This window comes from Dermacentor albipictus, chromosome 5, assembly GCF_038994185.2.
Source record: "Dermacentor albipictus isolate Rhodes 1998 colony chromosome 5, USDA_Dalb.pri_finalv2, whole genome shotgun sequence".
NCBI lineage: Eukaryota > Metazoa > Arthropoda > Arachnida > Ixodida > Ixodidae > Dermacentor > Dermacentor albipictus.
Window position 1 is genome coordinate 154,696,974 of NC_091825.1, and position 72,089 is coordinate 154,769,062.

The 72,089-nt window shown below is 46.0% G+C and overlaps 2 protein-coding genes across 3 annotated transcripts in view; both read left to right on the forward strand.

The window, feature by feature from the left end:
* Nucleotides 1–2,562, forward strand: part of LOC135902380 (uncharacterized) — a 5,927-nt gene extending 3,365 nt beyond the window's left edge. The window contains exons 1-4 of one of the 2 annotated variants that reach the window (XM_065432390.2): nt 1–113; nt 229–424; nt 922–1,902; nt 2,351–2,562. The exon at nt 1–113 is cut by the window's left edge and continues 310 nt beyond it. In XM_065432390.2, the coding sequence (XP_065288462.1) occupies nt 12–113; nt 229–424; nt 922–1,892 (1,269 nt within the window). In that variant the 5' untranslated portion in view covers nt 1–11 and the 3' untranslated portion in view covers nt 1,893–1,902; nt 2,351–2,562. The remainder of the gene's footprint in view (nt 114–228; nt 425–921; nt 1,903–2,350) is intronic. The other variant, XM_070539758.1, reaches the window with a different exon arrangement.
* Nucleotides 2,563–22,065: 19,503 nt separating this feature from the next.
* Nucleotides 22,066–45,885, forward strand: LOC135902365 (glycine, alanine and asparagine-rich protein-like). The gene is made up of 9 exons (XM_070539465.1): nt 22,066–22,199; nt 28,806–29,539; nt 31,186–31,390; nt 33,600–33,829; nt 40,264–40,347; nt 40,406–40,522; nt 41,832–42,248; nt 42,878–43,162; nt 45,823–45,885. Exons 2-9 carry the CDS (start codon nt 29,525–29,527, stop codon nt 45,883–45,885), a joined length of 1,416 nt encoding a protein of 471 aa, XP_070395566.1. The 5' UTR covers nt 22,066–22,199; nt 28,806–29,524.
* The last annotated feature ends 26,204 nt before the right edge of the window (nt 45,886–72,089 follow it).

Below are 72,089 nucleotides of genomic sequence, written 5' to 3' on the forward strand. Positions count from 1 at the left end.
GGCCCGTATAAATGCCAAGTGCCCCCACTGTTGAGCACATCAGTCGGCAAGCAGCAGCGCGGCATCTGGCCCAGCACAGGGACCCGAACAACCGCGGCATGAATCCCTTTAAGGTAAACGTCGAGAGGTGACAGGATGCTTGTGGAGGCGCGCGTTGTCCCCGACGTCGCGAGTGGATTACAAGGTTGCGCAGCCCGGGAAACCAAGGAGTTCGTGTCTCGCTTGCAGGTGCTGACGGTCGCCATGTGTGCCGTCCTAGCGATGGGAGGCGACATCGGTGGAGGCGGAGGTAGTGGAGGCTACGGCGGAGGTGGTGGAGGCTACGGCGGGGGCGGCTTCGGAGGAGCCAGCTTCCTAGGTGGCTTCGGAGGTGGAGGCTTCGGTGGCGGCGGCGGCGGCGGATTCGGAGGTGGTGGATTTGGAGGTGCGACTCTCTGTCACAGGGCACGGTAACGTGCCACTATAGTACGAAGCTGCCTGAAAGAGGGCTCTGCCTAAACTTTTTAGCGAAAGCCTTTCTGGTTCAGTCAAAGCGGCATTTCAAATGTAGTGAAGGAAGCTGTGTCGTATCCCGCTTATGTTCTCAGCATCTGAGCATTATGTTTGTGAAGACTTTAGCAGGGCTGCTTCATACTGTGCACTGCTCTTGTTTACGTAATTGTTCATTATTACGAGACATTGAGTGTGCATTAACATAAGGACACAGTCATAGGCAAACTTGTATACAGTTTATCTTCGTATACAGACAGCGTGTTGTTTGTTACCTATTGCTCCCGAATGCTACCTTCACACTGGAGCTGGTCAATTATGAGACGGTCCATGGCAATGGTGTAATTCACATAAGATAAGCTTACGCATTAGGCGCATTTTCTCCATGCCTCCGGCAAACCTTGATGGGCCCATTCTTTTATCTTCCTTCAGGCGGCGGCGGCGGTGGCGGCGCCAGCAAGACCATTGTGGTCTCCGTCAGCGGCGGAGGCGGCGGCGGTGGTGCAGCTCCTGCTCCCCGGCCCGTAACCCGCTACACTGCTCACATTGACCGTACACCTTTGCCCATCAAGTACAAGCAGGGTCTCGTCGCCACTGGCAATGGCATCTCTCTTGTCGAGCCCATCATGGTCGCCACTCAAGTGCCGGGACCTAGGATCAGCTTCCCGCAGGGCATCCCCCGACCACAGCAAGCCAGTGTTCACGTCGCCGAGATCCAGAGGGTTGATGGCGGAGGCGGTGGATTCGGCGGCGGAGGCTTTGGCGGCGGTGGATTCGGCGGTGGCGGATTCGGCGGCGGCGGATTTGGCGGCGGCGGATTCGGCGGCGGCGGATTTGGCGGCGGCGGATTCGGCGGCGGCGGATTCGGCGGCGGCGGTTTCGGTGGCGGCGGATTCGGTGGAGGCAGCGGCGGTGGATACGGAGGCGGCGGATTCGGAGGAGGACTCGGTGGTGGCGGCTTCGGAGGTGGTTTTGGGGGTGGTTTTGGAGGTGGCGCCGGTGGTGGCGGTGGAAGTGTGTTCCCGCACCCCAGGGTAGAAGTAGCCGAAGCCGTGCACAAGATTCCGCTGGGCACAGCGGCCGATACGCATAAGGAAGGAGGCGGCGGAGGCCACGGAGGTGGAGGTGACACCGCTGTCTTAAGCGTCGACGTCCACCACCATGGCGGTGGTGGAGGCGGAGGCGGAGGACACGGTGGCGGATTCGGCGGTGGACATGGAGGCGGATTCGGTGACGGCGGTGGCTACGGAGGCGGTGGACACGGCGGCGGTGGCGGAGGTCACGGAGGCGCTGCGTTTGCTGCCATCCCGGTGAAGGTTGTCGAAGTCGCCGGAGCCGCCGGCGGTGCCGGCGCTGTATCGGGCGGAGGAGGAGGAGGACATCACGGAGGAGGATGGCACTAGACCTCAGGACGTCAGTACCTGAGAACTTGCCTGTGATCGGATCGTTAAAGTGATGATAGTTAATTTTGCCTTGACATTAGTCCTTAGCGGATGGTAATGTTGTCGTGAGAAAAATTAGAAAGCGCACAGTACTTATGCAGGCGTTAATGCTCACCTCTTTCTGGTCTCGCCAATAAACTCATGTGCCATCCGCATCTAAAGGTCTTTAAGTTACACGTTCAAAAGCTATCTCCTCTTTTCATACGGAACGCGCTAGCGTAACATCGCCTACATTACCTGTCCAATTGACGTTCGACCAGCTGGACACCTGAGCTTGGCGCCGGCAGCATTTTTATTAGCCGCAAAGATTGACCATTTTGTTTCTTTGCATCTTCTTTGTCAGTGGGAAGAACTTTGAGGGCTTTTTTCTCGCACGCCAAACACCCGGCTAACGCTTGCTTTGCTTATTTTTATTGCAGGAACCAAATAGTTGATACGAAGAATTGTCGCCAGCTGCGAGCATCTCGCTCAGACCTGCCAAATGCGCCGCGCACCGAGGCGCTCACCATCAGCACTGCCACGGCACCAGGGAACACCTGCCGAACACTGTCATCCTGTTTTGTAATATACTGTTGTGAGACGTTGCGTGAACTTCTCAACCCTTCTGTAAAATAAACCTTTGTAAATATGGTTAAAAGAAGGGTTTCGTTTCTTTTTCTTTTCCAGTGAAGACGATAATGGCAGTCTTAACGAACTAAGCCATAAATATCAACATTTATACCCTCGTATCAAGGGAGATGTGTTGCAATATTCCTCGGAAGGACCGTCTGTTGGGCTAGTTGGTCTAACATTGCAAATTCACAAAACGGTGCAAAAAATATACATACACCTAAAGAAGACAGTAAAGAAGCGGACAAGCGCTTTCGTTAAGTGCTTGTCTGAGTCTTTCGTGTCTTCTTTATGTGTATGTGTATGTTTCGTGCTGTTTTTTTTTTGGAATTTGCAATATTACTGCTTCAGCACAAGTTCTATCGCGGCATTCAAAGTCAACGCTGACGACAGAACGTGTGAGCAGCGAAGCTGACGGTGTCGGGTCTTCTTCAACCTCACTTCATGCTCACAGGCGCGAACTATATTATCGTTATTTATTGCACTACGCCCATTCTTACCAAGAATGCGGAAAGAAATGAATGTGCACATTCTGCACGTGTCAGTAACATCAATACCATGTTAGTTCTTTGTCTTAGGGTGAATGACTTCTGACTCGCTTCAACGCAAAACGCTTGTTACAAGAACCCATCAAAAACATCATTGATGGGCTCGGCATTGGTTTCCTGTTTTATGTTTAGTCATTGGCTTCAAGAACGGTCATCCTTGCGGTTCGGTGTTACATTCGTGAAACGTAAGGAACAATTGGTGCATCAGTATCGCTAGCAACTTCCTCCAGTGTATGCATGTTTGCAGATAACATAGAAAGGAGCTCAGGTAAGAAGTTCGTACACAACTTCCAATGTACTTCTGCCAAAATGAATTTAACAAATAGTCGAAATCACATTATAGCAATGCAGCCTCTTAACATGATTTCATGTAATAATAAGCCCAATTATGGAAGCAAGTTTATTTCATTAAGGAAGTAACATCTAGTCCGCTCATCACACATGTACAGATAAACACGCTACGTAGAACATGTGACCCCTGACAACACACACAGCCCCAGCACCACGCGCTAAAGACACCTGGCACTACACGACACATCCCCTTCATTATCCCCTTCGCGAGTTTGTATAGTCGTACTCTGTGCGTCGTGGCTCGCCCTGATTGCAGTTGCATCTTACTCAGAAACGCGAGAGCATGCCAGGTTTGTCTGCCTACACTTGCGTGACTGGTGAAGCTGCTCACCAAAGTTAATTGTGGGTGAGAAGGAGATGAACAAATTTCATTTTACTTATAGTACTGACTACACATTTCTCACTTTGTCGTATGGGGACTAATTATGCTAAACAGAAAAAAAATTATCTTTTACGATAAATTGAAAAAGTAACGTGTTAAATAAAATATTCTTTGTTCTTTTCCTTTTGAAGTAAGTTTTCTACAATAAACATTTAGTTTTCCTGTTTGTGTTTGTCTTTCAACATTCATTTTTCACAGCGTAAGCATCGCACGTCTATTAAATTTTTCTGGAACACGCAGCATGATACCGACAACATATTTTGTTCACAGTAGCGCGGCTAGTACAGTTGCACGTAGAAACACCTGCGAGAAAATACGGACCGAAGACCGTGTCTGTGTAACGTGTACAAAACGAAGACAAGCATGTGAACAAATGTGTAAATAGGTAGATAGCTTGTAGCATGGTTATGAGCTCTGTAGTTCTGCACAGAAACTTCAGTACAATTTTTACTTCAGCGGAGATGAGTGCGCTATCAAGTTTTATTACTTGAACGCCGCGTAACTAACGTTGCTTGGGACATTCCACATTACTGTTGACTACTACATACAACTGCACAGGAATCTGACGGCTGACTATCGCTGAAGGAGAGGGGGATTGTATTAAAAGAAGTTTAAGAAATAATTGGCTTATTGGCTTTAGCATAAGTAAAAAAAATTGCACCGCAGTTTAACTTCTTAATAAATGTTTAAAGAATGCGTCTCGAAATGGCGGCTATATTAAATACCTTCAAATGCATAAAACAGCCCTGCATACTTTGATATGAATGCGAAAAGCTGTTCTGACAGAACACGTGACTCTATACGTACGTAACGGCACCTCTTGCGCATTGCACCAAGTTTCGTGCACTGTCTGCTACAGACAGAGAAACGCTCGAAGAGAGAAAACAAAATAATAAACAAAAAACTTTATTTCATTCTAAAAAAAAAAAGAACTTTCGCTTATATATACACAAATAGACAAACGGATGCTCCAGAGTAATAATATGGCTATGGCAAACTAAGCTCTGAACGCTATTATTAACCTATGGGTGTGAAAGTTGGAGGACAAAAAGAAGCTCGGCAAGAAACTAAGGAGCTCACAATGAGAGATAGAATGGAAAATCAAAACTCTTAACGTCGAGAGAAAAGAAGGAAGCCGTATGCATTAGAAATAGAAATTATGTATCTACTACTGCGCTACTAAAATTAAGAATGCCTTGAGATGGGCAGGCCACGTGATGCGTATGGGAGATAACCTGTGGTCTAGCAGAATACGAAGTGGCTCGTGATGAGATTAGATTTGAAGGCAAATAGAGTCGGCTGGCACAGGGGCGTGCCAGCCGACTTCCTTGGTAAATGAAGATCGCTGCGAAAGGGATTCGTCCCGCAGTGGGCGCAGTGGACATAACAATGGACAGGCTGATAATGACTGAAAAAATAACGATAGTGACTGCCGTAAGTTTGCTCGACAGAAAAGATAACAAGGCCTTTCAATGTACTGAAATTGTGCATGATTTTGAACTTCATCACTTCTTCAACTTCGTGCTTAGGCGCAATATTACGTACTTCACTTTTTTTTCTTCTTTTATTTCATATCAATGGACAGTTTAAAAAGTAATTTTTGACTCACTATACTTTAATAATATACAAGGTATCTGGAGCAGCTGAAGGTACACGTTTCCTACCTATCCACCTGATCCCCCAGTTAAACAATCAAATAAGGTTTTAATGACTGTTCCAAGCTTATTGTGGAGAATAATAGCACCCTGGTGTGATTGCATAGACGAAGCGAATTCCACTGCTGTCAACTTCAGAACTACAGCATCGCGAGAGAACTGCAGGATGGCCTGCCTGCAGCACCTGTCACTGTGAGCCTTCTCTACAGCGATGCAGTTGCTGGAACATAAACATTAGTATGCCGTCATCACTATTAGTAACTACAGTGCCCGTCATCAAGCACATGAGCTACCATGCAATGTTAGAGCTGATTAAGGAGAGGAGAGTCTTCGGCAACGTGCACACAGTTCATTGTACTATTGCGACGCTATAGTTCACAGGCTGTCTGACAGCGCCAACAGAGAAGGTTACGTATGTTTTTATCTTTTCCTTTTTTCTCTCATCGTTTGCAACCCCTTTTCTGGTACAAGGTAGCCAACCAGAGATATCTTCTGGTGAACCTCTGTCTTTCCTTTGCCTCTCTCTCTCTCTCTCTCTCTCTCTCTCTCAGCGTCATCCACGTCTCCCTTGGCCCTTACCCCGGTGAAGAGTAGCAGGCTGGAGACATGCTGTTCCGGCCAATTTCACCTCCTCTCTCTTCACTAAAGCGTCCGCCCTCCTAATCACGCACAGCTACATGCGCAGCTTGCAGGGATTCACAGAAACACTGCCGTAAATTTAGGCTGAAAACCACCGTTCAATTTATAACTTGACTGTAGTCGAAGTCTTTGAACCTTAATCGTGATACTCTAAAAGGTGGCGCTTTACCATGTAGACAGTGGCAACAAACATCCATTTTTTAGTTAGTTTACTTCGTACTGTATCAGTTTAACGTCATTGATTCATGTTTGACATTTGCATATTTATCCCTAGTTGCACTAGCCAAGTATGTTAAAAGTGCATCAACGTTCACCTTTTAAGCGCTCATTATTTGCGGTGGCATGGACGTTTACGGCGCACTGGTACGCGCTCTCTGGCGGCAGGCTTCATCTCATGTTATGCATGCCACGTCATCTGTTTCCTCTCTATTATACTGTTACTGGGTTTCGTGCGAAGTTGAACCTTGCGAACAGCATCGGCTTATTCAGCACAAGTCACTCAGGGAAGCTATGATATTTGAGTTAACTTGCCCCTACAAACGCTTCTTCTGTAAGCGTGGTTAGAGGCGTTTGCTGTGTCCGCCCATCTATCCTTCCTTGCCGCTACGCCCTAGTCGCCAAGTAAACGAGCCTAGCGCCAGAGGAATCCAAGAACGCAGATAAAATTAAAAAAAAAAATTTTCCATTTGCTTTTTCCTCCTGATTTTTATCCTTATTCGTCACTTCACCTTCTAATTGCCTTTATTACGAATGTTGTCAAGGCAGTTCGTTTTTACGTAGCTTACGTTCTCCTGACGTCATAACGTCATACAGCACCCTTCCTGTAAACTCTCTTTCGTGTGATGTGCAAGCTGTTCATGTCAGCGTTTGTTCACTCCGCTTTGTAAACAGTGAATTGATGTTAACTCATATAAAGCTGCGACCCATATCACTGTATGACCCTGGAAGCCGTTACTTCATAGATGGCTGAATAACAACGCACAAGCGGCAAACTTGCGAAGAGAAAAGTATGCGAAAATGATCCATCGATCGAACTGCATGTTAGATGGCGCAAAATTTAAGGAATGCAGTTACGAACATCGCTGTTAGCTAAAGATGCTGCCAACAAGCGATTGAATTCCGTACAATGGCAACGTTTGTCTCATTCTTAAAGTGAAGTTGAAATAGAAAAATTTCAAGCAGTTTCTGGAGAATTGTCTCTCTATGCCGCGTCTTGCAGCCACCGAAATCGCGCGTCTTGAAGCTACGCCTAGAAAAAACGTGCGAAAGTTGCGCCAATGGAGAACGGAGAAATGTTGAGCGGGTGGGCAAGTACAGCTGCGATTCGAAAAAGAAAGAAAAGCTGGCCAGACTGGCGAGCAGGCTTTCACAATCCCAAAAACTTGAGCAGGTGCAACCAGTGTTCAAGGGTCTGTGCTGGTCAGGCCCATTAGTTTCCTGTAGTGTATTGAGCCGGCGTGGCGGCGGCGCAACTATAGCAGCTATAAAAGGAAGGAAGAAGCGCCCAGACGGGCGGGGGGAGCGCGCTCTCGCTCTGTGAAGCGCGCGCGTCTGTGGGCTTGACCGACGCAGGAAATGTCCCACCGTTGAGCGCACCACCGACAAGGAACGCTTAGTCTGACGAGCTGTCAACCATCGCTGGCGGCCTGTCGGCCTGCTATTTCGAGAGATTTGACCCTCCACATCCCCCCTTCGCGTATACGCAGTCATTGGATTTCTGCGATGTGGCCAACTATGGTGGCGAGAACCTTTCACGCCCACCCGCTTTCCTCGCCCCGGGACTTTTTATCCTCCGCGTGAGCGAAACCAGCGAGACAACAATTCCGACCTGGCGCGTTCCTCGTTGTGTCTTCGCGCACGCACTTGCCCCGCTGCCTTCCCTCCTGCGAGCACCTCCTCGAGCGCCCTTTCTTTCGCATCCCGCCGCTGCGCTTGACATGTTGCTGCTTCCTCGGCGCGCGAGAGGCGAGGAAGGGAGCGACTCGCCCGGCCATGGAGACTCTGCCTCGAGGCTCCGCTCAGAAGCGCTCACACGCCGCGCCGGCAGAGCGTTCGTTAGGCAGCTAATTTTTTTTCACTTTAGCTCAATCAATGCCACCCTCCTTCAGCCCTCTTCCTCCTTCTTGAGCTGCTCCGAACGGAGGCGCCCCAGGCGAACGTTCCTGATCGCAGCGGCAACGAAACTGGACACATCGCGCTGGCGGCTGACTTCGAGAAGGATTGAAAGCGTGTGTAAACTTGTTCTGCGAAGGTGAGAAACGCAGAATAAATGCAATTCTAAATGCATATTATTTAGGAGGCTTCCTGGCGACAACCGCTTAATTTCCTAATGTAACGGAATTTCTTGATAAAATTCGCAAGGGCGCTTTAGCATGCAATATCTGCTTCAATGAAATAACAGAATGTCTCTAATGCGAGTGAGATTTTGTGCCGTGCTTGACGCTTTCCAGAGAGATAATGGTTGGAGTACTTCTAGAAGGTTAAAGCCAGTGCGTTCGGATTCGAAACATTTTTGCTGGTGTACAGAGAGAAGAATGTGTAATTATAGAGCAGTATTGAAAAGAAAAGGTGAAATGAAATACACGCACTGTACGATAGAGCACGCAAATGCTATGGGAGCCTTGGGGCTTCGGCATGCGACCAATCTCAACGTTCGCAAATAACGCGCAATCTCAAAAGGTACACAGATCTAGCCTCGACGCTGAACATTTTTCTATAGTGAAGCGATTCGGGCACACACTTTGCCTATTTATGGCGTTTCTTTTTTTTTTCGCAGCCAACAAGCATGAGCAACTGCTCGCGCAAGTCTGATGAAAGAGAAATTTCAGAAGGCTGGCATGCACGTTATGAGAAAAGTTTGCAGCACTACATGCCTGAGAGCGTCTTCGCTCCTCTTCCCACACGAAGGTTTCGAGTTGCTTGAGACTCATGACCCTTTGTGAGCTGATTTTCTTTGTTATTGTTGTTTTGCACTTCTACCACGCTATTTCTAACCTATGGACACCTTTATAAATAAACTAATATTCTTGTGTTGAGTCTCTTCTCTGGTTTCATTGCACAGTATTTAACTCAATTCAGCAGTACTGGGCGATTACATATAGACGCGATGCATCTCCCTCAATTGCGCGTTATCCATTCTCTTATCTCTATCAGTTATTTCACAATGTCTTTTTCATATCTTGCTTACTCCGTAAAAGATGGCGAACAGGGGGTTAACAGATTAATCGTATTGTATTTCCTCCTTTCTATCATTGTTCCTTGGTACAGTGGCAAGTTGGGCTATTTGGTGGAAGTTCTTGTAATACGGGGGTTATTGCGCTATAAACACACGGACAACAGAAGTAGAAGCGGACAGGAGGCGCGCGTTCCTTGGTGTACGAAAGGGGCGGACATTGTTCCTTGCAAACATTCTTTGCCGATCATTAACGATCTTAGTCCGCAGTAGCAATTGCCGCGCGCCGATAATGGAAAGCTCCGTCGCTGCATTCAAGTGTGGCTGCTCGCCGCGCACACCTGGACAACTTGGCCAGCGCGATAATAACAGGTCGTCTCCACTTCCCGGACGCTCCGAGGGGCTGGGATGGCTGCCGCGTGTTGCACTTCCTCGTGTGCTAGCGCGTGTTTGTCAGACAAGGGTGATCCGGCCAGAGGACGATGCGTCGTGAATTGTCGCGGACTGCAGCAGAAGCACGTGTCGTAACCCAGATTTTGGCGCGGACAGTCTGCGATAGCAGGCTAGGCGCTTACATTATGGCTCGTGACTTTCACGATCGGAGTGCGCCGGTCCAGCTAGCATGGCCGTGATGTCTTAACCTGAAGTAGAGCGCGTCTCTCTTTGGCATGTTTGCTTTAGGCGAAAGACACTTTTACCGAGCTATCGTGTCTCCCTCCTCCTCTCTCCCCAGCTGAAGTAATCATACATCCGTGTTCTCAAGGCTTTAGAAAAGCGTACAATGTCGAAGCAAGCGATCTGATGTTCCCTATAAAAGCAACAAAAAGAAACGACACACTAAGAGATATTTTCGCTCTATAAATTGATCTCACCTTAAGTAACAGAGCGCGCACATATAATAATGCAGGTAAGGGGGCTTAGGAAAGCGTAGGGGTAGTTACCTGTGGTTGGAATTGAAGAATAGAAAATAATGAAAGGCAAAAAAAAAATTAACGACGTCGAAAATATAACTTTTCACGGCTGGGGACCGAACTCACAACCTTCCCATTATGCGTGCGATGCACTACCAATTGTGCTATAGCGACGGCCAGCAGTCCGCCCATTAGATTAGGTATTTGTGTTCTAGATCTAGCCGTGGCAGTGTTCTAAAGCGCCACTCAAAGCCGTGACTGACGGATGTGGAACACCATTTTTTGCCCGATGACGTCACGTGACATGCGAACTTAGGAGAGCAGGCACGTCGTTAATAAATTCTCATATGCTACCTTATGGCATCAAGGCTGCCAGATTTGGGATTCTCGCTATGAATGAACGAGGAGAATGAAAACAAAGGGCCTGCTTTTTTATACACATCCACATAAAGCCAGCATGCAATGGGGCGTATAGGAAAGCATACGGGTAATTATCTGTGGTTTAAACTGAAATATATAAAATAATGATGGGAAAAAGTGAAATTAAAGTTGACGAAAATATAACTTGTCACTGGTGGGGACTAAACCCCCAACCTTCGCATTGCACGGCGACAGGCTTTTTCGCCAACATTATTTTCTCTTCTCTTCATTATTTTCTACATTTCAGTTTTAATCACAGCTAATTGCCACTATACTTTCCTTCGCTTCACTGGCTGCTGGCTTTATATGGTCATGATTAACAAACATCGAGCCTCTCTGTTTTCTTTCGCGTTCATTAACAGTGTACACAGAAGCGCAGACCAGAATGAAAGAAGTAACGGTACAGGCGCTGGTTCCGTTCATTTTAATACACCTCTTTGTTTCCGCTGTGCTACTTTGACGAAGCTACACCAACTCTCCCGTATGCAAATTCTGGTATATTTATTCAATCAATTACCTCAATCAAAGTGCTTCTCCGTTTTTTCAGTGCTGTGAATATGTCAAAATACGAAAACCAGCTCACAATTTTGGCTTATCACCGGCAGAATGTGTTTGAAGAAATTATTATCCGAAGGATCGGAAGGACGAAAGCTGGAAAAATTCTTTACAAAGATGAATTTGGCCCCTCAGTAGAAAGTCTAAAGTTTATACGGACAATTACCACTGACTGAGAACAAAATATAGATTGTCTTTGGACAATAGATGTGCCCACGACGTGCATACGTTCGTAAACCTACGTATTGTTCATAGGCTTATGACTTTGGGACAGTTAATCAGATATATTGTAACAATAATTCATAAAATGTTTGTGGGCGGCAATATCATGTAATCATTTTTAAAAATCGCCCGTGACATATAGCATAATTCCTCTCCTTGAGCTGTATTGTTCGAAAAGGCGTACATTATTAGCACGAAAAAATTTAAATACATATTCAGCAAATTAATACGCATTAACTAATTAATTTACTAATTACTTTGTTTACTGCATATATTGCAATGTACGAATTGTAGCCGGTGACTTTGCAAGGCGTGTCCATTTGAAATGAATCTTCAGGATTACACCAGTTCCAGAATTACACCAACGCTGAAAACGTTTTAGGAAGGGAATAGCAGCGTCGCGTCCGCTAATATTTAGCGGCTTTGTCGGCTGTGGCTTAACCACAGAGAGCACGGAAGTTAAGAAAGTCCGGCGCTTTTTGTTCATAACGATGAATAGCTATTCTTAAGAGACATCAGCCCAATGAAGCAACAGCCCTCCCCTGCTAACGAGGATGCTCTCTGTCCGAAACATGCCTCTGTCATGCAGAAGTGACGTATTGAAGAATCCGCAGAATTAAGGCTCCCGCAACGTTCCTCCTCACCATCACTATCAGCAGCAGTAGCCTACCTCTAGGTCCACTGCAGGACGAAGGCCTCTCCCAGCGATTTCCAATCACCTCTGTCTAGCGTTAGCTGATTCGAGCTTGCATCTGCAAATTTTCTAATTTCATCGCCCCACCTAATTTTCTTTCGTCCCCGACTGTGCTTCGCACCCTTTGTGTAACTATAGCAATCCACCGGTTATCTACCCTGCGCGTTAAATGGCCTGCCCAGCTCCACTTCTTTCTCTTAAGAGGAAGCTTTAGCTCGGGGGCTACTACCTATACATGGGAAAGACTAAATAGTTTTTCTCGCCAACCACTGTACCAAATTTGATGAAGTTTATTGCATCTGAATGAAAATGTTAAAATCTAGTGACTGTTTGCGGCAAATTCTTGATTACGCAATCCATTTTAATAGTATTTGTTGAAAATCATGAGTTTTCAGAAAACGAAACTATCAAGATAACAACTCTGTCACTCAGCAATAAAAATGGTATCACAATTCTCCAAATTGCACAGTGCCTCTAAAGCCGATAGAATTTATACATTACACATGACTTTCAAACAGGCCACTGGTATGCGAGTAAGACTTTTGAAAAACCATTGTTACCAATTTAACAAATTCAGCTAAGATATAAATTTATATAACAAATTTGTTTGCTTTGAATGCTCTAACAAATGCTGTTTACATAATTGTGATGTCTCTTCTTGCTTAACGGCTACAAATTTCTGAACCTTGTGCTTCTGTTTTTTTTTTTCAAGCTGACCAATTCCTGAAAATTTCTTTTAAAAATTTCAGGCCATAAATGAATATTCCGCTTCCTATAGCCAATACGCTTTAATTCTTTCTCTCAAATTCAACAAATTTGATTAAATTTGGCCCAATGGCTATCTCAGAAAAATGTTTCTGCATTTTACATGTATTTGAATAGGTGGCGTTGGAGTTGGGGCCGAACTTAAGCTGCCACTTAATGTCAACTGGAATATCGGCTATACCAGCTTGCTCCCTGATCCACACCGCTCTCTTCCTGTCTCTTATTGTTACGTCTAACATTTTTCGCTCCATCGCTCTTTGCATGGTCGTTAACTTGTTCTCGAGCTTCTTTGTTCGTACGTGCAATCACACACACACGCACACACACAGGCACACACACACGCACACACGCACACAAAAGTAAAAAAAGGAAAGAAAGAAAGAAAACAAGGAAAGAAGGAAGGAAGAAAAGGTGGCAGGCTTAATACCAATTTCTTCGGGAACCACAAAACAATGTCACGTGCGAGGAGTGCGAGGTAACAACGAGCAAATATTATTTTTTATGCTCGGAACATGTCAGCAGTTCGCACGTACAGGCACAAAAAAAAAACAATCCTGCGATTCAAAATCTCTTTCTTAGTAAGGAAGCACGGCGTTCTTCAAAATTTGGTGAGCGCACGAAAATAAGGAGGAAGGAATGGGCTTCTCGCGAAGCTAGGTCCTCGCACATCTAGTTTAAGGAACTACGCACAAAAAGATTTTCCCATCAACTTTTGTTATGTCAGATGCCCGCGTGCCATGCACTGACGGATTACGACGCATTAAGGAAGCGGGAAAAACAAACAAAGGAAAAGCGCTGAGCGATGCCCGCAGCACAGAGATTGCGAAGCTGCGTAAGATGAGGTGGTTTAGAGAATCGCGGGCCGCTATGCACATACCACTCGAGAGTGGCCTATTTCCGTCAGACCAGACCCATCTTTACACCGGCCGAGCTCCTTCGAACGACTTGCTATATTTAAGGGGGCTCGACCGTGCGCCGCAACGGCGGAACTTGTTACGCGTGCGGTAATGGTGAAGAGAAGCTGTTCTTTAGCGACGGCCGTGTCCCATTCTGCGTTATTCAGCGCCGAGCGACGAAAGCGGCCCCGAATGGCTGGAGGAAGTTTCGACGGGGCACAGATAGCGTGCGCATACGAGCGGCTTCATTCACGCCCGCCACATGCACTGCGCCGTACGATCAAGCGTGAACAAGAGGAAAACGCGAGCGAAGCACTTGCAACGAGCGGGAGTGTGGGGGCTCAGCATTGTTGTCGCCTTGTTGCGACGGGGCCCAGCGAGGAACCGTCATGTTGCTTGGATCTGCTGACGCCTTTCTTTGTATTGCCAGTGCGTGTCTTGCGAGCAGCGTTGTTCCTTCGGATGTCGTCACGTGACGGATAGTTGCAACTTAAGAAATCTTCCCTGGTAAGCAGGCTGGTAATGCAGTGGACTGGAAAAGTTAGTTACACTAACCACAGTTTGCGATACGTTTTACATTGAAAAAAAGGGAAGAAAAAACAAGCAGAAAACGCAAATGCAGATGTTGGAATCTATGTGAAGCGGAGCTTTAGTAATGTGTTTAATCCTTGGTTATACAGCAAATGAGACACCTACAGTGTGTTTATTTTCATCCTATGCACTACACCGTTCGCAAGCTATGGTGAAATGCAAACACAAAATCAGACAGGTACACACTGTGAAACGTCATTGGGATGCAGACGATGCATGCTGCTTGTCAAGGGAAAAAAATGCGGATGAAACGGTGTGTGCAAAGAGTGCCACACACATGTCACAAATGTATTTCAGTATTCTATACTCATTGTCTCCCACTGGCAGCTAAGCCATCCTGGGCGAGTGACCAAGAATGGGAATAAACACAGCAGCACATACCCGGGTGCCATGGCCAAAAATAGGGTAGGCTAAATATAAGAAATGAAGGAAATTCAAGAAAGCCAGTGAAAACCAAGGGCCATACAATTAACAGGTTTGTGTGCTTTAGAGATACTTATGAGTCGACATTGTGTACTTACAGGTTTTATGTAGGGGTTTACTGTTTGATCACGTGGAATAGAGCTGCGCTCGTTGGCACCACTTCATAGGTGGAAATTCCGTGCTTCACATATCGGAGAATTCGGCGGCACCTACCCAGTTGCTCAAGAATGTGGTAGCCCAAATTAACAAAATCAAGGAGCCGTTCAATATGATGCGCAATTTTGTTATCAGGTCTGTGTGCTTTAATATACTGATAAAGCCACATGATCTCTACAGCTTTTATGGCGTGATATACTACTAGAGCGGAAATTCGGGTGAGTTGGTTATTCATTATCAACAATAACGGCGCTAAAACGAGAGACAAACAGATAGCGTTATGTGTCTCTTCTATGTTCGTCCCTTCTTTTCCGTGCTTTTATTAAAAGTGATATACATCTTTGATCGCGCCATAAGACACGTGCACCCGGTGTCACTAACTTCTCGGTCACCGCTCAGTGCTGTGTAAGTAGGTTTGTATATATATCCCCACATACATACGGCGATATACTGGAAGACCAACCAATCTATGCGAAAACATTGGGGGCTAGGCAAAGAAAGCTTCATTTTTAAGAAAGATCGTCGCAGTATTCGTGGGCCGTTAGTGCCTTGCCCTCTGCGTTGAGCCCATTTACTTCCACTAGAGGATTGCTTCTGGGACGGGCCCACTCACTGATTCCACAAGTATGTCGAGACGTGCGCTATCTCAGAAAAGAGGAGACAGAAAGGAAGCGCAGATGTGCCAAGCGCGAAGCGTGAGCTTGCACCAGAGAGAGGAGCAGAGTGCGCACCAGAGAATTTCAAATGCAGCCGCTGGGCGTCGAAAAAGATGGCGCAAGAGCTCTGCAGAAGTTGGTTGTAGGTGTTCTCTGGCTGCGACATACGTACGGCGGCGGCTTATGATGTCTCACGTGGCAGAGTATACACATAGCACGTGGGGACTACGGAAAGCGGTAACACGAGCTTCTTATGCCTTTAAGATGGCCTTATAGGAGTAAACAAACAGAGTAATGAGAACAGAAGGCACAAGATGGCGGACAGAACAGTGCGCCGAGTCAAAGTGATGAACTGTATTGCAACATCTTTCAATAAACAAACATCTTATTTTGGGTGTTGTGCAAAGAAGCCAATAATTTATTTCGCCCAACCCACAAAATAAAAGCGGGTATTTTTCATTCCGTGTACGTAGCATGCTGCGCATAAAAAATACTTTGAATTGTCCAAACGTTGAACTCCTTCCACCATTGCTAACATTTGCTACGCGCGTTCTCAATTAGTGCAGGCATCCTTTTCTACTCAGAGGGCTACGTGGAAAGCCGGTCGTTATAGGGAAGTGCAGGTGCCCAAAAGCCAGCTCGCCCGATCTCAGATTATGAAGACGCAAAGACTGTGTCAGTAACAAGACGTGCAGAATCGGACGATGTACTGCATGACGGGGCAACACACTCTTCGACACAGTGATTTATTCCACGCGAGCCTAAGTATAGAGCCCCCGCGTTGTAATCACATTATCTCGTCGAGATGAAGAGGAAATGAGATCGCAGCGGTGATTTCTGATCGCTTTCTTCTCTCAAGTGCTGCAAGGCGACGAGTCTGGCGCGCGTGTAGCAGTGAAAGGTGGCAGAGCGGGAGAGCCCTCTAAGGCGGCGGTGCTAACGGCCTGCAAGACAGCATCGTCACTGCCGAGCGGTCTACGCAGCGGTGAAGAGACAAGCGTGGTCGTGCTCCGTGTCGTCAAACGCAGCGGGAGTGCCAAGAAAGAGCCAGCGGCCCCCGTGGTGACGACGGCGACCCATCTGGGTCAGCCTTGGGAAGTGGACGCACTTCTTTTGTGCTAGCGGGCGGTGGCGGCGAGCAGAGGTCAAGTTAATGGCGACCGTTTCGGGGCAGCGCTCGCGCGAGCTGCGCGCGCCCTGACGAGAGGAACTGCGCGCGCGTGAGCCGAGGAGGAGACGACAATAAAGAACCACGCCGCTGCCGACGGGCACGTGCTGCTGGAGCCGACGGCGGGGTCGTGCGCGGATGTATCGCGGAGGACGCTGCGGGAAGGAAGCACTCTTCCATCCTCGCGGAAGAAAGAAAAAGCACCGGCAGGAACTACCACATCTCGTTCCCTTGCTTTTTTTTTTCTTTCTGGTTCAGAGACGACTGCGGTGCTGCAGGTTCGTAGTGTAGTTATGGCGCGACGGTAAGGACGCGTGCTTCTTTTTCTCGGCATATTCCATGTACGCCGCAGGTTTTTTCGTTGTCGGCGTCGACTGCAATATTTGAAAGAATCGTTGTCGTCCGCCTTCCCTTTCCGTCAAAGCACACAATTACCTTTCCTCGGCCATGCTGCCATCTCCGCAGCTGCTTTATTCTGTCTGGAATTCGACACGGTCTGCTCACATAGCAAGGGGTGTTCGTGGCGACGTTTCCTGGATATTGGAAGAGACAAGCTTCACTCCGAAGCTGCACGAACTAGCACGGACGCCGTCACGCGAATGAACGCGGGGGCCACGAAAAGACGTGGCAGCTAGACCACGGGCTCGGGAAAAGGAAACGCCGAGGTGGCTTCAGTGAAGGAGAAACTGAGCTTGCGGCGGGAAAAGGCCGATGCGAAGGAAGTATTCATTCGTCTGTTCTGCCACTGCTTCGTGTTGCCGCTTTTCCTCGTGAGCCAAATAAGTCCGGTTGGCCCTGTACCGTAATAAACGGGAGAAACAATGCAAAACCGAAACGAAAGGAAGAGGTGGTTGCTGACAACACCTTTACATAAGCAAACCTAACACGAGAGAGGGTTACGCACTAACTTATCCGGAGATATCTGTCCCCATGGAGTGAAAGGGCCGTTCAGAGTACACGAATTATAAAATTATGTTAACGTTTGGTCAGTGCCTCGAGGTTCAGCCAGCAGCTGAGAGAGAGAGAGAGAGAGAGGAGGGGAGACAAAATATATAAAAAAGGAAGGTAGGGAAGTTAACCAATCAAAAGTTCGGTCGGTTATGTTACGCTGGGGGAAGGGAGAAGGGGAATAGAAAAAGGAGAGAGACACGTGCAAAGACAGCACCACGGATTCAACAGCGCTTCCGAAAGCCAGCTAGATGTTTTCATAAAGCACAGAAGTGTCTTCACTGCCTCTGAGCCGATGATCATAAGAGATTGGGACGGTGTTCTAGTATTGTCCGATATCTCAGAAGACGATCATCTACTTGCCTGAATGCGTCTGACATAGATTGTCTTTATGCTTAAAACTGAGGACAGTAGCACAATAGCTGGTCAATGTCCTCCTCGGAGCTGTAGAAATCATTTGCAAGACTACGACCCATTACATTTAGTGCTCCATACGCTTTCGTGAAGGCAGATCATCATCATCATCATCATCATCATCATCATCATCATCCTGGTTACGCCCACTGCAAGGCGAAGGCCTCTCCCATACTTCTCCATCTACCCCGATCATGTACTAATTGCGGCCATGTTGTCCCTGCAAACTTCTTAATGTCATCTGCCCACCTAACTTTCTGCCGCCCCGTGCTACGCTTCTCTTCCCTTGGAATCCAGTCCGTAACCCTTAATGACCATCGGTTATCTTCCCTCCTCATCATATGTCCGGCCCATGCCGATTTCTTTTTCTTGATTTCAACTAAGATGTCATTAACTAGCGTTTGTTCCCTCACCCAATCTGCTATTTTCTTATCCCTTAACGTTACACCCATAATTCTTCTTTCCATAGCTCGTTGCGTCGTCCTCAATTTAAGTAGAACCCTTCTCGTAAGCCTCCAGGTTTCTGCCCCATACGTGAGTACTGGTAAGACACAGCTGTTATATACTTTTCTCTTGAGGGATAGTGGCAACCTGCCGTTCATGATTTGAGAATGCCTGCCAAAGGCACCCCAACCCATTCTTATTCTTCTGATTATTTCAGTCTCATGATCCGGATCCGTGGTCACTACCTGTCCTAAGAAGATGCATTCCTTTACCACTTCCAGTGCGTCGCTACTTATCGTAAACTGCTGTTCTCTTACGAGACTGTTAAACATTACTTTAGTTTTGTACAGATTAATTTTTAGACCCACCCTTGTGCTTTGCCTCTCCAGGTCAGTGAGCATGCATTGCAATTACTGAGTTACTAAGCAAGGCAATGTCATCGGCGAATCGCAAGTTACTAAGGTATTCTCTCTTATCTCTTATCCCGAATTCTTCCCACTCCAGGTCTCTGAATACCTCCTGTAAGCGCGCTGTAAATAGCATTGGAGAGATCGTATCTCCCGGCCTCACGCCTTTCTTTATTGGGATTTTGTTGCTTTCTTTATGGAGGACTACGGTGGCTAGGGAGCCGCTATATATATCTTTCAGTATTTTTACATATGGCTCGACTACACCCTGATACCGTAGTGCCTCCGTGGCTGCTAAGGTTTCGACCGAATCAAACGCTTTTCGTAATCAATGAAAGCTATATATAAGGGTTGGTTATATTCCGCACATTTCTCTATCACCTGCTTGATGACGTGAATATGGTATATTGTTGAGTAGCCTTTACGGAATCCTGCCTGGTCATTTGGTTGACAGAAGTCTAAGGTTTTCCTGATTCTATTTGCGATTACCTTAGTAAATACTTTGTAGGCAATGGACAGTAAGCTGATTGGTCTATAATTTTTCAAGATTTTGGCGTCCCCTTTCTTGTGGATTAGGATTATGTTAGCGTTCTTCCAATATTCCGGTACGCTCGAGGTCATGAGGCATTGCGTATACAGGGTGGCCAGTTTCTCCAGAACAATCTGCCCACCATCCTTCAACAAATCTGCTGTTACCTGATCCTCCCCAGCTGTCTTCCCCCTTTGCATAGCTCCCAAGGCGTTCTTTAGTTCTTCCGGCGTTACTTGTAGGATTTCAAATTCCTCTAGACTATTCTCTCTCACATTTTCATCGTGGGTGCTACTGGTACTGTAGAAATCTCTATAGAACTCCTCCGCTACTTGAACTATTTCATCCATATTAGTAATGATATTGCCGGTTTTGTCGCTTAACGCATACGTTTGATTCTTGCCTATTCCTAATTTCTTCTTCAATGCTTTTAGGCTTCCTCCGTTCCTGAGAGCATGTTCAATTCTATCCATATTATAGTTCCTTATGTCAGCTGTCTTACGCTTGTTGATTAACTTAGAAAGTTCGGCCAGTTCTATTCTAGCTGTAGGGTTAGAGGCTTTCATACATTGGCGTTTCTTGATCAGATCTTTCGTCTCCTGCGACAAAATAAACGGGGTAAGTAAATGCTTATGAGAAGCAGACAATAACACATGCTTGATACGACAAGAAAATTGAAGGAACTGTACGCATAGCCACAAACAATGACGGCAGATGTTCTCAGTCTTCAGAAAATAAGATCTCAGAGATATGCACTTCATCGCTTTCATTTGTGGTATACACATTTGTGTGAGCGACTTATTTTTGCCCGCTCTATCCAGTGTTGACAAGGAACACAACACCTGAAATAGCGCTGTTCGTAAATTGGACACCATGAATACTTAAGTTCAGCTGGCTGAGAATTGCCGCAAACGACCACTTGGCGAAGCTCTAGGTGGGTAAACACCAAGTCCGTGCGAATACGGATGTTTGACATTGAGTGGAGTACGAATCGAATGATGCCAGGAGGGAATCCAAGTGAATCAAATAATTTTAGAATAGTTTTCGCCTAATGAAAAGCTGTTATCACAATTATTACAAAATGATGTTCACATCTCAGTATTCCTAAAATGAGCAAATTTCGGTCATTACGTAGTACCTTATGAAGCGTTGTTTATCAAGATCAGAAATGAAGCATTAAAAGCAAACAAGCAGTTTCTTCGCATGCACATGGCTCTTCAGAGGAGAAGAAGAAGGCGCATAACCGGTGGGGCGCGCTTCGCATCGGCTTCGCAGTTTTTCGATGACTGTGCCGGATCATCACCTTGTGCTACAAGAATTCTTGCACCACGTGTTCCGTGTCGTCATCAGGACCACGAGGATACCTGCCTTCAAGGTAGGGGACCATTTTTTGGGACTTTAAGGACGATTGTGTGCCCACCCAAGGCGAGTCGTCGCTAAGCCTAGGCTTGCTCCGCCGACCGCTTGGCCTAGCCGCCACGGCCGACGGGCGGTCGCTGCTGGAACGCACATTATTCCGAACTCCACCTGCATCATGGCCACTCCCATGAGTGTTGAAATAGAGGGGGAGGATATTCACCCCGAAGAAGTAACCAGGACCCTGGGCTGGCGCATCGCCGGTGAACGCAAGTCCCGACCACGTCAGCGAGACCTAGGTCTACCCAATGCACTTCAATCAAAACCCTCCGGTGCCGGTCGTAGACCCGAGAACGCCAAAGATACGTTAATCAAGAGAGCGCGCATGCCTGCACTGCCCCGAGACGATACCAAGATCGTGGTGAGACTACGCGGTGGTCTGAATATCAGCAAGGTCGGCCATATGGAAGTTGGCCGGGCCATTTACGCTGCGGCGGGAGTCACCAAAGAAGAATGGATCCGGGACGTGATATGCCCAAATTACCAGCAAAACATCGTTGTCATCAGTACTTCAAAAAGAGAAAATGCTAACCGGTATGTTGCAGTCACCAAGATTGTCGTCCAAGGAAATGAGCACGAGGTCAGCGCCTACGAATCGGCCCCCCATGGCATGACCAAGGGAGTCATACGAGGCGTCCCCCTCGGAGACACGGTTCAAGAAATCAATGAGAACATCGTCAACGAATATAATCCCACTGCTGTAGAGGCCAACCGCATCGCTAACACGACGTGTGTGGTGATCGCCTTCAATGGACCCAAAGTGCCGAACTACGTTCGTTACGGGGGCCTGCTCGCCAAATGCTCGTTATACAGAAAACAGATAGATATCTGCTATCAGTGCGGTCGCCTGGGCCACCGCATGGATGTTTGCCCTGATCCAACAGACCGGATCTGCCGGGGATGTGGTGCTCGAAATCCCGATGAACAGCACAAGTGTACCCCCAAGTGTGACCTCTGTGGAGGAGAACATTTGACCGCAGACAAGGTGTGCAGAGCTCGCTTCAAGATCCCGTACGTGGTACGGAAACGCCGGTGGGAGCGGAAAGATACCAACTACACGCCCGCAGAATCCTCCAAACCGTCACGTCGGGAGGGAGCAGCTACGTCAGGGTACCGGAATCATTCTCTTTCCTGTGAAGGCGGACGAGGGCGGAGCAGCAGCTGCGCCTCAAAGCCGGGCTCCCGAGCGTCGTCGCCGGGTGACGTGGCCGGCAGCAGCTGCAGCGGGCGCCGCCGGGAGTCGCGCTCAAGGTCGAAGACCCGGAGCCAGACACCGTCGAGGAACGCCGCTAAACAGGTGGGCTGGGCAGTTAGATCTCCTATCCCTCTTAGCAACAAAGATTTCCCTCCCCTTCCCCAGACTCCCAAGAAAGATTGTGAGGAATGTATGCAACTCAAAGCGCTTGTAGTTAAGCAAAATGAGCAACTCAGCGCGCTTCTTGCGCGCATGGAGGCATTAGAAAAATCGAAAAACAGCGAGGATGTCACAAAACGCAAAATTGCCAAGAGGGACGCTCAACCGGAGCCCCCGGTAACAGCAATGGAGGCAGAGAAAATTGAATCGAGTCCGTCTGAGGAACCGGCGTGGGCCAAGCCCATTGAAGCCCTCACCGAGATGGTCACACAGCTTGCCAGCCAAATCGGCCTGATAACGTCCAAGATGGCCAAGTTCGACGCACTAGAAGCTAATGTCAACCAGCTTATACTAACCACTCAAAAAGCTAAAAAGGGAGCCCCGTATGGGAAACCGTGCATGGCGAGTAGTCTCACGACTACCAACCTGAGCCAAGATGGCGGCCAGGCGTAAAAATAGGAAGGAAGATACAACGATCTTAGCCCAATGGAACTGCCGAGGAATTAAAGACAAAATAGGCGAATTACAGCAATACATAGATAATGCGGAACACAAACCGGATATCCTTGCAATTCAAGAAACGAACTCGCGACCAAAACTCGCGGGGTACGTTACATACACCGATCCCAGTGAGAAAAGCACAGCCATCCTAGTCCGAAGCAACATTGCTGCAACGCAGCACATTACCATTCAGAGAGGGTGTGAACACGTTCTCTTGGAAATTCACAGCAGAGGCATAGGAAGCAAAAACAACATCTTTATACTCAACGCATACTGTCGGCCCTCCAAGAAGAACCTCGACATAGAGGGCACATTACTCGACAGCAAGAGAGAGGCGGGCAGCCGACCCCTATTGATATTAGGAGATTTCAATGCGCCTCACACAATATGGGGTTACAAATTTTGCTCCAAGAGAGGCAGGGTGCTGGCGAACCTCATGGATCAGCACACATTAGCTCTACTCAACGAACCAGACACTCCCACCCGCATGGGCACAAGTACAACCCGGGACACCACTCCAGACCTTACCCTGCTGAGTGGAACCTTGGACGTGTCGTGGCAGAACACAGGCGCGAACCTGGGGTCGGACCACGATATCCTCAGTATTACGATCAGGGGGCCCGCCTTCAAGGCCCGAATGGGAACAACAAAGATAACTGACTGGGACAAACTTCGAAAAAGGCAAGCAGCAGATGAAGACGAGGACACGAACAGCACCAAATCGTATGGGGAATGGGCTAAGGAACAACTCGAGCTGGTAGACAAATACACCCAGAAAATTGCGACCACACTGCAGACACCCTGTGTGGACGCAAAGCTTGCCCACCTTTGGAAAGCACGACACAGCCTCACCAGACGCTGGAAGAAACAACGACACAACAAGAAACTTCGCAAACGCATCCATGATCTCAACAAGCAAGCAGCTGAATACGCGTCCAAGCTGTGCAGAGAGAACTGGCTGAGCGTGTGTGATGGACTGCAGGGCACCCTTTCTACCAGGAAGACGTGGTGCCTCCTTCGTCACCTGATCGATCCTCTCGGCAGCAAGAGCGCCACTAATCGAAGCCTCACACGCACCCTCAACAACTATACTGGGGGTGCCGACAAACTCATCAACGACCTGAAGGCCAAGTACCTGAAAACGGAGAAGGGTGATATCGCACCTCCCGACTACGCAGGACCTACCAATGAAGCGTTAGATAAGCCATTCACTGACACCGAGTTGATCTCAGCAATCTCCGAGAGCAACAGGGGCAGCGCGCCGGGACCCGATTCCATTACCTACAAGTTACTTAACAACCTCGAGCACAAGGCCCGCAGACAGCTGCTCGAGTATATGAACCGGGTCTGGGAGTCTGGCAATCTTCCACACGAATGGAAAGAGGCAGAAGTCCGCTTCATACCCAAGCCTGGGAAGACACCTCACATCGACAACATGCGACCGATATCCCTCACGTCCTGCGTGGGGAAGGTCATGGAACGTATGGTACTTAAGAGGTTGCAGCGACATCTTGATGCCACCGATCAGATGCCAGAGACAATGTATGGCTTTAGGCAACACCTGGGCACCCAGGATGTTCTCGTACAACTCAACGAACTGGTAATTAAGCGAGCAACGAAGCAGGCGCCGCGAGCGATACTAGCGCTAGACCTCACAGGGGCATTTGATAACGTCACACATGAAAGTGTCCTCCGCAACCTGCGCAACACGGGTTGTGGAGTGAAAACTTACAACTACATCCGAGACTTTCTTCGTGACCGAACGGCAAGGATCAGAATAGGAGAGGAGACATCCCAACCGATCTACCTGGGGGATCGAGGAACGCCGCAAGGTTCGGTCCTTTCCCCCCTGTTATGTAACATGGCTCTCTTGCCGTTGCCCAAGCTTCTCGAATCAATAGATGGTCTGGGCCACGCATTATATGCCGACGACATCACCCTCTGGACTGCGAGGGCAGGGTCGGATGGCTGGATAGAAAACACGCTCCAAAAAGCGGCTGACACGATCAACAGCTATGTGAAGACATGTGGCCTTTGCTGTTCGCCTCAAAAATCGGAGCTGACCGTTGTCAGACCACGTGCATCAAGTACCCAAGCAGAAAATATAGAAATCACTTTGGAAGGGAACCGGATCCTCCCGGTACCACAACTCAGGATCCTGGGCCTCCTGATCCAGGCAGACGGCAAGGCAACAGCCATGATTAGAAAAATGAAGCTCACGTCAGACCAAATCTTGAACATGATCAGACGAGTGGCCAACAGGCGGAGGGGTCTGAAGGAATCGGACACCTTGCGCCTCGTTGAGGCCTTTGTTATATCACGAATCGTCTACGCGGCGCCGTACCTGCAGCTCCCCAAGAAGGACGTCTTACTACTTGACGCAATAATCAGGAAAGCCACGAAGCAGGCCCTGGGTATTCCCATAAATTCATCCACGACAAAATTACTTCAAATGGGAGTGCACAACACAGTAGCCGAGCTCGTAGAAGCCCACCTATCCAATCAAAGGGTACGCCTTAGCCAGACCAAGGCGGGCAGAAGCGTCCTCCGCAAGCTAGGATGGCAAGAATCGCACTACACCCGCCACGACCAATTACCCGAAAAGCTGAGTGAGAAGTTGGAATGCAAACCACTACCACGCAACATGAACCCCACAAGGCATGCCGGACGACGCGACGCCCGCGCAAGAGCCATCTCCAGGACCCTGGAGGAAGACGACACTGTTTTATATACAGACGCCTCTCTATCGAAACGCTCCACGAGGGCAACAGTCGTGGTCACCGGGCTAGAAAAGCTGGTCACCTGCGCATCAATCTACACTCCGTCTTCGGAGGAAGCAGAAGAAGCAGCGATAGCTCTCGCACTCCTGCAACCAAACGTCACCAAGATCGTCACGGACTCACAAGCTGCATACAAGAACTACAGATCTGGCTGGGTGTCCCTTGGGGCACTAAAAATTCTTGGTAAAGCTACGCCTCCTAAACAAGCAATCGAATTAGTTTGGGTCCCGGCTCACTCCTTAGTTGAAGGCAATGAATATGCTCATCAACAGGCCCGAGCGCTAAACTCCCGGGCCAACGAGGAGGAGGCAAGGGGATGGCAACCCATCACAAATTACAGAGATATAGTCAGATATTACAGGGACGGCAGGAAGACATTCCCGCACCCCCACCGCTCCTTGACCAGAGCCGAACAAACAATATACAGGCAAATCCAGGCAGGATCCTTTCCCCACCCCTGCCTCCAGAACAAAATGTACCCAGAGAGATATAAGAACACATGTCCTCACTGCAATGCATTAGGCACCCTTCGGCACGTCATAGGAGAGTGCAATTTTTCCATTGACCACCCCCCACCTATACCCATAACTAACCCCCCTGCTATCCCCACTCTTTCCGAGCGATGGGAGATCATGCTGTCCAGCCCCGCCCTGGAAGACCAGCTCCGACTGATCCACAGGGGCCAGGCGGCCCTGGAAGCATATGGAGCCCGCGAAGAGGGAGCCACCCCATCAGACGCTTAACGCGTTTCAGTTCACAATGGACCAGTAAAGTTGTTTCTCTCTCTCTCTGGCTCTTCAGAGAGCGTGATTCATCGCTGTACCGCCTGTAAAGTATGGCTACCTGTGTGACGTTGCCCGCTCCACTACGCAAGTTCTCATGTTTTATGTCTATATCATGCCCGCGGAGATGAAAACTGACCGTACTTTTGCTGCAATGTTATATTTATTTGGTCTCATTTGACGTATTGAAGTATTCAAAAGTATTCGAAAAATCTTTGCAGTTGCGAATAGTGAGTACGCGATTCGAAGACGAAATCGAATATTAGCAGCTCTAGTAAACCCATCGCTCGCGAATTTCTTCCTTTGGAAACACTGTATATATGCACACACACACACACATATATATATATATATATATATATATATATATATATATATATATATATATATATATATATATATATATATATATATATATATATATATATATATATATATATATATATATATATATATATATATATATGTATATATATATATATATATACACGTAGCCTATTCCAGGAGGGGGAAGCAGTAAGATAAGACACTACTAGCACGGGAAAAATAATCTCGTGTCCTGCTCAGAGTTTTCAGTCAAAAAGCATAATTTTTTTCCTCCCTACTGTCAAATAAGAGAAAGGAACAACGAAGAAACTGGTCTAGAGACAGTAGCACTATGCTTAGCAATCCATGTCTGCTGAATGCCTGCGATGATTATGATACCCGCGACTAATGATGGGTATGCGCTCCGATGGTACCTTGTTCAGTGGTCACGTGGTCTGCAGTTTTTTTCGGTTGAAGTCAATTGAACAGCAGCGTTACTTCTGTCTTGCTACCTACCAATTCTTAAAAGCACTGAAATATGTAATAACATCAGAAATCGCTTCACAATGTCTTGATAACGCGACAAGGAGGCCTCGAACCTTGATGAAACGTTTATCCTGCTAGAGTATAGCAAGAACTTTACAAAGGCAAGCATGCCAGTTCCTATGCACGGTATTTTTTGCCCTCAAAAGTGCGTTGAAGGAGTTAAAAAAATTGCCCTTGTCGTAATCAACATGGTCATCGGCCTATTTTTATGTCCCCTGCACCCAGAACCAAGGTCTCTCCCAGGGAACTCCAATTACGCTTGCCTTTCGCTGGCTCATTCCAACTTGCGGTTGCAAATTTCCTCATTTGATCACTTCACCTGATCTCCTGCCCTCCTCGACTGCACTTCCTATACCTGGTACCCATTTTGTAACTCTAATGGTCCATCGGTTATCTACCCTACGGATTACATTGCCTGCCCAGCCCCATTTTTTTCCTCTTAATGTCAACAAGAATATCGGATATCCTCATATGATCTCTGATTAACACTGCTCTCTTCCTGTCTCTTAATGTTACGCCTAACATTTTTCATTCCATCGCTGTTTGTGCGGTACTTAACTCGTTCTCAAGCTTCTTTGTCAATCTCCAAGTTTCAGCCCAGATGTTATCATCGGTAGAATGCAATGATTGTACACTTATCTTTTCAAAGACAGTGGTAAGCTTCCAGTCAGGATTTGGGGATGATTGCCTTGTACACTCCAACTCATTTGAATTCTTGTTTAAATTTCCTTCTTTTGATCAAGGCCCCCTGTGAGTAATTGAGCTAGGTAGACGTATTCCTTCACAAACTCAAGATGCTGAGTGGTGATCATTAATTCTTGTTCTAAAATGTATATGAGTTGTTCTATGAAAACATGAATTTTTGTTTGTGACATAAAGAATGCACTATGCACTCCTAAATATTGTATAGTGCACTCCTGATGTCACAAACAAAATTTATGTTCTATGGTGTGTCAAATACGACGACGAGGCACTATAGAGTGCGAGTGTGGCTGTAGGGCTGAAACTTGCAAAACTGAATGATGAATGTGCAACTAAGGCGAAAAGAAGTGCTTGTAGCAGCCACGTTCTTTTTTTTAGAAACAGATTCATACATCGTATCTGGCATTTGATATGCCGTAACGACAGCAGCTTATGTTCATTGGCTACAGCGCTTTAGAACACAAAAACATCGACATCTGTAAGCAGGCATATCCAAATCAGCAACACAGTTGACAGTCTTTCCGAAGGTAGTTGCTCATATTTAGACCTACGTCTAGCAGTGAACAACCAAACTTGTTATTTTCACGCTCAAGTGAGCTTCCGCGTCTGTAAACCCATGATGCGCCCTAAAGGGTCTCTGAGAGGGTCTGCTCTGTAGAAAAACAATGCGCACTGCTGACGCAGTGCACATTTCCCTTAGCGAAAAAAAAGTACGAGCGAACGATGGTATCCCAATGGGCAATCTTGAGCAGTTATTTTAGTCGCGCAAGCAACAAATATTAAAGCGTGCGGACATTACACCTTATGAGTGGAGCACGATGAAGTCGTAAGTACGGCTGGACAACGTATATCGGGGTAGGCGAGCTACCTTCGTGCCGTATCCAGAATTTCTTATGGCCTTTCGTTTTTTTCTCCCTCTTTCTGATCTACAGAACCAGCACGCGCTACCGGACTCCAGCGATGCGCGTCACCACGTATACGACGCAACCAACGCGGTTATAGACAGAAACGAGCGTCACACATTGCGCGAGGATAATCCGGAAACCTGCGCTTACCAGGCGTTCACCGCACCCCTCGCACCCCCGTTTTCTCTCTCGTTCGTTTTGCGCCTCAACGCGGACTTTCGCTTATGCCCGCCTCTCGTTCCGCCCTCCCGAATGAGCAGCGGCGGCCCGTCGGGAGAGGAAAAGAAAGAAAGAAAAAAAAAGAAGCAAACGCCGGTTACACCTTCTGTTCTGCTTGATCTCCGCACGGGTCGACGACGCCGAGGACCCCTCGTGCGCGCCTCTCCTGGCCGGCCGGACCTGGGAAGTGGCAAGAAGGGGCACCGGACGGAACGACGACGAGAGTGAAAATGTGGGTCCGGCGGCTTCTTCTCCCTGGTGAAAGCAAGCCGCGTACTCCTCGCTCGCTTCTTCTTCGCCTCCTTACCGTTTTCTTCTCGTGCGGCGGACAGGCTCTGGTTCCTTCCTCCCCACCATCCGACACCAACGAGGAGTACCCTCGCCCCGGACCGAGAACAGTTCGGGCAGCGCAGAGTCAGGAGAGAGGAGTATAGTCCTTATAAAAAGCCGCCTGCCACCCGAGACACGGCATCAGTGCTGAGCGAGGCCTCCGAGCCGAAACGGCGCAGCACAGAGATCTCAGACACATGGCGATCACAAAGGTAAGAGGAAGTGGTCGCTTCCTATGGCGGTCGGACGACGAAAAACGCGGCGCGGCGCGATGGACGGGACGGGGCGGAAACCGGACGCGTGGAAAAGGCGGGCAGGAAGGAAGCGACGAGGAGGAAGCTGGCAAGAGGGTGCACGCGCACCACAGAGACATGCGATCCAGCGGCAGCCAAAACACACGGCCTAGCCGGCGCGTCTCTATTTTTCCCACAGCTGCCGAACGCGCAGACAATACGAGGAAGAGGCGGTCGGGATGGCACGGCGTTGGGGCAGTGGATGGGTCGGGAGAAGTCAGCTCAGAGCGAGTATACACAGTGGTCTGAACAGTACCAGCATCTTCGTTTTTCTCTACATATCCTTTTTTTTTGTTACGCTAGGAACGGCTTCAGAACCGGTTGTGTCACATCAGAGTTTAAGAAATTATATTGGATCTTAAGTTTCCTTTTGGATAAATATCTACAGGAAGGGGTTTTGTACAGTGTAACTGCAATTCAGAGGATGTATGGGGTCGTTTTAGATATATAATTTACAATTATGTCATTCGTGGAAATGAAAACGGTTCCTTGATGTTGCACTTGCTGATGTCTTGGAGCCGCTCTACTTTAGTGACTGTACTTTCGCCAAGTAATGTGCTTGCTTGAGGTTCCTACATGTGTGTTAGATAAACATCGTAAAGTACAAGTTAGCCCTATCTGCACTGGCGCCTAGAAATGAAGCAACTTCGTCGCTACGCAGATATCTCGAATGTTTCCTCTGGTTGCCGCTTCTCTGAAAGCGACACAGATATGTCCACCCACAGTGTAGTAGTAACTATTATGGGTGTTTGGAGCCAGAAGAGCATATAGCAATCTCCGGAGCTACTAACTTCTTCATAACAGGGATCGCTGCAAGGATGACATGTTCTTAGCATTGACTCTCAAGGCACATTTTCATAGATAATTATTTTCGGAATAAACATGGGTCCCTCTTCGCTAATTATTCGGTGTGCCTTAGTTGCTTTTGTGGGGTTGAAAGCTATAAAATTAACTTACTGTACATACACAGGCCGCTGATTTTCTTAAGTCAAGCCGTTCGAAATACCATCGAAAACCGATCAAGGACGTTCAACGTAACAGCGCAGCTACCGCCTTCGTCGCAGCAGTTTAGAGTGCGCGAAAGCAGTACTCCTGCATCGTTTTGATGGAGGTAAGGGGTGTGGCATTCTTAAAACTGCCTCCAAGTGCACCGACAGTGACTTGTTCGCAGTCCCTAAAGCTGCTTCGAGCCCAGACAGCACTTGTAAATTTAATCGTCTCCATACATATCGCACTGCTACTACTCTGCGCGTATTTCGCAATGCCAGTTGGAGTTAAACCAATGTTTGCGTTGGCAACTGACGAGAGTACTAGGAGAATGGCAAACTGGACAAGATGGCTCATTAAGAACACCGAAAGAAACAGGGACGGAGAAAGGTGCCAAAACAACAGGAAAAAGGCGCTTAACGGTGCCTAATCTGCCGGTCTTGCCTCTTTCTCCGTCCCTATATCCTATGGTGTTGTTAATAACGAAATATTTGACGGGCATGGTTTAGACTAAATGCCTCCAATGCAGCGCTGACATTTACAAAGTGTTGTCTTTTCGGACTGTCGAACACCAACAGGGCTTGATTCTGTCCCTCTGCTGGGGTCTGACCCTGGCCGGAGGACTTGGCGGCGGCGGCGGAGGCTTCGGTGGCGGTGGCGGTGGCTACGGTGGCGGCGGCGGCGGCGGATTTGGAGGCGGGTTTAGTGGAGGCCACGGCGGAGGTGGATTCGGTGGTGGCCATGGAGGAGGCGGAGGCGGCGGCCACGCCGTCAGCGTCCAAGGTGACATTTTCAGCTACTATTCGCTCTCTCTTCGCCACAGCGTTAAGAGACCAGCATCAATTTTGCCAAGATTAGATGGTAGCTCATTATTTTCAGTCGAGTCCAGCAAAACGAGGAGCACACGTACTATTAGAAGTTAAGGAGGTGCAGATTAATCTGTGGAATGTTTTCATCCTTTTTTGTTCCATGTCACATGCTAGATATGTCGAGGTCACGAAGATTTGAAGCAGACATTACTCTATATAGCTAGATATGCTGGGATGGAAAATAAAAGACATTTGGATGGCGAAAACAGTGATGCAACGTAGGCACTAAGGCAATCGGCGTTTCACAGAGGCATGCTGGGCCCTATTTCCCGCTTCGCTGGTCACAATCGTAGGGACGTGAACGCTACGAAAGTGAAGATGTGGCTGTGGATGTTCGTGTGATCCGGTAGATGCCCTAACGGGCCTTATACGCTTGTAATGCGGCCTCGGCGCCTAAAACACTGCTGGCTAAATCACGAGGTGCCCTAATTTATGCTTTCTTGTGTTCTGTACCAGAAACCGTTATACGTCGTTGTCGTCTTCCTCGACGTAGAAAATTCAGCCAACAATGACACAAACGCATGTTTCTTTGGTAGAGTGAAGATACTTGATGAGCTTGCAGCTAGATATATTGTCATGAGTCGGTTCAAAACAGAGGAAAAATGTGACTACCACATTTTATTTACACCTTTCGTTTAGTTTATGTTTACAGTTCCCTGGATATAGAGTATCATTTCATGGTGTTTATACCAGTCCATGTAATCACGAGACTGGCATGAATCGCTCTGAATGGTGAGTAACACTTTACAGGTAAATAAGTATACCTACAATTTGGTTCAAAGCATGTTTCTTTTTCCAGTAGGAAGGCCTTAAAAATTTTTTAAATTCATGAGGCTACTATTTTAATGATGATTGACGTACTGCTGTCCAAACTTGGAAAACACAACACTCTGAAGAACGGTATCAAAAGTAAGGATTAGAAAGGAGCCGTACAATTTAGCGTTATATTCTTGAACCACATGAACAGCAACTAAAGGGACAGAAATATAGGGCGTTGAACGTGACGTGCAAGTAGCAGGGATAAATTAGCGTAATTAATCGCAATCGCGAAGAAATTTATCACTTTAACAGTGTGGCTCCTCATGCCCTATGCTCTCAACATTAAAAGCCAGCTACTTCTGCCAACCCAAGCAAACGAAATTCGTCATCTAGTCAAATCTATGCAGTACAAGTAGATCTGGCAATCACTTCACTGGCTGGCGAAGTAGTCCACCTACTTTTTATAAAGACTGTACACTTTAAGACTGCACGACAATGATGATAGCTTTAGAGTGTGACTATGTTTAAGGCCCTTGGGAGATTTCCCGAAACGTTGATGCCTGTGCGGAAGAAAGCGGGCTTCACCTTTACATATGTATTATTGCAAAGGAGCACACTTTCAGGCAACGATGCCTTTGATATTTGGCGGTGGAGGCAAGTAGATATGTTGCTTTATGGAGAACAATAAATAAATAAATAAATAAATAAATAAATAAATAAATAAATAAATAAATAAATAAATAAATAAATTGTTTTAGCGTGGATAAACAGGGACACAAGGACACAGGACACATTAAGCGCTTCGTGTGCCCTCTGCGCCTCCTGGTGTCCACGTCTGTTTTAAATTTCATCCGACAGTTGATGAGTGGTGTAGTTGACTGTTGACTGCGAAGCTAAGGGCTCGTTGCTGTTCCGAAACTGAGGATCATTGAAGTACCGGGTAGAGGAAGAAAGCTATGCAATCATACGAGGGTCAACGTTAAATAAATTATTGTTTAAAATAAAGGAAACCACACTTTACGTTGAACAAAGCAGAACATGAAATACGAAGGTTGAAAAAAAGCGAATAATAAAGGCAATAAAGGAGCTAAAGAACTACCTTCGCTGATGCGAATTCATAACAGGACAAATACTAGACTGTAAAAGCAGAATTAGAAACGCAAGTGGATACCGTGGTGGTTTCAGTAGCATACGATAAAGGAAACGACAACAATTTTATAGAAAAAAAATTATTGCAACCTGTATGCACCATGCAACATGTAGGTTATGCACATAAACAAAAATTCTGTGCTGCTCACATTTTTACCACACATTTTCTACCATGCTTGAAAGCTTCAGAGAGCGGTGTCCCAATTCCCTTGCAGCCATCGAAGTTCCTTCAACCGTGGTCAGCGGAGGCGGCGGTGGTGGCGGAGGTGCCATCGGTGGTGGAGGAGGGGGTGGAGACACCGCCAACGTCATCGTCATCAAGAATGGAGGAGGTGGCGGGGGAGGAGGAGGTGGTGGAGGCGGCGGCAGGCTAGTGACTACGCTACGTCGCTTCACCGCCCACGTCGACACCAGCTCGGTGCCCATAGACTTCCAGCATGTCCAGGTACAGTGTGTGCAGACGGAATCACATGGAGCACAGCGTAACAGGAATAGATAGATAGATAGATAGATAGATAGATAGATAGATAGATAGATAGATAGATAGATAGATAGATAGATAGATAGATAGATAGATAGATAGATAGATATAGATAGATAGATAGATAGATAGATAGATAGATAGATAGATAGATAGATAGATAGATAGATAGATAGATAGATAGATAGATAGATAGATAGATAGATAGATAGATAGATAGATAGATAGATAGAGAGAGATAGAGAGAGAGAGAGAGAGAGAGAGAGAGTAGCTAAATAAAGAAAGGGAGGCTAACCCGAGAAGTAATGTTCGCTATCTTGCATGAATAAATGACAGCGGAATAGTAAATCGCTGGGCTAGTTGGTGTGACATTTGTGCGAAGGGAAACACTAAAGTTGTGCGGAAGGGAAGAAGATTACACGAACAGGAAAGATGAAAGAACAATGACAACGGGACGAAAGAACTGCGTGAGAGGCGGAACTCGAGAAGGCGGACAGTAGAAAGAACTGACTACTAACAGAAGGGTTTATTTTGTTGTCAGAATACATACTGTGAAAGAAACTAAAGAAAGAGAGAGGGACAGAAAAAGAAGCGCTAGATGGTAATTCAGGGACCAAACTGAAAGGAGAGAAAGAAAGGAATATAAGAAAGAAAGAAAGAAAGAAAGAAAGGAAGAAAGAAAGAAAGAAAGAAAGAAAGAAAGAAAGAAAGAAAGAAAGAAAGAAAGAAAGGAAGAAAGGAAGAAATGAACCTAACAGATGGTGGAATCACTGTGGGCATGCGGCCACATCTTTTAACATGATTCTGCGGGTAAAAATATGCCAGCCACAACTACAGTTGAGCGCAACGTGATGCGAAGCATTGTTGTTTCGTAGTGTAAGGGCCCTTACGAACCATGTTAATTTTCTGAAGCGCAACCTACATCACAGCTTGTGATGTAGGTTGCATCGCAGGTTGTGAAGATAAAAAGATTATATGACATTGTATTGTTGGAGACGTTGATTATCGACAACATTACAGTTTTACGTAGTTAGGCTATGTACTTTTGTACATCACGACATAATTATTCAATGTGCATCGGTTCACTGATTGTGGTTTTGACTGTGTCTTCCCCGGTGCCATCAGTGGTTGTTTCACTGGTGGAATAATCAGTTAGGGCGAAGCAAGCCCAAGGTGCGTCGTCGCTGACGTTAATGCGCACTTCTGGGAGAACCCAGGTGGCCATGTTTGCAATCTGAGACCGGATGTGTCAAGCGATAAGTACAAACCATTTCCTAAACCCGTTTGTTGTTGTGCCATGTCATCTATGATTTCAAGACATTTCGCACAGTGGCTTACCTAGAAAAGTACATGTGTGTATATTCTAATCCGTAACCACAGTACAGATGCACTAGCAGAAAACTTACGATTTGTTAAGTTCGCTATTCAGCGCATCTTGTTCTCGAACTCTTTACACTGCTTATTGTTCTTCTCCTTTTACGGGATATTCTTATAAATCAGGTTTCATGATAATTTGATGGTCTAGAAGTTGATGTACAGCATTTAGCAGTTCCACTTAACTTGAATACAATGTAGAGATTCATTCTATACTTTTAGAAACGGGGATTGGGATAGGCGTTTCATTTGACAAACAGAATGAGCTATAAGAATCAACGTATAGAGAAAAATACGCGTGCAATTATCAGGGATAAATATATATACAGCTGACACACACAAAAAAAGGCAAGATGCAGCTGAACACAGAAAACCAGTCGGAGCAGTTGGGCTCAGGATTTTTTTTTTTAAACGAACGATCTACGTTGTGTAAGTGAAACGGAGCGGTAACGATGGGTACACGTCCGTGGAGCGAGACCGTATACTTACTTATCGCCTATGTACCTATGCATATCGTATATAAATCGTATATGTACTTACTTACTTGGCGCCTGTCCCATTAATGTCCCTTTGCTCTTTTTGTAAATTCTGCACTAAAGCAATATAAAGTATGTACTTATCAGTGCGATATTTACAATTTAGTAATATGATAACTATGGTTGCTGAACTCAAAGAAAGACGAAGCGCAATAGGGGGCTCGCAGTATTTGTTTATATCTTAAGACGCACACTTTCATAGCATCAGGAGCTGCTTGTGCTCTTAGATAAGCACTATGCGTCATTGACTAGGTGTCACTGCATTCCACCAGGAAATCTCAACACGTTCCGTTCACACCTAGCCTTTTTTTTTTATTGATATGATATAAGAAGATGTTGGCGCGCAATTTAAGGCGCCGGCTACTCCTTATCTCTTGGGCGGTTCCGTCATACATCATTCAGGGTTCACGGTTACATATCAAATAATCATTTCACACAAGCACCAGGACTTATAAAGCAACGTTTCCACCTAGCCTTATGGCGAATGCCACTGTGATTTAGACAAAACATTCCATTTGAGCATTGCCATTTGTTGGGCGTGTTGGTAAACTAACTTGAAAGCATATTTAGCGCCAGCGAAAAATGACAAAAGGGAGACGACACCACAATGCGCTAACTTCAACAGTCTTACGGTTAACGCCAGTCTTAGGGTTAACGGACCCGTACTGTAAAACAGCTGTCGGATGTTCTACGAATCATCGTAAAGCACCAGTGGGTTTCGTAGAAGCTGTTGTTTACGAGCTTCCGCTGTCCTGTGGGAAAACATACATCCGACAGACAGGAAGGTGTCTTAATGACCGGTTACATGAACATAATCTAAACGTGAGAAATACGCAAGACGGCAATTAGTCAACTCGCTGTTCAGAAATGCGGCTGTGGTGTCGTCTCCCTTCTGTCCTTGTTCGCTGGCGCTAAATATGCTTCTCAATTGCATTGGTGAGCCTAAATACTGCTCCGTTCGAATCCGGCACATCCATGATTATTCCTATCGAGTTCTCTGAATCGTACTTGTACGAGGAAGGCGCTATAATGGTTATGGCATATGACAGGAGGTGCTCGTGTATAGCTTACCCGATGAAGTGCCTCTTAGAAGCTGCCCACTAGCATCGTGAGGTTTTGGTGGAGGCGATGTCATGTGTTTAGGGAGAATACCGTGCAGGACTCGAACGTTCTTTAACCACCTAGAACTCGTGATGCAAAAGCAGTGCAAAGCACCGAAGTGCAGGAAGAAAAATAGGAATGCGGTAAAGAAAATAACTGCAGACCCAAGTGCTGGCTGATAATTTAATTTTATTAGTCAAAGCATGTGCCTCTGTAGCTTGTTTGACCACACTCCTATTTTCTTCCAGCATTTCGGTGCTTTGCGCTGTTTCTAGATCATTAACTTCGGACAAGCTCTCCCAACTACCTATTTTGATTAGGTGTACCTAAATGTGTTCAAATGAGCACTTAATAGAAATAATTAGTATACGTGGTTTAGTAAATGGCACTTCCGGGATACCGAAAGTGCCACTGTTACTATGAACGCAGTCTCGGTAAGCTAGAAAAGCACAAAACGAAAGACTGGTTTAACTTTGCCCCTCTAACTCCTAGTGAAATCATATCATTTCGACAGGGTCCGTTCGGAAGTACTTAATGATTCATCGATGGAACTCGGATTAAAGTACATTTCACTGTAAAGGAACAAAATAGTCAATCCAATGAGGTTGGATATCTCTTTTGTCTTTCTGAAGAAAATATTGCGCATAGATGCGAAAGTAATTTGCAATTCATGATTGAAATTAAATATTTTAAATAACTTGAACTCAATTTGATCGTTAAAATGATTTGAAATGCTTAACTCAAACATCAATACGTTTCCAATCGTTTGCTTCCCTTATAATGAAGTTTTTTTTTTCATTAGATAGATGTGAACTGACAACTGTTTAAAAAAGCAGATCACAATAATCCTGGGGCTGCGCTTCAATTTCGATTTAATGGCTGAGAAATCCTTTTGTCTAAAATGAGCGCGCTAGCTTCAAAACTTACACTGTTGGAAAGGAGCAGCCAGTATACATTCATGCTTCTATTTTCGACAGCTATTGAAACGCTGCACTTATATGTCTGCATTAAATTTCTTTAAGGATGACATAGCAGACCAGACGGAAAACACAAGGATACTTGGCGCCTTGGGATATTTAATAACTCTACAAGCAGCTGGAGCTGGATAACATCCAGAGGTCGCTAGAGGTTGTTTCAGCGATAAGCCGCTTCGGAATATATAGTAGCATTTCAGCGCACAAAATTCTAATTTTGAGGCGTGAAAAGGTTGGTAGTCATTTATGAGAAAATAACAAAAACAAAGCTATGTGAATAACACTTCGGTCATCATATGCTAATTTCGTGTTGCAACTCGCTGAGAACATAAGCCTCTGACACGCTTCTGATGTCGACCGTGGTTACATATCGATTTGACTGTTTTTCTAGTTCCACGGCAAACATATCTTTTTTTTTTCAAATGCAACTGAATAAGTAGTGTCCCCTCCATTATTGAGAAAATTTTACACGACAACAAAATACAAGTAATAACGCTCTTTACCTTGCAGCTTAGGCACAGCAGCTGCCTGTGTATTAGCAGTTAAAGCGGCTAATGATATATTGATGCCCTTTAGGGCATCAGTATATTCTTCATTGTTCTAAACAATTGACCAACACAATCTTACAGCGGCACATGAAAGCAAAACCCGGCTGCGTTGTTGGTCCTGGTTCTTTGTTCATCGCGTGGAGTTTTATTTTGGCATAATCCCATAGCGCACCACATTGAAAGCACTCCATGATTATTATCATGATCAGGCTCCTCTTGCGTTGCAATATCAATTTTCGGCAGAGACGTGCTACCGTCTACAATACTAGAAAGAGCGTGTGTTGAGTACGGAACAACAACGTGGATGATACCTGTGTCCTCAAAGACTAATTTCAACAGCCAGACTCCACTTCCTATGTTGACAAACCGAGAGTGAGCGCCGAATGAGATATGATCTGAAGTTTTCCTTTTTCCTCGCCGTCACGGACGGAAACATGACACACGGCTCACGACCGCGCACAGAAGGAGCTCGGCGGCCTTGCTGAAAAAAGAGAACTAAGACGGACGTAAAGAGTAGAAGAGAGAGAGCGAACGCGGCCGCGAACTTGCGGAAGAACCATAAAGAAAGAAAAAAACTGTCTTAAACGAAGACAGCCTTTCGTGCACGAACTGCTCGATAAGGATGCTGGCCGAAAGTAAGGCCCGGTAAAGAAAATGCCACAGCGCCTAGAGGATGCGTCGTGTATACCGTGCCCGGCGTGCCTCTGTTGTGTGTATGCGTGTTTGGATCTTCCGTGTTATAGCCGGGACGATATAGAAGTGGGCGATATCCGGCCACGGGAATATAGCGGCAAATCAGCTGCTTCGTAATAACTTCCGCGTGACGACCGGGATAATCGCTCCCGACGGTGGCGGCGCTTGGCGATGCGTCCGTCTCTCCGGGCGGGACACGCGAGGGCGATGGCGGTGGCTCGCGGCGCGCACTGGCGCCCTCATTTCGCGAACTGACCTCACGGTTGACACCGACCGCTTCGCCGCCACGGAAGGCTCGGCACGTGCGCGGCTGGCAACACGTCCGTTCAGAGACTTCGTCCAGAGAACTCGCTGTGCTATACACGCCACATTTCGAGGGAGTCACTAACTGTAATGCATAGCCAGCTCCTGCTTGAGCTCCTCTCACTGGAATTGTTTGAATCTTGGAAACATCGAGTAGAGCACTTATATTGACCAATTGCGAAGTCATTGACTTGATAGTTCTCACAGTTTTCAATACAACCAAGCAATCAGTCGCCCTGCGTTCAGTTCAGTTTACTTGGCGTGCTGTGACCCTGGAGACCGAGAAGAAGAAGGCGGACAACAACAACAACAACAACAACAACAACAACAACAACAACAACATTGCGTCAGTGGTTGAACCAGCTATGGCGAGGATGAATTTTAAACGGAACGGAACCATCTTACGAACACAAGTAGCAATCTTAGATTTAGGTGCACGTTAAGGATCCCCAGGTGGTCGAAATTTCCGGAGTCCTCCGTTACGGCGTGCCTCATAATCAGAAAGTGAAAACTCCATAATTTGTTTAACACAAGTAGCAATAGTGATAATGAGTGATAATGAGCGTGATATAACAATTTGATCAAAGTGGTGACACTACGGCACTACTCCTTTCTTCAAACGTTTGAGGCAGGAATATGTGCAAATAACACGGCGGGTAGGGAAAGCGAAGCAAGTACAGCCAAGGGGTAATTGAAGGGTGATGCACGAACGTTCTTAGCCAAAAGATTGTTTAGCGTACGCAGAAGGCAGGCACAACTGAACAGAGTTGGGTAGGATCTTCAGTTTTTGGATGACGTAATAGGGCTGATTAAGGTGATAATTCCTACAGTAGTCTCAATACATTTATCTTTCTTTTTCTGACCTACAGATTCCGAACAAGTTCCCTAGCAAGCCGATCAGGCCCCGCGTCGGCCCCGTAGGCTACGTGGTCGCCATGGAAGGCCAAGCCCAAGTTCAGGGCGGCGGTGGTGGAGGAGGAGGCGGAGGTGGCTTCGGAGGCGGCTTCGGAGGCGGTGCTGGAGGTGGTTTCGGCGGCGGCGGCGGCGGCGGCGGCGGCGATGGTGGTCATGAGGTGTACGAAGTCAAGGCTGTATCCAGCGGAGGCGGTGGCGGTGGTGGATTCGGAGGTAAGGGCGAATACCAGTGGGCGGAAGGCCTGAGTCACCCAGCGGTTTGCGAAATAAGGGAACTAGCAGTTGTGAGAAAGGGAATCCTTAGTTTAATGTCGCCGACAAAGAAATAACATCTTCTTAAGAAAAACAGTGCAATCGCTAGCACGGACTAGAAAGGAGGCGGGGGGGGGGGGGGGGGGCAGGACGACGATACGAGCGCCGGTCCTGTGTGCTTCTTTCTTTCTTGACCATGTTTTTGTATGTGCTTTGTTCCTTAATATGAACTTAAGCGAACTCACCCAAACGTTTGTTCTGTTAAAGAAGAAGTAGCAAACCACATGGGGCAAAAATACTGTGCAATAGCACCTTCTTTTTGATCTACCAGAAAGAGTTCACTGCCGACTCGTGTTCAGGTTTAAATTTTACATGTCATGTTCTAGAAAAAACACATGCTGTGACATTGCACTTTTGGGATCTCAAAACTCGGTGCAGTAATTCCTTGCGACAATGGTCACAGCCCTGGTTTGGTATGGTTTCTGCAGTGCATCCAGTAAGCGCATACGGAAACTAACCAGTAGAACTGGTGCAAGAAGAAATCGCTATCGGCACGTCGCTTTAGCTGGTTAATCATGAGGAGTACGTTGAAATTGGTAACTTTCGTCAGGGTCTTGACTGCGCCACAAACTACAGTTGACATTGCCTACCTCAAACGAGTTGTGACGTGTTCTGGAGCCTTGAAAGAAATGACCAAGGAGAGTGCAATGGTAAGACATTTAGCATAAAACTAAGGTGTGAGAAAGATTATGATAGATAATAAATAGCTGGTAAACTTATGCCAGCAATATTCCAGCCGTAGTTGACGAGAAATGTCGATGCAGATGGACCACCTGACGCATAAAACAGGAAACTGGTGGCCCCTTTAGCAGTGGCGTAGCTAGGTCGTCTGGCACCCGGGGCCCTTAGCTCTTCTGTCACCCCCCCCCCCCCCGGTTGTAGTCGAGGAAGGCGGGGATATCGACAATTTTTGGGTGTCTTCAGACGTATATGACCCCCCCCCCCCCCTATTTGCCCCGTGCACCCGGGGCCCACGGCCCCCCGGCCCCCCCTGTTGCTACGCCTGTGCCCTTTAGTGTTATTCGGCACGGCTTGAAAAAAAGAAAGCGGAGAATAAGTAAGAAAGGCAAGAATAGGTCGCAGTTGCACGTTATGATGCTGGAGAAGCTTGTAAAGGAAGTATTATTAAAGAATTTTTCCAGCAGTTGACATCGTTTGAATGTTCATGATGATGACACGTCCATTGTAAATTCCCGCGCATGCCGTCAAGGCGGCTACGGCGGCGGCGGTGGCGGTGGTGGTTTCGGCGGTGGACATGGTGGAGGATTCGGCGGTGGTCTCGGCGGTGGTCTTGGCGGCGGTCTCGGCGGCGGTCTTGGCGGCGGTTTCGGCGGAGGCCATGGCGGCGGCGGAGGCGGCGGAGGCGGCGGTGCCAACTTGCAGCAAGTCCCCGTGCACGAAGAGACCAAGACACACGCAGCGCCCGTCGGCGGTGGAGGCTACGGCGGAGGCGGAGGCTACGGTGGTGGACACGGCGGCGGCGGCGGCGGCGGAGGTGCGCAGGTTCACAGCGTCGAGGTTGTCAAGGTCGCCGAAGGAGGTGGTGGCGGCGGCGGCGGATTCGGAGGCGGCTATGGCGGTGGCGGAGGAGGCCACGGAGGAGATGGCGGTGGATGGCAATAAGCGGGTGAGTTAGGTGCTGTATGAGGGGGGCGGGCCACTACTTTGGCGGCAGCGGGCGTTTTGCTTTGTAGCCTAAAATGGCAGCTAGCCAAGAAGCACTCGAGTAACATATCGTAAACGGTTTAACGGCAGGGGTGAAGAAAGATTTCACAGGACAGACGCTCAGGACAGACACTGGAAACAGAACGGGACATGCACTGGTCGCCACAATATAGCAGGCTGGGGAGCATGGGCGGGAACTGTTAAAGCTAACGAATGCATACGAATGCACATTAACTCCCGATGCAAATCCAGATTATCTCGCAACCTCCAGCTCTACTTCAGTTTACATGATCCGCCTTTCACAAAACTTTATCGTACCATCCCATAATGTTATAAGGACAAAAAAAAATCAATATAAGAGAAACCACATGTGCGTATACATTCTTGTATGGAAATAGGGCAACCGATAAGTTCAGGAACAAGGATTGTTTAAAGATCACTACACATAAATGTAAATGTCTCACATCAATATTGAGCTATCTGATTGTTCCGTAAGCGCCACAGATTCGCAAGTTAAAACGCACAAGTTGCGGCTACTCGTATTCAGTAGAGTTCTAACCTTACAACAAACGCGCACTGATCTTCTTGCAGGTTTCCCAAACGCACACTGTGATTAAGCCGACCACTGCGCTTGCCGCAGCGAATTTGGAGAGGCTGCCTGCCGCAAAGCAAGCAGGCCTCTGCATCCAGAGCACACCCGCCATGGTTCAGCGCAAGAACGTCTTCACGCACTCGAATGAACCACGCAGAAAGGCACAGGTGCCACGCTCTCCGGGATTGTGTAATATATTGTTGACCTCACGCGCCCGCGGCCTTCCGCGGGACTTCACGGCGCTCACCTCACCGCCATTGTTAATAAAATATATTGTACATATTGTAAAAAGACAACACGACGTCTGCTCACTTTGCTGTACATTGACTCAGTGGCATAGTTGCACTGCTTATCTTGGAGGCATGGCTTTGATGCCGGCCGTGGCGGCCGTATTTCTGTGGTGATGAAATGAAAAAAAAAGAACAGAAAAAAAACTCGTGTACTTAGATTCAATGTGCGTTAAAGAACCACAAGTAGTCAGAATAAATTTTGAGCCATCCTCTACGGGGGGCATCCCTTATAGTCCATTCTGCAGTTTCGGAATGTTAAAGGTACACTTAAATAAACAGTAGGTTGAGGGGTTTAGGAACTTATGCTTATAAAATATAGAGAAAGTCACTCTCCCGTGAGATGAGGGTTGGTATTGCAAGAAAAGAAAAAAAAATAACAGAGAAACTGGCGGAAACATTGAAGTACCCTCACCAACTCACGATGGCGCCATGTATTTTCCCGGCGTCTGCTATATGCCGGGTTAAATGTTTAGTGTAAAAATGGACTACAGTGTATTTTAAAGGAGCGAAAGACGGAACTTGGCATTTTGTGAGAACTTTTACTGAGCCACGAAGGCTCAAGTAGGTGATGTCCAAATCTACGTGCCTGCAATGGGTGCCTGTGAACATTAGGCACGCATCTCGAAGGCTATGCTTTTGCGCCTCAGTGTGTGCGGAAAGTACTGCGGAGCCGGAAACATGTCATGACTATCAAGTTTTAGGCACCATCTGTACGTGAAAATACGCAGTATGAAGTCCATGACATCAAGCTAACCCACCGGTCCTAAGGTTCCAGCACGAAATTATATATATATACAAAGCCTGGCCTTCACTTTCTCTTCTACTAAACAGTCTCTTACACGTTCAATTACAGAAAATGGAGTTTTGAAACAATACATAATAGGTCAAAACTGGTTTGGTGTTTCTCTTTAGTGTCCCTTTAAAAGTCACAATTTAATTATTTCTTCTGTTCTGCATTCTTGCGCGAGAAAAGAAACGGTGTACTTGCCCTATTGCGGTTCATACCCCATTCTGCCAAAGCAACTCCTTAAGCCTGCTCATCGAAAAAAAAAAAGAAAAGACAAAATAGTTCTTGGTTTAGCAGCGATTTTATTGCCCTTGGAAGGCGCTCGTACATGCTGTTAACGATATATTACACCATAAACGCAAAGGAAGAAATAAAATAAGTGATAGACACTTCTGTAACACCTATAGGAGAACAAAAAGGAGAGAAACAAAAAGAAGCAATATTTTACAAATATACCACACTAAACAGTGCTGCCCAATGATAAGCGCCGCGGCTGAATCATACGTAAGCTGATTCCTGTTACGTTATCACGTTATTCATAATGCAAAACTGTCTTCAAGAGGAAAAACATTAGACGTTAAACATTTGGTTGATCTGTCGAATTCGTGGCGACGCTTTTACGCAGCGATGACATGGCTTGTTTTCGTCCTGCACGTGGGGCTGGGTGTTGCTCTTTGTCACCGTCAAAGTTCATTTCCATCGAGCTTCTTTATTATTCGCTCTTTCTTTTTAATGCAAAGAGCCTCGGATCATTCGGTCTCTCGCGGAAAACGGCACATCGCTTTCTGTTTCTTTTTTTCTGGTGGTAGTGATGTTGTTCAGGGGAGGACGAGCGGAGCTGCAACCTAATCGACCATTTCTACTGTCGAATGGCGCTTTCATGGCAGTGCCACGTGCCTGGATACTTTTAAGCTCTTGAGGCAAGGAAAAAATGTACTCCTTATCTGCATTTATCTTTTCTCGTCGGGGGTGGTACTAGTGGGTGTACGATGAAAAATAACCTCTTCAGAAGAAAGCTGCGCGCGATTAATAATAATAATATTTGGGGTTTTACGTGCCAAAACCACTTTCTGATTATGAGGCACGCCGTAGTGGAGGACTCCGGAAATTTTGACCACCTGGGGTTCTTTAACGTGCACCTAAATCTAAGCACACGGGTGTTTTCGCATTTCGCCCCCATCGAAATGCGGCCGCCGTGGCCGGGATTCGATCCCGCGACCTCGTGCTCAGCAGCCCAACACCATAGCCACTGAGCAACCACGGCGGGTCTGCGCGCGATAGCAGACTGTTTTCTTAATTTTTCCTCATAATCAGCCTATCTTATGTTCACCGCAGGATTTACTTACTTTGTTTGTGTTTTAATCAAAGTAATTATATAGACTGCGTCGCTCTGTAGCCGACTTTGCAGAAATCCGTAATACGATTATTAGCAAGGAACAAAAACACCGAGAAAGCAAAATATTTTCATGCACTCTGGTCCTCGTCTTCGTCGTGCCGTCGTCGTGTCACCTTCGTGTCCCCGTTGTCGTCGTCGTCGTCGTCGTCGTTGTTGTTGTAGAGATACATATGTTTAGCTGGGGGATCAGTTGGGGAGGTTGGAAGCACGTACCTCGTTTTAGACCATTTCACTTACACGCATATGGGCTAAGGCGCTATGAAGGATTCAATTAGTAAATGAAATACTGATTACTATGGCAAACCCAAGGTAACTTTTCTATGCAAGTAATCGGGGTACCTTTAATAGTACAAATGTGAATAACGCTCACCATTCTCCATAAGAACGCGTAAACTCACAAAAGAGAAATGAAATAAGGTGTATTTAACAGATACGCCTGTGCGACACACCTCTCCTTTACTTGGCAAAAAGAACCACGTCAAATGGACTCGAGCAGGAAAGAAGCGCAGGAACAACACTGCCAAGAACAAGTAAAGAAGCGAAATTGTAAAATAAAGTTTACTTTAGTAGAATAGAACTTGAGAAAACAACGCCTGGCAACGAAGGCACACGGACCGCGCGGAGTTGTGTTACTCTGCCAGCCAATCACAGAAGCAAACAAAATCATCGTCATGCGGCCTTTTCAAAATGGCGTCGTACTTGACACCCCAGGAGCGACTGCTGTTCTTAAAGAGTCTTTTCATCGGCGAAAGCAATGAGGTGTGCAACAGACATGGACGACATGTATGGAGTCTGAGCATTTCGCTCTAAAAAAGTGCGGTGCAGTCCATTTCACTGCTGATTCCATTTTACTCATGAAACTTCACTGCCAAATGAAATGAAACTTCACAACAAATAGTTGTAGCGAAGCAAGCATGTTATTTCAGCAGAATAAAGAATTAGGCATTCGCCATTCCACTATAATAGGTGAGGGAAAAGGTACAAAATTACGCGCTAATAATTTTTTTTTTGTAGTTACCGCCTTATTTGGGTAACAGAAAAAGTTTTAAGTGCGAATTATTTGCAGCCTCGCGGAGGAACAGTGGCTGGCGGTTATGAAGGCGTGGGCCGAGCTTCACTGCAGACTTAAGTTGTATCCGGCTATAGTAGCGTTTTTTGAATTAGCTCTGGAAGAATTATACAGAAATATATATTTGCGGAACACTCACAGTGCTTTTGGATCTCTTGGTTACTGCTCTAACAAGTTCAGTGCCATAACCGACTCGTATTGTTATTTTGGAAGTTACGTAACGATACGTGGCCGCCAGTCGCGTGCCACCGCGTATGGCGCAGGACGCTGCGATTCTGCACTAACTACGGCCAACGCGGAAGGTTAGAAAAACACCTACAAAAGCAAAGCAGAGAAGTCGCTATATTAGGCGGCTCGAATGATAACTGTAGAAGCTTCATTCAGAACTCACAGAATTGCCCTCCACTTCCGGTGGCATTTTCTCTACTTCCTATTTAAATGAAAGATGTTGATCCATAAATATTTTCATAACCAACTGTTAAATTTGTTAATTTTCGCTTTTCCTTCCTGTTTGGCTTTTGTTGTGGCTCTCTTCCTTAGCAGATCGCTTCATTTCTCAAATCGTCTGCGACTCTTGTTTCCAACTGGCAATTTTGCACGAAAAGAGCTGTAGAATTAGGGAAAAACCAGACGAGTTAATGAGTGGTAGTTATATTGCCTATGAGTTTAAAGGTTATTGCAGGGTTTGATGATGGACACAGTCTCGCATTATTTTGTTTTCCACCTTACCTAACCCATATCACGGGTATATAGTTCCGAGGATCTGCCAGCGTCGCGGCGAGCCGTCACTCGAGGAAATAATAAAGCAAAAAGAAAAGTTAAACGCAATTGACATTTTCTCTGGCCGCAACTCGTTCCACGTGCATACAGACCAGCTGACCACGAACTGAATCCCTTTCCTGGTCCCTGGATCAGTCTAAACGAAGAAGGTTGAACTAACGAAGCAACAACGATGCGCGTGACAGTTGAACACACGGTGACAAGTGAATACATCTGGAGTTAATTGCGCGGGCACCGAATTGATGAGGAAACTGGCCCTCAGGAGACGCCGGTAACTACCGCCTTCCAAAAGGAGTGAAAAAGGCAGCACACCGTTGACCGCCGAATAGCTGTCAAGTCTCAACATTGATTTGGCAGCGCTTTAGGAATGTGTGTGAGAAGTGGTGGCATGGGGCGGGGAGGGAGGGGGAAGCCCCCCCCCCCCCCCCCCCCCACTGGGTACGTGCCTGGATCGTTGTTAATAATATGCGTATGTATTCCACCAACGGTGTGTGCTCAAGGCAAGATGAAAGCGCCTGCTATCCAGTATTACTCCGAGAAAGCGGCAACGGTTTTTTGAGAATTTCCAAAGCATTGTTGACGACGTATAATTTGAAATCTTCTTTAAGCGCTTAGTAGAAAAAGGCGGCACCGCTGAATTTGCAGTGGAGAAGTTCAGAAACTCTGGAGAATAAAATTGTTCACTTCTGTTTATACGTCCCCTAATGACTTCATTAGGTTTGATCGAAAATTCCGAGGCGCGAATGCAAATTTCCTCTGTGTACATTGAGCACTGGGTATCTGGTGGAAGACGATGCGGAAATAATGCTATCGCCGCATTAAACAATGTAAGGCTGAGGACACTTCCTGGTGGTACTCGTTGCCATAACGTACGTTCAGACGGTCTCCCATCATTCCTTTTCCACAAATAGATTTATTTCTTTGAGAAAATTGAATATGCAGCACAGTACTTCCTCGAGTACTGAGAATCATCGGCCCTTCGAGAATGTGAATATGACTATGCTATATGCATGCTTTACACCTAGAACAACAGCGGTCGTTGTTGTCGTCGTTAGCATCGTTGTTGTCGCTGCTGCTGTTAAGTGGAATGGTCTGCGCATCGCACCCGCCGGACGAATTTTTCAGCGATTCCGCAATTTTTTATAAAGTTTTTTTGTAGCGCTGGCTAAAAAGTCTCTCTCTCTCTTTCTCTCTCTCTCTCTCTCTCTCTCTCTATATATATATATATATATATGAGTGAGTTGAAACTCAATGTGAGTTGAAACTCGGACATACAACCATCAGTTGTTGCAATCATAAAAATGTCAACGGCAATATTTGTTGTAAACAGGGTGCTGCCAGTAGTGGGAACGATATTCAGGAATTTTTTTGTTGAGGCACTGCCATGCTACCATACAGACACCCTATGTGCAGCAGGGAAGCGCCTGCAAAAAAAGTAATAAAAATAAAAAGAAAAGGAAAAAAGAAAGAAAGAAGGAAAGAAAACAGAAAAAAAAACGGATTCTTGAGTTGCAATTCAGATTGAGCGTTGTAATACCTTCAAATATCGGGCAATGACTTGCGCGATGAAGAAACGTTCGGATTAGTGGTGAGAGAGTATTGGAAGTTTCGAATACGAATCGAATATTGCGCACTAACTGTTCGTATTCGTATTTGAAGCGGAACTATTCGATATTTTCGAACACCGGGGACTAACCAAATATTTCACAACAACATATGCTGTTAAAGTCTTGTTCGGTCCACTAAATAAATAAATTATCAGATATGACACAACGACAAATGTTTTCGAAGCAATGCAGATACAAAGGCGGTAACACAAGCTTTCTTTTTGGCTTCACTGCTGAAGTCTGCATGAGAACCGTGAGCTTTACTTATAGTCTGCCTTCAGGTTAGTCATGCATGATGCAGCAGACTTATCTTTTACGCTATAAACGAGGGCTGTTTTCCTTGCAATGGTCCATTTTACATGTGTTTACAACACACAGATCTTTCGGCAGCCTTTCTTTCTTTTTTTCACAACTTACGCGTTCTTATCGGCAGCCGTTAATTTAGCGTTATTGGAAAGCTTATTGGAGACGAAGCTATAATGCCATTGTGCGGCTCTCTTAATCACACTTAGTCATCTTGTGCTTAAAACTGATCCCTTGTATCTGATAGCTCACTGTATTCTTTGCAGTTAAATAGGCCGAAATAAATATTCCTACTGTGAAACATATGCGTCCTCGGATTGATTACTCAATTTTTCCATTCAATATGCGATACTTACTATTAGTATTTGATTCATATTCGAGAAATAGGTATTTGCCCACCTCAAGTTCTTATACAAACGAAACCTTGGCAAGTGCGCATGCAGATTACATCTTGTTTGACTGGGTCTCTGTGTGGACAGCGCTTCTACCGGCGTTGCCCTCCACACCAACCTCGTTATGAAAGCTTAGACACTCTGGAACAACAAGTACAATACGAGACACCTCCACAATTCAGTAGCGTTCGTCTTCATTCCCCAAAACTACAGTAATTTCGAGCAGTAGAATTCTCCGAGTTCATGCAGGAGTGAGCCGGTTGTGAGACAGATGGCGCCACTAGTCTGAAGAATTGCCGAGGAAGGACGTTGACTTCGTCGATTCGCTGGCGCACGAGAGGGCGGAAAAGCGCAAAAATAGTGATTTCCTGGCGGAACACTTTTTTTCCATGTTTCAGCCAATCGAACGTTCCTAATGTGCTTGGGTCTTTAGTTGGTTAGCCGTTATGCCAAATAAGAACACAACAATTCAGCAACACAGCAGATGACCAAAACAAGGTAAGGTGAAGCATTGCGTGTAAAATATTTGTTTATCCCACAGAAATGCTACGTTGTTCGTCACGAGTTTTAATTACTTATCGAAATTAGGATGAACCTATTTATTGTTAGGCTTGATTGCGTTGTTCATATAGGAGGTTGTGGCCAAGTACTGCACCAGGGTGGCCAATCCTGCTCTGGTGAGGGAGTGCGTTACCGGTTCTGGTCACCGGGATCAGGCCACACTCCAGGCCTGTTTATACAATTTTATCAACACGCGGATTTTTTTTTTTCAGGTGGAAAATTGCCGGCACCGGGATTCGAACCACGGACCTCTTGCACGCGAGGCGGGTGTTCTACCTCTACGCCACCGCTGCTCCCTCACTCATCACGTAGTCATTGATATTAAAAGAAAATTAGACATTATCTCTCCAAACAGATCTAAAAACTATAAACGAATGATGCTCGTTCTCAGGCCATACTTGCACCTCGGCGCTAAACCGTCCGCTCGTACGATGCCTCGGTAACTATGAACGACTGTATTTACGGGACCAAATCGCTGGTTCGATTCTCGACCGTGATGGCGCCTAATATAAAACCGGATTTAAAATTTAAAAAAACAGACTTTATGTATTCCTTCGTTATTTTTCTGCAACTGCACTATTCTCGATAATCTGGAACACCACGTTTCTACAATGGCTTCAGTTACACCGTTGGAAAAAGTGAATGACACCGACACTGAAAGGTCGGCAGCGGCTGCGCTCCGCAGCATTTTCTAATACTAGCTATCTACTACGTCCCACCATGGCGGCACATCACAAAGTAATTAACATCTGGCAGTGGAACTGTAGGGGATTCCATCGCAAAAGGAACGTCCTCCAACAGTTCATTCGGACCCACTCGGAAAAGCCACATGTAATATTATTACAAGAAACGCTCACGGATAAGGTCACCCTTCCAGGCTATAAATCGCATACCCAATATGCTGATGGGAAGAGGGGAATAAGCACATTAGTCTCGAACAAATGTGCGTTCATAGCCCACGATCTGAATCTGCAATCCAATAAGGTTGAACACTCGCTTGTTGAAATAATCCCCAGCGGACCATTCAAGACAAGTATCTTTATACTTAACATATACAGTACTCCCAAAGACCTCAGGCAAAGATTCGCGGCAATTATTAACAGGGCTACAAGCAAGGCCAAGACATTTCCACTCCTGGTGGCCGGAGACTTCAACGCTCCGCATCCAGCATGGGGGTACCAACAAGCTAACCGCAAGGGCGTTGACCTATGGCAAACTACAGTCAATAATCACCTCACGCTTATAACAGATCCGGCTTTTCCGACCAGGATTGGCAACTCCTGCTCTAGGGATACCACACCCGATCTCTTTTTCATACGGAATGTGGAATCGGCATCTTGGTCCAACCTCCAAGTTGACCTTGGCAGTGATCACAACATCCTGGCCACCTGCGTCAACGTGAAAAGCGGGGACCTCAAAGAGTTCATTATTACAGATTGGGATTACTTTCGCAAGATTCGGGAAGAGCGAGCACAAACGAATGACTCAGCACTTAGCCTCGAGCAGTGGGCTGAACAGTTAAAGGAGGACATCAGCGCGGCGACAAAGAAAATCCAGACTGAACTGGAGGTGGACAGGATGGACAGCCGCCTCGCTCATCTTCTAGAAGCGAAGACGTCACTTTTGAAACGATGGAAAGGGCAGAAACTCAACCGAAGGCTCCGAAAAAAGATCGCGGAGCTCAACAGAACTATAGAAGATCACTGCCAAACCTTGAGCAGACAACAGTGGGATGAGGTCTGCAATTCTGTGGATGGCCAGATGAGAGTTGGAGCTAAATGGAACCTACTCAAGCATCTGCTGGATGATACCAATACCAAGTCAAACCAAAGACAAGTGATAGCGAAGGTTCTACACCAGGCATCACAATCAGAGACATTGCAGACCGTACTCGACAGATTAGCTCGCAAGTATTTGCCACTGGGCAACTCGAGTGACGAAGACTATCCCCCCTACAAAGGCTCATCTTGCCCCGAGCTAGATAACCCCTTCAAGACATGCGAGGTAAGGGAAGCTCTCCAGCATCTAAATGGCAGGTCTGCCCCTGGTCCTGATGGCATCCCCAACCGCGCCCTCCGAAACCTGGACGACTGCTCTATAGAATGGTTGACAGAGGAGATTAATGGAATATGGGAACGAGGGGTTGTCCCGGAGTCCTGGAAAATGGCCTCGGTCATCCTCATTCCAAAGCCTGGAAGACCCCCGAGTCTCTCAAACCTCAGACCCATTTCCCTCACGTCCTGCGTGGGGAAAGTAGCGGAACATGTCATACACAATCGAATTTCTAAGCACATCGAGAAACAAGGATTGTTTCCGTACAACATGATCGGCTTTCGTCCGGCCCTGTCAACGCAAGACGTCATGAAACTCATCAAATGTCAAATCATTGACAACACCACAAGAGATATAAGAGGCATCCTAGGCTTAGACCTAGAGAAAGCCTTTGATAATGTATCCCATGCTCACATTCTGAACTCCATCTCAGAGCTCAATTTGGGAGACGCCTTCCACAGATACATCAGCTCGTTCCTACGGGATCGCAAGGCCACGCTCAAAATCGGTGACCTCAAGTCCGACAATTTCAGTTTGGGCCCCAGAGGCACGCCACAAGGTGCGGTAGTCTCACCACTGCTTTTTAACATCGCCATGACGAAATTATCGCAAAGACTCTCCAACATAGAAGGGATCAATCATACGCTCTACGCTGATGACATCACAATCTGGTGCACCGGAGGAAGCGAGGGAGCTGTTGAATTAGGCTTACAGGAGGCTGTAGATCAAACAGAGATGTACCTGGAAAATACGGGGCTTAGATGCTCCCCGAGCAAGTCTGAGCTCCTCCTCTACAGGCCAGTCAGGAGAGGCCCCAAACCTAGAGGATGGAAACCGTTGTCTGAAATAAACATCAAACTCCACACTAAAAGCGGCTGTACCATCCCCAGAGTAGACACCATTCGGGTCCTTGGCATGTTCATCGAATCGAATGGCAGTAATAATACTACGCTCAACAAGCTGACAGCCAAGACTGAGAACATGATTAGACTCATCAACAGAGTCTCGAATAGGCGTGGAGGCTTAAAGGAAGACAACCTCCTCCGGTTGTTCCACGCCTTCCTCATGAGTCATATTGTTTATGTGGCCGCCATGCACAACTGGTATAACTCCGAGAAAAAACGATTAAACACTCTCATCAGAAAAAGTATAAAAAAAGTACTAGGCATTCCGTTACGGGCGAGCACGGACCTCCTTATGCAACTAGGAGTGCACAACACCTTGGACGAGATAATCGAGGCCCAGGAGTCAGCCCAACTGGCCCGTCTATCCTGTACCCCGGCTGGAAAGAAGATCCTGGCAGTTCTAGGGATCAACCCTATCCTCATGGAAGAGCGGAAATATGAAATATCAGACAATCAAAGGAACAACATACGAGTTGCACCGTTTCCCCGTAATGTTCATCCTCGACACAACGTAGGCAGACGCAGGGCAAGAGCCCTCGCCCTCCTCAAGCGTACCAAAGACGATCCTTACTCGGCATGTTTTGTCGACGCAGCCCAATATGGACAGTCGTCTAACTTCGCCATTGCCCTCGTTGATCACAACGGACAGATAGTGAATGCGGCTTCCCTGAAGTGCTCAACACCAACCAGAGCGGAGCAGGTCGCAGTTGCTATAGCACTCCTAGACAACAGCAGATCACAAATCTTCACTGATTCGAGATCGGCGGTCAGGGCTTTCGCTTCAGGATCCATCGCTGAGGAGGCTCACAAGATTCTCAAGAACAAGATAATCTCTCCGCACACCATCACGTGGTTTCCGGCTCACCTCGACCCCCAGCTTGACTCGTTTCCCAATCTTAATGGCATTGCCCACTCCCAAGCGCGCGCACTAACCCACCGCGCGGGAGCAAGATTGAGCTCAGACTCTGGGGTTCTCGAGTTTCGGGACACTCTCACTACTTTCAGCGAAATTACTATGCACTATCACCTGGGTAGGAGGACTTATCCTCCCCCTCACTGCAAACTGGCTAGACCTCTGGCGTCCACTTTACGCATGCTTCAGACGCAGTGCTATCCGAACCTGGCCCTTTTTCACATGATCACTCCAGAGGCTTTCAGCTCTACTTGCCCCGACTGTGGGGCTGTTAGCAATCTCGAACACATGCTCTGGCGATGCCCCTCGTTACAGGGACCCAATCGCATCACAGAACAAGAGTGGAGCTCTGCCATCCGGAGCTCGGAATATGCACATCAAACTTGGGCTGTCCAGAGAGCCCACGATGCGGCGGTTAGGCTCGGCCTACCAGTCCCCACGTGGGAGCGGCCCGCAGCTCTGCCCTAGGGCAAAGCGTCTCAGGACCTTGCTATTAAAGTTCTTTGTCTGTCTGTCTGTCTGCACTATTCTCTCACGCGACATTACAAGAACCACCGGCGGTTCTAGTAACGTTGCTTTTACAGTCGAGACCACCATCTTGTTCGCTTGCTTGCTTGCTCCTCAAATAATGGCACTGACCGAGAATCCAGCGATTATTATTGTTTTTGTTTCTTTTTTTGGAGGGGAGAGAAGGGTTTGTAGAAGTATTATGTAACCATTGAAACTAAGTGTGCCTGGCTTGCACGGGAAGCCCGCATTCTTTCACGAGTTGCTGCGATATTAGCGTCTTGGTTTTATTCTTGGTGAGTCGTTTTGAAGTTCCCGGCTGAGAATTCTCTCCTTCAGAAACCACAACAATTCTGCAACGGGTGTACCGAGTGAAATGATGCAGCCCTATCTATATACACCTACAAGACTCGCGCAAAAAAGTACAGGCTTTGTCTAGACATACGGAGTGCTCATATACTCGGCACTTGGCCTCTGTGCGAATCATGTGCACGGCTATGTAACAGAAATTGCGGAGTTGTCACTGTGACGTCGTTGTTGGCAGTGACGACGTCGGTGAGTCGGTGTTGGCATTGTTTTCCGCGAACCACCTGACTCTTGGTGCATCCTCCATTCTTGGTGCACGCCATTTTTGGGGCTCATCACTATCATTGTTATGCACGCCTCTTTTGTGCCATGGACCCTGTTTTCATGGCCGTGACCGCTGTCACGAGAGAAATGCGAGAGTCCGAGTGCAGTGCTTGGTGAGAAGAAAACGAAGTGGACAACAAAGACTGCGCGCGCGCACGAAAGTGCGGGGCTTGAGAAAAGACGACGACGATGAAGAGCCACGCATGAGTGCACGTGGTGTGAGAAAAAAATAGAAGCAAATGGAGCCAATCAGAGCCAATCCACGGATATGAAAACAACGAATCGTTTAAAAACGGAGCTTCAAGAGGGACCAACCCTGCGAAACCGTGAAGCCACAGAAAAAAAAAAAGAACATAGAAGCGCGGTGGTTGATTATCGACACCTCCTTTAATGTTTTATTACGCCCTGTCCCTTCTCAACAGGATGTCTAGGTGTATGTCTACGCCGATGACATAGGATTTTTTGCTGCCATCAGTGGACATGCAAACATTATACCAAAATCTGCAGTACTAGGTGATGCAGTACTTCATGGGTAGCCATGAAGATTTGTTTGATGGCATTAGCCTGTCTCTTACTCTCAACAAAAGTGCGATCCTAGAATTTCCTCCAACCGTTCCCGTACACATTTGGGTGGCCTACCGACAAGAGGTTACCCAACAAGGTAGTTATGTGAAACGAAAATTTTAACTGAAGTCCAAACATGGAACACATTGCATCCAATGGAGCACGCGCAGTAGTGTTGCTGCGTAGACTTAGCAACCATCGCTTCGGAATGCGCTGGGAGATACTGCTAATGATTTCGTGCATGCTTCTACGCCCGATATTAGAGTTCGGCTGAGTTTTCTCCTCTCGCAGATATGCTTAAAAATTCGTTCTCTAGTTACTTTAGAACGAGAATAATGGCGTTTATGTCTTGGTTTGTCTAAATTTTCCGCGAACAATATCTTACATCAAGAGCGCGACTGTCTCCTTTTCTCACTTGGTTCCATATCGTACCAGTTCAAGCCTATCTCAAGATTTATGAATCTCCACAGAGACAATCTTAGTACGTTTTCATCATTCGGGCATCAATAACTCATTTTTTTAAACATCAGTGGTTCGTTTAGGGTGGCCTCAAATTGTCTTTTGTGCAACGTCTGTTATACAAATTACAATTTCACCCCTTTGAGATAGACTTGCTAATTGGGCAACTCTGCTCCGATCGATTAGATTGAGTTAGATTCATTTTTTCGAAATAATGCTAAATATTGACCCCATCGATTCCTAAATGATAATTTAGAAGAGCACCTTGCATACCTACACACACACAAAAAAAAAATGCGATAGCAATTGACATTTCCGTCTATGAAGAGAAGGCAGATGTGAGCATCGTATCGCCATCTGTGCATTGGTCTTTTTCGATTCGACTACCTTACTACGCGCCTATTTTCCAGGCTGAATTGATGGCAATTATTTTATCTTCACGTAAATTACCTTCCTATTTGCTAACAGCCAATTTTAACAGATTGCCACTCTGTTTGTTCTTCGCTAACCACACCTACTTTTATCAAGCGCATTACACATAGTTCTTCCGAAGACATTTACGCCTCGTTCGTTTGGTGTGGGTGCCAGGACAGAAAGGTTTAGAGCTAAATGTGCCTAGTGATGAACTACCTCACCATCACATGATGGTGAGGTAGTTACTATTTTACCGTCGTCTGCATTTGTAACAGCAGCGCGATTAAGAAAACATGGAATTACGAGTAATTTTCACAAATCTTCATTGTCTAGCCTCGGTATACCGTGTCTAAATTTTCTTGGAACAATAAACGGTGCTCCACTAGAAATGATGAAGTGTCCATTACGAGAGTATGGTGTCGAGACCCCAACTCAACATTTATACTCACAGGTATGGTCTCACCTTAGCGCCATTTCTGTAATGAGAGTGAACCTCGAGAACATTTCCTTTTACGGGGTCGGCTGTTTTAAAGGTAAAAGGAAAATATTGTCATAAGAATACGTTAAAATATGTTAGAAGAACGTACGTAAGCTTCGCTTGATGTTGGCCTTCCCGGTGGTCTTTTCCTTTGCTGCTACCTAAGGAGGTTTTAGCTACAGGAATATTTGTGGTACCCTCTGCAAATTCCTGTGCGAGACAACAAAAAATGAAATGCTAAAAGATTCCATTTCGTTTCTTTTATTTTCTAATTGTCACTTTTATATGCTATAATATGTAAATACAATAGATTTCACATATAAATCAGGTAACATCAATTTTCTCAAGTTCAAGTTACCAAATAGGATCGAAATTATATTCGTGTAAATTAGTATTGTTTTTTTTTTGTACCTTCACAGCCCTATTCCTGGCTGATCCCCCAAAGTGGGTTGCGCCAGGTAACTCAGGAACAGCAGCAGCAACTATATATCCATGGCGTAGTAAATAATTCAATACACGCAGACCTGATGTCGTCATCGTCGTCGTCGTCGTCATCGTCGTCGTCGTCGTCGTGGTCACCATCATCATCATCATCATCGTGGTCATCATCATCAGCCTGTTTAAGTCCACAGCAGGGCAAAGGCCTCTCCCATACTTCTCCAACTACCCAGGTCATGTACAAATTGTGGCCATGTCGCTCTTCCAACTTCTTAATCTCCTCCGCCCACCTAACTTCCTGCCGCCCCCTGCTACACTTCCCTTCCCTTGGAATCCAGTCCGTAACCCTTAATGACCATCGGTTATCTTCCCTCCTCATTACATGTCCTGCCCATGCAAATTTCTTTTTCTTGATTTCAACTAAGATGTCATTAACTTGCGTTTGTTCCCTCACCCAATCTGCTCTTTTCTTATCCCTTACCGTTACACCCATCATTCTTCTTACCATAGCTCGTTGTGTCGTCCTCAGTTTAAGCAGAACCCTTTTCGTAAGCCTCCAGGTTTCTGCCCCATACGTGAGTACTGGTAAGACACAGCTGTGATACTTTTCTCTTGAGGGATAATAGAAAGCTGCTGTTCATGATTTGAGAATGCCTGCCAAACGCATCCCAGCCCATTCTTATTCTTCTGATTATTTCAGTCTCATGATCCGGATCCGCGGTCACTACCTGCCCTAAGGAGATGTAGGCTTCCTCCGTTCCTGAGAGCATGTTCAATTCTATCCATATCACAGTTCCTTATGTCAGCTGTCATATGCTTGTTGATTAACTTCGAAAGTTCTGCCAGTTCTATTCTAGCTGTAGGGTTAGATGCTTTCATGCATTGGTATTTCTTGATCCGATCTTTCGTCTCCTGCGATAGCTTTATGGTATCCTGTCTAACGGAGTTACCACCTGATGTATTGCTGAACAATTTACACTGTGGCATACCCTCTCTGGCCACAATGGTACATGGCCACAATTAGTACATGACCGGGGTAATTGGAGAAGTATGGGAGAGGCCTTTGCTCTGTAGTGGGCGTAACGAGACTGATGATGATGATGGTGGTGATGATGCTGCTTGCTGCTGCTGCTGATGATGATGATAACCTCTCATAACTTTTTCCTACACAGGTCTGGTTTGAGACATTGCGCCGTCTGTATTTCCTGTAATGACGAGGAGACAATAGATCACTTCTTTTTGATCACACCACACATGAACACACCATGTACAGTGCTGCTTCGTCCGGATGCATCCGAGAAAAGTCTATAGGATTGGGCTGCTTTGAACAATTTTATTGTTTAAATTTTAGAGTCGCAACATTTGTTTCATATCAGCGGCGCTTTGTCTTAGATTTAACATTTGCTAGCTCAGGCATATTATTATCGTCTTGGGCAGTGAATAATGTGACCACAAGTAGTGATCAGTGCCCTATATTGATGGGTATTGTCGGCTTAATAATTTCTTTAATTAAAAAATACATCCTGAAAAGATTTTGCGCCAAGAAAGCGCCCGTGGTGTCGTCGTCTTTCTTGCGTGTGTTGTTTTTTGGCGCAAAAACTTTTCAGTATGCAAGATCACCAACTAGCCCAGCAGTTCACTCTTCTAAAATCAATACATATATTCGTGGACTATTCGAAATTTAAGAAAACGCTGTAGTCCCCTTTGTCATCTTTGATAGGTATTGAGAGAAACACTAAAGCTATGAGCCGTTCTTTCGGCAATTAATAATAATAATAATAATAATAATAATAATAATAATAATAATAATAATAATAATAATAATAATAATAATAATAATAATAATAATAATAATAATAATAATAATAATAATATCCGTATTCGAGCCTTTCCTTCGAACCACATACATTGATTGTATGCAGTTTGGGGTAAGCCGGCGAGTATATATACACTATTATAGATAAGCATTTCATTTCATTTCATTTATTTTCTGAAAGTGCCTAAGGAGAGCTTTGCGCCTTAATATTGGTGCATATACAACGTTCGAGCGTGCCATCCGCGTAGGTTACGGAAGGTTCATATGCGTTGTTGGCGTCGTGTCAAGCCACCACGCGATCCTTTCGGAGTGACCAGTGGGGGTTTCAACGCGCTACTGGTCATGCTCAAAATTCCGCAATGTGTCCGCTCACCACTAGTAACGCGTACGAGTTACGAGTTGTGTGTTTTGGCTGTTCAAAACATCGGACTTCATATATGCGTACGTGGACTGAACTCATGCACAGAACTTTGCGACTCATGTACTGTTGGACTGTATATTTTTTATTGATCCGGTGTTCTACTGAGTGTTATATTCAGTGTCGCTACTCTCCCTTTTTGCGTAAATTTGTTTCGTCAGCCAAGTGACAAGGAGTAGCCGGTGCCACCACATAAAGGCGCCAACCTCTCCTAACATTCACTTCAATAAAAAAAAAAACGCGTACCAGTTACTCGGTCAGTGAGAAAAAGCGCCGCGGACGGAAAGCCGGGGCCACGAACAGTGAGGAAAGCGATCAACAAACCACACGTAATTCGGACGCCCCGAGTACACAAGGCGTGTCGCGGGCTCGCTCGGCAGAAGCCCGCGACAGTGGCCGCCTTGTGTCGCCGCCTCGCAATCTTGTGCGGGCCGTCTCGACGGTTCGCGAGCGCCCGTGAAAAGCGGAACCTCGTGAACCACCGCCGCACGCTGCGATGTGGCACCTTTCGCCGCTCTGACGCACCGCTGCACTCAGCGGCTGCTCGTGGCGCAAGTGAAAGGCGGCTGACCCGTGACGTTTTCTGTTAAGAGGACGTCCCGCACCACGTGACCGAGTGCCACACCCTGTCGCAATATCCGCAAACTGCGCCCCAGGCAACACAAGCGCATATGACATACTATCTTCCGCGGTATTAAGAATGTGCATCATAGCCAGAGTGTAAAGCCAGCGTCGTCTTGTCAGAGGCCATCATCACAAACATCTGTACGAACACGACGGCGTGCCTAATCTTTACAAGCACTTCAGTCCTTCGTAATCTTGTCGGGACATTTGTGTGGCTGAACTGCGTGGTTCCGACGAGGCCAGAATGGGTTTAGCGAGAAATTCACTTTATTTTTACAGCTGGAAATCAAGGTACATTAATTGCAAGTCCAACGTGCCAGCTAGGAGATGACAAGTTTGACTTAACTGATATGAATGTCCAGAATCTATCATCGGGGACTTGTCTATATTATTATACAAGGCGGATTTCCACCATTTGTGTATTTTCTCACTTTTGCTCCGAACTTTGATTTTTAATTTGTATGGAAACTATTCGTTCTGATGAAGGAGCTTCCTCGAACTGTAGCATATGGTTATTTACAGGCTCCATTAGCAAAGCCATATCGTGGAACTTCGTCCCTTGAGGATTTGGGAAGCACCGACTCTCATAACAGACGTCCTGCGCCATGTAAGACGTGTTTGTAGAAACGATTATCCTGTTGATGTAGTCGTGCAAACCTTTGATCACACAGCTCATATGTTCTTTTTGTGTTATGTACGGAAACACGGGGGAAGAGTGTGTCAACATGCCATCTGCACACTGCAGCCAATTGAAGCGAAAATTTGTTTCGTGCTGAGTGCGCGACGAAAACCTGTCATTAGTCGGACAGGTTCGTGTGAGCGTCAACGACCCTCATGGTAGCTTTGATTTTTTTTCTTTACACTGATTTTCCAATCTGGTCCTTACAACGTAATGTTTGGGAAACCCTAACGGTGTAATTTAAAGACATATTTGTTTCACACTTCCATTGCCAGCCATTGTCGAGTGATTGTGCCTCGTCGAAGTTAGCGTCGAATTGTCAGGACGTGCCCACTAGCTGTACAGCAGGGAAGACAAAACAGCAAATATGCATGAAGAAGAAAGAGGGAAAAATGGTAAGTCCAATACTTATAGATGATACGCAAACTTTAAATCGTGCTTAAGAACAAAATAAGTTTGAAGAACTTGATCAAGCTGCTTACTTCTGCAAGATCAACTGCGGAAGATAAATTATGCAATATCTACACGTTTAATATGGAGCTATTCATGAAAAAGATATTGAATTCTCACATTGTGTACTCAATGGGTGATATTAGGAAAACAAACCATGGAGCAAGTTGTTAAAGGCTGGTCATATTTAACTGTGCGCAAAAATAGGGAGCACAGGTAGAAGAAGGAGACAAGCTCGCGGCCAAACTTATAAATGAAGCTGCATTAGGTAGTCATCGGGCTTAACTAAAACCAGATATTCCAGGTGGTTAAGCCCAGTAAGTAGGAATATCAGTACTACGTGGCACAAGCATGCTGCTGGGGCGTCGTTGCGGCTCGTTTGACTAAATGCTCTGACAATCCTCTGACATGCAGCACCAAATCCCAGACGTATAATAGAGCTCATCATTTAACACCTACGGATTCATTTGCGGAGGGTTTCTGTTCCGGATAATTATGTTTCCGATAAGAAATTTAAGCTTCCGGCCGTGACCCACAATTTCTGGAACACTGTGTTATTCATTACCTTAGTTAGGCCACTGATGAGAGAAGATTACCATCTCGCTAGTTTACTATCTCCCCATAAGCAGGTCGCATGCATAGGGAAACAGCCTGGCGGGAAATACAGAAATGTATTCGGCGCATAGCAGGCCCATCATTTACAGTCGAATCACGTCTGCGGAGTTGTTCGAAACCACCGCGCCATCTAGGCGGCAGCTCTAAGACCAACCCTTCCCTTCTGTGACCTAGTTTGGCCGCAAGTCTCGCAAAACAGTCGCAAGATGGAGCACATATTCGCGTATTCACGTAATCTCTCGCTTTTATTTATAAACCGGTCAGGCATCGGGTACCAGAAATGGGGTTATTAATTGCCGGTTTGTTGCTCATTGAAATACGACTAAGCTGGGCCGACACTGGTGAAGTAACGTTACAACCACGAGGAACCTGCGCACACGAAATGCTCGGCTAAGGTTTGCCGTGGATTTAACACAGGAACTGAATATATGGCCATCTCAAAACCTACAGCTACTGTGTCGTCAGATCTATTTCACAACTGCGGTCGTGCACGCGAAGAAAGTCAAGGTAGACGCCGGCTCACGTATGCATGGATGTACGCTTACTATTCTGAGCAAGCAACCAGAAAGTGTAAATCAAGCTAGAGTAATACAAAGGAAAAAGGAGGGGCGGAGGGGGGTGGATGTGTGGAAGTTTTAACATAATGCAGTTTATTATCACCACGGAGACAGGTAAAAAAAAGAAAAGCCATATGAAGGCACGGAGGTTCATCGGAAATTATTTGCAGTTCACTCCTGATAACGGAGCGAGAAGACGGGACAGTTGGAGAGGATAACCTAATATAAATATAAAGGAAAGGCAACCAGGAATAAAATATAGCAAAAATGACCGAAAACGGCTTATTCGTAGTCTTTACAAGTTCTTGTATCTGATGGACTATACTGGCTATAGTTTATCCGCTGCAGTGCAGATTCCCTACCTTTCTGCGCCACGACGCGGGCAAACGTAAATAAAGCTATAGACTGCTTCGTTGCAACCACTGCCATCGCAGGTGGGGCTACCAGTGCGGCTGTCAGTCACACAAATCAGAAATGATTGTATGTTTCTGAAAGTCGCGGCGGGCCATAAATTTAACAGCTCGGCCTGCTCCTATGGTGATAGTTTTGCCAGAAGACGCATGTGCAAATCACAGGAAATGAAACGTGTATTTGTGTTCGTAGAGAAACTCTAGTTAAAAATGGTCAGTCGGTGCTCTCATGACGTGTCATCGATCAACAAATAGCTGAAAGTGTGAAGGAAAGCACAAGCGTAGCTGGGCGTGTCCAATGTGCACTTTTTCGCCCATTTGCTGCACTTTAGTTCCTCCTTCCCTGAGTGTAGGGTAGCTATCCGAGGACGGCCTTGCTCAACCTGCCCGCATTTCCTTCGTCATCTTTCGCGATATCAACAGCAATATAAGTTGATCATATGGTCACAAACGGTGGGCACACTTGCTGGATCATCGCTGCAGAGGCGCATTCTTGGTGGTAAAAGCACACAAAAAAAGCCCAAGCAGCACTAGGAACGGCATTTCACGCAAATCACCATGCGGCCACAGTGCGGGATGGGGATGTTAGCTACACAAAATGCTTGACAAATTACGTTATCCTATGTGTACCCAACACGTAAAAAAAAAAGAACAACACACAAAACACGTCAAAAGAACACGTAAAACAAGTAAAAAAAACAATGGCGATTCGGCTTATGTATTCACGGTTATAACAAGCATTACAACGTCAATGACTTTGTCAGTGGTGCAGTAAGTAGCCTAAAGTAGCAGTAGTAGTGGTTTGTTGCAAAAGACAAAATGAGGCACGAAGTGAGGGGCCTTGCGCATGCCAGATGTCTCGCTTCTCTCTCCCTCTTCTTAGCGGGGGATACCGAAGGGTGCCGCGGCCGCGAGAAAGGCGCTAGGGAAAGTGAAGATAGCGAGGAGGAAATTTACAATAAAAAGAAGTAGAGGAATCAGGAGAAAATGAAAAGGGCAAATACCTTATAAGTATACAACTGCACTTGAAGTACATATCATACGCGTATAATATACGTAAGAATACACAAGAATATACATATTAAAGGTCTCTTAGTATTAGCCATAGGAATTCGGCGCCTGAAAAATATGTATTCCCATAACAATTCAGGATATATCCCTTGAGTTTTAGCCTAGTTAAGGTGTATATAGGCATAGCACAGAGTGAATGCAAACGTGTGCAGCTATGACTATAAAAGATGTCGCCATATTAGAAAAAGTGGCGCACTTATTTCGCGCTGGCTTAGCATGCTATTTTAGTGGGAACTAAATGACGTCAGGGGCTAACGCGGGTCCATACGGAGTGTCCAGTTTTGCATTGTAGGCCTGTGAGAAGCTCCAGTTCTTTTCTTAAATATAACTGCAGTGTCAGAATGAAATCTGAATACATATTTTTCATATACAGAAAAGCCGCGATGCCGTACCTTTACCATGGTTCTCCTCCTCAAGGAAAAACTTAACACGAAAGTATAGACGGCTCCACTGCAATTGATTCTGCGAAACCATAGCTGGAGACTAACTTACAGCGTCTTTAATTGCTTATTGCACGAAATAATACCCTACGGACACTTTCTATGCTCACTAACGTACTTGGGAAGTTCCTTCGAATGTCTGTGCACGTGGTAGAAATTTGTACCGTTATCTACAGTTGCTTCAAGCTATCAAATAGGATTGTTGAAGCGCTGACATTTCCACGAAGTTGCGTCCAGCGAGACAGGCTGTATTAAAAGGGCGGGAGAAAAGAAGACAGATATACAGACAGACAAAGTAGGCAACAGAAACCGAGCAACAATAACTAAAGGAAACAGTATAGTCTAAAAGCGCTGGACACAAGCTACTGTATAGGTATTTATTCAAGGCCTGCTTTCCCTTCGCTGAACATCCTTGGGCTGCTCGAAAACCATTATGAAGTCTACGAAAGAGGATCACCATTCTTTTTCATCCTTATACGGGGTCTGCGCAATAAATTAAAATAAGCAGACCGGGGAAACCGAATGGCCGACGATTCCGCAGCGAGTGCCCGTGCGTGTGCCCAAGTTGAGAAAAGAACAGGGAACCTATCGCAGGGCAGAAACGCAGCACCGCATAATTTTTGATTTTCCAACGTTTGAAGCGCTTTCCTTGCTATTCTCTTCTATCACTCTTCGAACAGTTTTTTCTTTCCGAAAGCAGCTGCGCCGAAGCGCGAAATCGCGATTCAGAGCCATCCTCGAAGCTGTGAAGAAGGGCTTACATCGCAACGAAGGCGTGTAGCCTATACCGTTACGCAGCGAAGCGATCACGCCGATTATATGCGCGCGTGGGAAGAAGACGTATATCTCTGTTTTGTATGTGTTTGTGTGTGCGGCGCAATCCGGGTGTCACTAATCTGATTCCGCTGATTTTCGCTTTGGCTCTACGTTGGGTTGTGGCCACCATCCCATCACAATTTCTCGGTGAGCGAGGATAGGACTACCAAATCTGGCGTGTCACTGCTGTAGATTACTGTATTTTATACTTTCATTCTGGGTGACGTAGTATCCTTTCTTTCTTCTGATTCATGTGCTGGTTTCCATACAATTTTCATCGCAGCTCAACGCAGTCAGTTTTCGTTCCAGCGCGCACGCCCTTGACGAAAAACTGATCGTGGTGAGCCCTTATAAAGCAGGAATAACATTTCGCATCCAGGAAGTTCATTGAGAGCCCGTAGACCGAATTTGAAGAAGCTCCAGTTAGAAAGTATTGCTGCACAAAAGCTTTCCTTTTCATGAAGCGATGTAGAGGAAGGACGCAAGTACAAGCCCCCAACGGAGTTTACTTGAAGTAGGCGCACAGTGATTCATATACACGATATGGTAAGCAGCATATCTGATTTGAACGTTCGTTCTGACCTTTACTAAGGTGTGTGACTTTGTCAAATTGTCATTGTGGCAGGTTATTATTATTATTATTATTATTATTATTATTATTATTATTATTATTATTATTATTATTATTATTATTATTATTATTATTATCTTTGTTGTTGTTTTTTCGTGATTCTCTTTTTTTTGCCTTGTACTTTATCACTCGCTACCTTAGTTTTCAATGTCTTTTTGTTTTTATTTCTTGCAAAAGAAAGAAAAGTCAGCTACTGGCTGAGTCTTGTTATCGACTGCCGGGTTTCGCGTGACAAGCCACTGTGATGGCTTAGGCGAACCCGATTTCTGTACTTATACTTGCAGATTTGATAATAAAGTATTATTATTATTATTATTATTATTATTATTATTATTATTATTATTATTATTATTATTATTCATTACGTTTTTCGGAACTCTTCTGTCCTTCTATATGGCTACGAGATCAAAATTTTAAAGAAAATTCACACTGTTGCTTATTGTTGCCCCCTACAGTCAGACCTGCTTTCCTTTTCTAAATCGCGCAAAGATAATAACCACTGCTTGAACGTAGCTGAGACCAAAGTTCTGACTTTCACGCTCAAAACAGCAAGCGTTTATTTTTCTTATTTATAGATTGTGCATGGTTGTGTAAGGTCTGTGAGATCAAAGATATCGGTGTACTTTTTGACACCTTACATTTTTCTGCTCGCACTAAACACGTTGCAATGCGTGGTATGCGCTCTCTTGGCTCTCCTTGCAAACTATCGAGGGAATTCCTCTCCTACACCGTTTCTCAAGTTATACACAACTATCTGTCTTCTTCAACTTGAATATGTGTAGGTCGTATGGAATGGCTTTTCCAGATCTAACAGTGGCATTATAGATCGGGTACAGAAAATGTTTCTCAGCATATATCATCACCACTTTGCAAACACTCACATTGGACCTTGTTCTAACACTGTTGGACTATTGTCACCGCAATTTCCTTCTTTCCTTCCCTCCTCTTTCTCCCTGTTATCTTTGTTTTCCCCCTTTACCATTCCCCCGGTGTAGGGTAGCCAACCGGACGTTATTCTGGTTAACCTCCCTGTTTTCTACTTATCTCTTACCCTCCTTCCTTCCTTAGACTATTTTCATTGCCCTTACTACGCTCCCGACGTAATCACGCTGACCTGTTTCTCGTCAGACTCCTTCACGGTATCCCCACCAGTCCCGAACTCCTCAATTGCATCATGTTTCGTATTCCAAGCAAGATCACCAGAGAACATAGACCTTTCCATCTCTCTGCCTGGCATCAACAACAAGCAACCATCCGCAGAATAAAATGTATTTATAACGCTTATTCTGATGATATTGATATTTTTTATAATTCGCTGTCATCGTTCTTTTCCGAGCTTTGCGTTGTTGTGTCATAGTTGCGTGCATTGTTAAACTGCCCTTCTCCTTCTTTTTCTTTTGTATTCACCCTATGCCTTGCTCTATGTACACTATTCTTTTCGCAATTGTCCTTTTTATTCATTGCATTTTTTTTAAAGCTATATTTCCCGTAGTGCTTTCTTTTTTGGATTTTAATGTATGCGCGCGTCACTACTCAGTCCTTAGGGTTGCTCCTGGGCACGTTAAATAAACGTGATTTATTATTATTATTATTATTATTATTATTATTATTATTATTATTATTATTATTATTATTAGTGGTTGTAGTAGTAGTAGTAGTAGTAGTAGTAGTAGTAGTAGTAGTAGTAGTAGTAGTAGTAGTAGTAGTGTTTGCACGGAGGACCAGTTTTTGGGAAATAAAGAGGAAAAGAAGCAAACGTTTTGAAGCAGAGTCTACCGATTATTACAAGTTTAGAAAAATAGAAGGGTAATTTTCCAGAGCAGTCAAGAAAGAACGCGATGACCTTGTGCATAATTTACAGCCCCTATCAAGTTTCCCAATTAGGTGTTAGAAAAGTAAGCACCGAAGCGCTGTAAACTGTGTCCCTCTTCTGAGTGTGACAGCGTAGGAAGTGAAAAGTTAGAAGGCATTCAAAAGAAGATATGTCTGTAGATGACTTTGTGTACGCGACGTAAGTGCAAGAAACATGGGCATGGAACGAGTACAGCTGTCGACAGCTGCCTACAAAGAAAGGAACAAGATCTAGGTTTCTCAGTCGGCACTTCTTGACCCGCTTCTGCAGAACAGAGGTCAAAGAGTGGCGTATGTCGTTGGGTGTGCGTGACTATCCAATTGATCAATTTCCAAGTCGGCTTGCCTCAATTACATTAGATTATGTTCAAATGACCTCATGTCACGAAACGCGAAATGGGACTGAAACACAGCTGTATAATTGTTCCGTTCTCTAAATACGACGGCAGTTGTGGGCGATGTTGCGGGCTGCAGCCCGCAACCATGTGGCCACAGGGTCTTGAGTTGCAGATGGCCTCGGAAAGGCATGGTTTGAACTATATTTAATTTTAATTGTGCGTCCATGAAATAAATGCGCTGTCGTCCTGTTCGTTTATTTTATTCGTTTGTCGTTATTTCCTAGTAAAAATAAATGCAATCTAATTCTCCAAGTTTATTCGCATTTCACGGTAGGTCAAGTATGCTGAATTTACGTGTATAGATGGTGCGCGCACTAGCTGGAATAGCGATAGGTAACCATATGGATGACTGCTTATGAAAATACCTTTTCTTTGCATATTATAACAGCTATGCGCTCTTCGTAAATGCCCGGCCAAGAGTTCTTCAAAGATGACAGACGTGAACATAAGGGGATGTGAAAGGAGAAATATGAGACCACGAACTACCAGGGTTTAATTCGAACGACGGCTAAGGGAAGATAGTCCTACGTGTTTAACGACGTGAGCCCTCGGAGAACCGCTCAAGGAGTGCGGGCATTGAACACTTAATCATGACATACAGTCGCCGGGACTTTGCTCTGAATTTTGAAAAGAATAAATGGTGAAAGGATTGAAATGTACTTGCGCAGAGTTTCGAAAGCAATGGCACAGGTAAGGATTGGGACGAAGCTAGAAATCATGCAAAGATGAGCCTCGAAACTGACGGTGGTGGCAACATGTCAGCACGGTATACAATGCAATTTGGTAGACTGTCACAGTTCATTCTCTTCTTTTTTTTCTTTGCTTGTTTACGATGTCACCAGTGATTGCTTCACAATCCTGACGCCTTCCAAGAGCAGGTGGCCACAAAGCCAGACATGGCTTGTACTGCTTTCCAAGAACAGAATATTTGTTGACAACCCAAAGCGTGGGAACTGACAGATGCCAATAAAATGCAACTACTCGTGCTGTTCAGTGCAAATAAACACTGAGCGACTTCATCCACTTGATCTTCACAACGGGCCCAAGACAGCAGTCTTGGGATGTGTTCCAACAGTCGCCTTATACAGCAAAGCAGACGGCTAAGTGGACAGCGGCTATATGAAACCTGGCGTAAATTCTGGCGAATCCGGCAATAAAAAACAGCGTCGCGAAGACAGCATCGAAGTCCAGAACGAAGCAGGTTACTTTGCTGACCAGACAATAGGGCGGGTGAGTGAAATGCTCAGAAATTCGATGGGAAGATCGTCTGCGCACAAGAAAATATAGTCATGCTTTATTGTGCGCTTATTGTAAGCTGCGTTGTATTTTTCATAGGTCCGCATACGAAAGAAGTAAAAAATAAAGAAATTGCGATACTAGATGCCTTTCCTAGCCTTATCGTGTCGACTTGAGATGGCATCAAGTTGCACAGATGTCTTCCAGATGAGTTTCGGTTGCTTGTGCTCGAAGCTGTCTTTTTAACTGTCAACATAAACCGTCTCCAATGCTGGTAGTACTTAGAACGCGCCTTTGAACCCCATAATTTTAATTTCTGGAAAGGTGAGAGTGCTTCATAAACATGGGTAATTATTGATGGCTACCGGCGCTGATTGACGGTTAGCGGTGAAGTTTGCATTGCTGTGCTTTCGGACAGATGCAGCACATTCGTACGTTACTAACGGCATTTGTCGACAGTGCCTTCATAGAGAATATTAATTTCGGTGCTGCACTAACATTTGTACAGTTATTACAATTCGAAATTAAATATAAGCTAGAGAACTGGCTATTCTTGTAAATAAAGCTGCCGCACATAAAGAGCCACGTGTTTTCGAAAATGTTTAGGCAATTGAGCGTGCTGAAAAAGTCTTCTCGCTGATGACCCCTCCTTGTGGTAAAGTGCTGGCGACATCTTGCTACCCAGAACATACATTGACATCGCTAGCACACTACTTCTTTACTCAGATTTGGAAACGCGGAGATGTGACCACGTCCCAATTTATCTCAAGATTGAGGGGCTGACTAGCTCCAAGTTCTCGAGAGCCATCGAATGCACCGACTGGCCGAAATTTAAATCAATCCTAGAAAAATGCTGTCGAGATGACATACCACGCAACCTAGGGGCGCAATAAGAGGTGCCTTTCAGGACGCCACACATTCGATTTTGAAAAGCTCAGCAGGCACCGAATTCGACATCGAGCTAGAGAAATATTGAGCAATTCGCCGGCGTACAGAACGAAGATATTGGCGCACAAAGTCCATTCATGATTGGTGATTCGCCAGACGCACACACAAGAAAATACAGCATCGTATGAATAAGCTGGCTTCACAATGATGAATGTCTTTCTGCGAGTCTCTGGATCCCCGAAAGCCTTTGTATCTTATAACTGTTCATGGCCTCCGTGCAAACCTTGGACTGTGCCACCCATTTCATTACCCATGGCTCTTTACCTACAATGCGAAGAGATTGAAATCGCAGAATTCTTCTGTAGGAAGAATGTCGGTGAAGGAAGTTCCACGGGAATGCCGGATCACGACTAATCTTTTTCTCTGGATGAACTAAAGGCTGAGCTTGCTTTATGCGGGCGTTCCTCAGCGCCAGGACCAGATGGCAATACACACCGCACTCTGTGCAACCTTGGTTAACGAGTTCCAAAAGCATTCGTGCTCCTGTACAACTCATGGCGGACTGGCGTGGTTCCCCAAGAATGGAAGCCAAGTCGCCTGATTCGGCTTCTCAAAGCTGGCAAGTCGCCTTTGGACATTGCATCATACCCTCCGATCGCACTTGCCAGTTGTGTAGACAAAGTAATGAAACGGATGGTTCTAACGAGTCTGGAGTTTCACAGTACCTAAAGTACTGTGAAATTTATCCGGACACGATGACAGGATTCAGGCGTGGCCCTTCATCTACAGAACCCATGTTACAGCTGTACAGGGTATTGTTTGTTGGATTCCTCTGGCACAGCCTACCTGTTATATCCAACACCTGCAAAACCAGTTTGCGTACAATTCAGAGCATTCATGTCCAAGCTCTCAGGATATGCCTTGGATTACCACGGAGTGCGTCAATGACAATGAACTATTGCCATTGCTCAAGATTATTCAATCACGACGCACATAGCCGTCGAGACAATGCGTGCACGTGTCAAGCACATTGCCCGGACCTCTTGCCACCACCTCGCCGTATTCACCTGGGAAAGACCCCGCACTTCCTTTAGCACAACTGTCAGTGCATATCGTGCCTCGCTAATTTGGGGTACACACCTGTGACCAGGCCGGTGTCCCCTTCATGGTGTTTGTGCCATCCTGAAGAACACCTAAAAATTCCAGGACTTCCGGAAAAGTCAGATCTACCACCGCTTCCACTAGAACAACTGAGCTTACTCCTGATGTACGATAAATACAGCAGCCACGGACTCATGTATACTTACGCATTGACCACGTCGACCAGTTCTGGGGATGCTGTGGTTATACCGACAAGAGGAATAACACTGCAATTCAAGACGTCACATGTCACAACATCCACACCTGCAGAATTCACGGCTATGTGCAGTGCGCTTCAATTTATTGACACAGAGAGTCCTTGTACATGGGCCATGTTTTCCGACTCGAGACTGGCTTTACACAGCATGCAATCAGTCCTCCGACGTGAAGCTCACGAAGAGCTAGCATACGAAATTGTCAAACTTCACCACGACGTCGAACAGAAAGGCCACGAACTTATTTTCCAGTGGCTACCTGACCATTGCGGGATCAGCGGAAATGATCAAGCAAACGAAGGTACCCGAGAGGCACATAAAGAACAACAGAGCATACCCATTCCTATATCCACGACAGACACTGCAACGCAGCTTGGTCGCCTTGCACGCAAACTCGCTTTAACAGAGTGG

Coding starts and splice junctions, on each gene's coding strand:
- LOC135902365 (XM_070539465.1), top strand. Junction 31,391..33,599: donor CCACGCCGTCAGCGTCCAAG/GTGACATTTTCA, acceptor ATTCCCTTGCAG/CCATCGAAGTTCCTTCAACC. Junction 43,163..45,822: donor TAAAATATATTGTACATATT/GTAAAAAGACAA, acceptor CTTGGCAAAAAG/AACCACGTCAAATGGACTCG.